We start from the raw sequence: 60,948 nt of genomic DNA on the forward strand, positions 1-60,948 counted from the left end.
TTCATCAGGTTTGAACAAGAGAATTCTCTTATGACATGCTTGGCTCACTGGAAAGAATAGAATAAGAATAGAATAGTCATTCCAAGGGAATAGAATAGAGGAATAATAGCTATTATGTAGATTGGTTCATGAGAATGGAATAGGATAGAAATTGTTATTATTACTTATTCCATTAATTAGTTGGCAGGAATATTTTAAGAATGGTTAAGGAATAATGGGTAAATGATAAAAATATCCTTTATTAAAATTTAAAGATTTTTTAATTAAAAAACAAAAAGAACTATGATAATAAATAAATATTTTTTATTAAAATTAAAGAATTTATTTTGTTAAAAGATAAAAATATTCTCAGCAATAAAATCAAAATAACTTTTACTATAATTAAATAATATTTTCACCAAAATACAAACATATTTTTATTATATTTTAATAATATTTTGTATAAAAAGATAATTAAACCTTTTATTATAATTAAATAATATTTAATATTAAAAAATAAAATATATTCTTCATTAAATTTAAATAATACTAAATAATATTCTTTGTTACATTTATTATATTCAAATAATAATATTAAGTAATATGCTTTATAATATTTATTATATGAAATAATATTTAAATATTTTCATTTCCCTTTTTTTGAAAATGAAGTAAAAAATTTTGTGTCTTTTGTGCTTTAGAGAGAGGAGTGAGGAAGAGAGAGAAAAAAATAGGTTTAGTATTTTTTATAAGGTAATTTTTTAAATTGTAAAATGGTATATTTATCTAATCAATTTTTTTTTTTATTCCCAACAATTTGGAATAGCTATTACCAAGGGGGACCTTGGTAATGGCTATTCAAGCTTCTCTTGGAATGATTATTCTGAAGAATAGTCATTCCATTAAACCAAATGCAGTTTTATCTCAATAATGAGAATAGGGAAGGAATGACTATTCTATTCCCCCCAACCAAGCATGCTCTTAGTGTATGAATAAAGATCATTTAATATTCTAAAGAAAGTAATTCTTAACATCTATTATCTTAAATACATTTGTTAAAAATATAACCTATTTTCCAATTTAGTTGGTGCAAATTAAAATTTTTATTAAAATTTGAACTTTTTTTATATATCAAAAGCATTTTAGGATTTAAGTGTGGATACAGGGGTGGATTGAAAGTGACGACGATTGTCACCTCTCAGTTTTTAATTTTTTTTATTATTATAGATATAAAATTTGTGACATATAAATTTATAATTTTTTATGATTACTCTTTAATCATCTCTAGTATAAAATTTTAAATTAGTCACTATGTAGGTTGCTACCCCATCCTAAATCCATCTTTGGCTTATGCGGTAAGAGTGGTCTATGTAGCACTCTTTTCTATTCTTAAATGTCTATCTTTTTTTAAATTTTTATGGAGATTAAGATAAAAATCTTGATTTTGATGTAGTTTATATTAAAGTTTTAAAAAATGTTCAATATATTTTAATGTAAGAAGATAAGAAGATTAATGAAAATAACTTGGTAATATGGAAAAATTAAGAGCATTAGATTTTTAAAAATGGAAAAGAACTTTATTTTAGAACATCAAGAAAAAGAAATATGGACAAAAAAATGAGAGAGATAGAGAGATACTTCTCCTGGATAACCATATTTAAGTAAAATCCTATTAGATTGAGATAACGTTATTAAGTCAATAATTTTAACAAAATAATACTATAACCTTACTAAAGAATCTAACTTCAAAAAGAAAAACACCTAAGTTATACTTATAACTATATATGTATATTTGTGTATGATACTATGTACATATTAGAACATCCTTTATGCTATGACTATAAATAGAACAGAAGATGATATGACATTTGTCTTAATTTAGATTTGACACTTCAATTAGTATAACTTAAGAGCATATTTGATTGTAAGTCGTCACATAATTAATCAAATTAATAAATTCATAATACATCTAAATTGACATGGGTGAATTTTATAAACTCATTTGTAAAACTTAACAATTCCGATTTCTTATCAATAAATTAAATAATAATGAAAATGTAACATCTCCACTCAAAATGTTTTCAAAAAAAAAAAACCAAATGCATTAATTACAAGATTATTTTTGTAAATATCATCTTAACAGTGTTGATTGACACGAATTAATTTGGATTCTTTTTTAAACTCTTTATTATCATTTCTCTTAAACAAACATTAAACAGTATTTACCAACACTTATTAAGATGATGTTTATACAAAAAAAATTTGTTATAACTAATGTATTATTTATTTTTAAATTTAATAAAAAATATTTTTTAAAATAAAATTTTAACTAATCTTAAGAAGTTTTTGCAAACCAACAATTTCTTTTATACAATGTAATATAATCATCGTTAGTTATCACAGCAGAATCAAGGAAGGTGGTGAGGACGGGAGGAAATACAGCTAGAGGGCAGAGGAAAGGTGTTCGCATCTGGTGTACATAGCCAATGGGAAACTGACATGAAGAACGAAGCGACATTGAGGTAGACGTACGGATAGGTGAAGATGTGACGTGGGATTTACAGTTGGCTGAGGTAGTTGATGGGCCCCGTCCAAAGACGCACACGTGTTGGAGAGCGAGCCAGATTAAAAAGGCTTCTTTCTTTCATATTGGTCTGGTGTCCGGTGACTGTGGTTAAAAACCAACTACTTTGGGCAATCATTAAACCGTTACGACACAAATCTTCCACCCCCCCCGCCCCCCCAAGTGGTTCCTGGGCCCCACCCAACATTTTCTTTTTACGTTGCCAAATATAAATAAATAATAAAAAAAGTTTCCGGCTCTGTCTGGGTTACACCATCTTTGTAATTGATACAGGGAAATGTCAAGTTTTTTCTCATATGAATGAATACTATTACATGCTCAATTGCATTGCGACAATTGTTGTTAATCATCTGGTAATACTGTTTAAAGTCGTTAATTTGGGTGGTTCATTTTTCTGTCGAATGATGAAGGGTTTGATAATCATATTCATAATCTCAATTATGCAGATAAAGAGGTATCATTGAGTTTCATCATGACTTAATTTGACACAGGGTTCATTCTTGAATTATTCAGAGTAATATATGATGCAATCCTAGTCGTCCATTGAAACTTCCAGCCAAACAGGGGGTAAGGGATACTGGGGATTTGTATTGGCAGGCGAAATAGTAACAGAGATTTGTCCACGCATCAGCTGACACATTTACCACACTAAAACATTAAAAAATTAATAAAGTTTTGGGCTTTTAAAAGTTAAAAACCGGAAAAAGGAAAGTGCCATGTAGTAATAAAAAAATGTATATATATATATATATATATATATAAAAGAAATTGTTGTCAGGTCAAGAGGCAAGATTTTAGGGCCAAAAGTGGCTATTTTAAGTTATTAAGCAAAAATCATTATAATAATAATGGCAGACAAACAGGGAGCAAAATATTCCATCTGTGAAAGAATATACAGCAAAGGGTAGTGAGAAATGAGTAGCGGCGGGGTTAAAAGAGGGGTTTGCCGACAATCCTTGTTCAAGTGATGGTTATGGTACTGTTTTCCACACAACTTTTTCAATCCCCAAAAGAAAAAAAAAAAGAATCAAATATGAAATCTTTACTTGATTATGTTTTCACACCTGTACTGGATGAATCCGCAGGAAAATCTTTTTGGAGAGTTAAAAGAAGCAGCAGCACTCGAAAAGAGCTTTGGGATTTCTTTCTTTCTTTTTTTTTGCCCTTTTCATCTTCGACATCAATGCATTGCATGGTCATGATAATCAATCATTATTTTTACATCCCAATGCACGACACATCACGTCATCGCCCTAGTCATAGATGGGAGGGAAGGCGGTCCCAATGATGGACGGCCAGATCATGAGGCCCACAATCCACAGCTTTCTTGACATTGTGTGTAAAGGAATTGGGTCCCCAAAGAGGGAGGATGGGGGGGAGCCCTAGGAGACCCTGGCTGCCCCTATTTTCCTTTTCTTTCTTTTCCTGCAAAAAATGAATGGATTTTAGACGCCTTTGATTGCAATCTTGAATTATCCCACCTTACCTTACCCTTTTGTGATGCCGTCGGATGTTTAGGTGTACTTGACAAGAAGAATGTGACATATCCTTTGAATAGTAATTAAGGTCACCTTTTCTATGCTAGGAACTCCCCTTTGGGGCTGATTGGGTCCCTTATTCAAAACCCCAATTCAGGGATTTCCAACTTTTGTGTGCAGGCGCCTTTTTCATTGTGATGATCAAATCAAAAATCTGGAAAACTACAAGGGTCGGTTATATACAAAAATCGAATTGATTTTTTTCTCCTCGATTTCCTTAACAGATGAAACATCCAGTTTGACCGACTTTGTGATGTTAATCATTCTGAGAGAAGAAAACAACACAAAAGGAGAAGATAGAAGAATGGTTGAATAACTCCTAGAATAAACTACTGCTGTATTGATCAAACTCCTATTTTTGGGAGGAAATATATGGTACTATACCATGAATTTTGTTTTTCCCTCTGCCTGCAATGTTTACTTTCCATTTTGGCATTATTTTTGAACCTTAAATGGGGAAAATGATTAAAGATACATGGCCCTATGGGTGGGGTTTAATTGGACAAATGTCACATATTCTAGACCCCACCCAACACCAAAACCTTATCTATCTTTGCCATTAATTTCAATTTTTTTTTTCCTTTCTTTCTCCCTGTAGGGATAAACATGAAGTGGGCAACGTTTAAATGTGGTTACATTTTGAGGGGAGTTCCCAGCTCATCCACTTGTAGGGGACAAAATATAAACCAAGTACCTAAATTTTGATTTAGGGCTGGATCCGGTCATTAGCACACTCGTGCAAGCAATGTACCTAGACAACTGAAAGGATTTTGCCACACCCTTGCTTTGATCTCGATGTCATTCTTGATTGTACTCCTTGTAGGCCATCACCTAATCTTTGGTCTTAACCTTAATTGCCGCTTGACCTTAAATAATTGTGCTCTGTCTCTCTCATCTCTCTGAACTCGGGCTTTGCTTTGTACTTTTCTTGGGTGCCATTGGATGAGGTGCGCAAGTAAAATTCCTGATGTTTCTAAAGATAACAATTTTTTATTTGCAATTTGAGAGATGAAAACCAATGAGTTTCCAGAGCCAGCGATTTCCCCTTTTCTTTAATTCTCAATGTCTGCAGGCTGCGGCTTTTGGCTTTTGAGAATGTTTGTACTCCTTAATTTGCAACTAGCTAGTTTCTTTGTACTATTTTTAGTAAACTGTGAATATTTTACTTTGGGTACTGCATTCCCTTGACATTCTCGTTCAACGTTATGAAGGCAACCAGGTAGAAATGCAGCAACATCAATTGAATCCCATCAAGGAATTAGCAGTTACAATTATATGTGATTGTACTAACAATTTTAAAATTAAATCAAGTTGATATTTCAACATTTAATTCAATAACAGGTATATATATATATATATATATATCCTCCTATTTAAGAAATAATATTAAATTCCCTTTTATTCACGCTCATAATAGTATTGATTGTATTAAAAAATTGAAATCAAATCAAGCTTTGATTATGATGTAGAAGTTCAAAAAAAGGTATATATGAATATCCTTTTTGTATGTCTCCAATTGGATTTGAGAACTTCCCCTAAGAAAAGGGGGGAATTGGGGGCATCCTTGAGAACTCCACAATTTGACCTCCAAAAGAACCAAAGCTAACCACTTCTCGACCATGACTAAAATTTCAAAACCAATTATGATGCTAATGATGCTGTCAAATTAAAGCCTGCAGCAACTAACAATATTTCTTTTCATGACAAGCCCAGGGAAACAAAATTCCTTTGGGAATAGGATGGAACTCGGAAAACCCAAGTCAATGAATTGAAGCCAAGCATTAAAAATGATACAGCCGACCGGCCGTGGATCTTCTTAGGGGTATCAAATATCATTAGCATAATGTTTTTAATTTACTGGTGAAAGACAACGGTTGACTAAAGGAAACAGCTCATGTGCTTGCATATGATAAGCTCGCGAGTAAATGATGAGGCATGCAGATATAATTAGACGAAGTATCTTTTTTTAAATAAAAAAATAAATTCCTGGGGTATACAATAATATATAATTTGATCTTGTTGGATGTGTGAACTGGGACATTGCTAAGGTCAAGGAAGCCTCCTACTGGCGTTACAATGTAGACAAACCAGCTATAATACCAAAATGAGACAGAAGAAAAGAAAAGAAAGAGAGAGAAAGGAGTTGAAGATGCTCGATGGGTTCGGTTGTCTGTATATATATAGGATTGAACACTTTGAATGGAATATTTGCCTTTCCATCAAACTAAATATGCAAATAGCTAAACGACGTACTTTTTTCCATGTTTTCTTTCGGAAACCAAAACCTTAATTATCTTCTACTTGAAATATATATATATAAAGATAAAATGCCAAGGAATCTTTCCATCCTTTCTGTTGTAATATAAACAAGCAATTGGCTATAATTGTCAGAAGGGACATAGTCCATGGTCTTTTAGTGTAAAGTTGTGCATTTATAAAATATCTAATGTTTCACGAATTATGTGCTTTGTGGGAATAATAGATTGAATTCTGCTATCTCACAAAGAAACAAATCAACAACAGAAAATTTTGAAAATAAAAAAGTTGAATTAGGCTGTGAAATAATATAACGGCTTGATTTTGTCATGCATAATAAGTTCTTGTTTAAAAGAAAAGTAAAAAATATACTACAACCTGGGAAATTATGTAGTTTTTTTTTTTTAAACATATTTCATATATAAAAACGAGATAATGTTTACACAAGTACTGACTTGAGTCTGTTTTCATGAACAACTCGATTGTCAAAATTAATATTTTTTTAATTAAAAAATAAATTAAATAAAAGTAATTCTATTAAACGGTTATCAGTGGTAGATTTAATATTTTATTTGATAGATGATTAAAGAGTAATCATATAAGATTATAAATTTATATATATCAAATTTTAGACATATAATTATAAAAATTAAAAACTGAAAGGTTATGGCCGTCATCTCCTATCACCACCTTAGCTCCACCCTTGATCATAATGACATCTATGAAATGTGAAAGATAATTACACTCAAGTATTTAACTACTAATGATAGGTAACTGTGTTCATTATTTATCAAAGAATTAGATCAGAATTTCTATTTTTTTAATAAGAAAAATGTGAAGATATTGTCCATAAAATTAGAGAGGAGAGCACTAGGATTTCATTTGATTTGTAATTGTCGTGGAATCTTGCAAAGAGGGAAAGAATAATGTACCTAGGGTAAAAACCATCCTACACCATGCATGTTTTCAAATTTGGGCAACCTAATGCATTAGTTTTGAATAATAGATCAATCTAAAATATGTATTTAAAGGCATAGTTTTTTTAATTATTATCATTTGTTGGAAAAATTAACCCAATTTTCCATTCCTTACAAAATATAGAAAACTATTTTTCTTTTTGCTTTTTCAACTTTCGGCTAATTTTTTTTTTAAAAAAACAAAATATAAGTTTTTAACTCTCTTTATTAGCCCTTATAAAAGCAAAAATGATACTCCACTAAGTTATTTTTTTTTCAATCCATTTTCTAAAATTAAGCACATTTTTTAATAAAATTGTAAAAAAACTAGAAGAATGGAAAATGTTTTGCAAATATAAAATGTCCTACTTTCTAATTTCTAAAAAAAGGAGAGAGAGATATATATTTAAATATGTTTTCCATTCCTAACTATTTTTTAGAAAATAAAAATAATAAAAGCGTGCTTATGAGTTCTAACCACTTTTTCTATCTGTTCTGTATGTTCAAAAATTCATTTTGCCTTATTCTTGACCATTAAACAAGATTTACGAGTTCTAATTTTTAAGTTTAGTATTTTCCAGAGTATATATATATATATATATATATATATATATATATATATATATATATATATATATATATATATATATATATATATATTAAAAATCTGATGAATTTGATATATATATTTATATATGTTTATATTTCTCAAAATACAAAGAAAAATATAATTTTCTCAAGACGCATAAACAAATTATATTCGTTTCACTTTTTGTTTCCTGAAAAAAAAATTTAAATAGTAAAATTAATTTTAAAAATAAAATATATAATAAGTTCCATTTCTTATCCCAAGAAAACACTTATCTTTAGATTAAATTAATATAGATTAATTTCAATAGTGAAATTAATATGAGTACGTATGGCTTGCAACTGGCAGATAATACTATACTTTCCTATTCCAGATTACACGTAAAATAAATTCTAGTATTTCATTCCTTAGCAGAAAACAATCTCAACGTTTGCTCAGGAGCAATATGTCTAATATCTTCCATATAGAAAAAAACTGCAATATTAATTAATATCTGTTTTATTTTTCTAAAATCAGAACCGAAGTGCACTTTTTATACACTGATAATGGGTTTCAATGATATTTTTGTGATTGCAAATTAAAAGATTAAAATTAGAATTTTATTTAACCAAAAAAAAAAGAAAATGAAAAAGGAATGAATGATGAGTCTGTCGGTGGAGGAGTACGTATGAGCATTCCTAATCGCTACCTTGATGGGTCCCGCACACCTCCTATTATGTGTATGAGCTCCCTCCCTGCCTGATTCCCTTCTGCTGATCTTGACATCTTTTTTCATTCATTGGCTTTTGATTTATGCAAAGTCAAAAGAAAGTGAAATGCTTAACTTAGTCAATACTCCTATATATATTTATATGTCCAAAATAATAAGAAAAAGGTTGCCGTATTAACAAAGATGGAAAATTTTCTACATTTCTCAGCTTTTTTAGAAGAAAAATCCATTGCTTGCAATCAGTCACAAATACCAGCAGGAAACAGACATGCAATTTCTCATTGGCCACGTGGAAGACAACCTTGTTAACAAATACTAATTAAATTGCCATATGTATTCCTCTCTAACTTCAACTGATTACAAGAAGTTAAACATTATAGTTTTAGTCATGCGAATGGAACTAGTTACTAAGGATGGTTTGTACTAAACGAGGAGCGTGTACCATTGGCTAAGGTGTACTTACTGCTGCATAGAAACTAAGGAACAGTAACAGACAGGGGGATGGGGAAAATGAAAATTTGAAAAGAGAAAAAATAACCATTTAATCATCATCTTCCTGAGGGGTGTCCCTTGCATAATTTTGAGACACTTGGGACCCAGAAAGATGGCGTAGAGATCTGTTATCTGGACAGTGTAGCAGATGCAGATGTTGTGTAGTGCTCAGTATCTAATGGGTCCATTCCTCCCTGGACAAATTTGCATGCACACAAATTGACTCCATCAACTGATTCTCCACCATCTGATGAAAACCTCATATACCCTTTTCGTGTCTGTCTCCATTGATCCCAAACTCCGGTATCCTGCATGGGACCCCTTTAAATGATGGGTCCGACCCCAAATTCCCATGAACCTCTTCATCTGGCCAAACTAATCATTCCCGAAAAATAAAAATGAAAAAAGGACAGGCATTGTTACCTGAGATAATTTTAACGTAAAGATCATTGAATACTTTGACAGACAGTAGCTTGAGGCAATTATTAGTGTTGAAGAAGTTTATGAATTGACTATATTACACGTCAACGTTTTGGCACTTTTTATTATTATTTCTCGGGAGCAAATTACAACTCGATTGTACAAAGGAGATAAAAAGAAAAAGGATTTTCATTTTAATTCTAAATTTGTCAATTCGATTGAATGTAAACTGGTCCTATGTATAATTGATGTTAAAGTACTGTGTTTGCCGCCTATGATCGATACTTTCTAATCTTTTTATCAAGATTCCCATGGGTTTCACATTTCAATGCGGGCCATGCCCAGTACAGCTAATGATTTGGAATAATTTGATGAATTTCTTGTTATCTTTCAAGTCATATGCTTGTTAAATCATTTAAAAATCTGCAGAAAAAGAAAAACTCAAGGGGGGTCTCTGGGATTTCTAATTTAATCTATCTGTTCCTGATCATCTCTTAGAAATTTAATTTCCCTTTGTCTGTGGCTGGCTAAGAAAAGACCGCCAGAAAAGGTGCAAACAGCAAGGATTAGAGAGTTTATGTTCGAATTGACTAATCAAATTTTAGCAAAGGTGGTCCAGAGCAAGAGAAAAAAAAAAAAAAAAAGGAAATGCATGCACAAAGAATTTGGTTCTGTAATCTGTATTCATATCACATATAGTGTTCCTAGTTTAGTCTTGTATGAATTAAATATATATTCAGCTTTCCAAAGAATTATTTGGCCCATCATGCTGCTATACATCTCTAATCATTAAGATTAATATAAAATTAATCTGTAAACCGAATCCTTTTTCTCACTTATTTTATTGCTCAACTTTGTCATTTTGACACTTAAAATAAGTTTTCTTGCAGAAACTGACTTCATATAGTTTAGTACCGTTATCAGACTTGTGCTATATTTCTTTCTTCTTTTCAGGGTTTGCTTTTTTACATTCATGCTGCTGCATTCGTCAGCGTTTTGAATTGGCAAAGGTTTCTGGTGAAACATATTTCAAAATTAATGAAAGACTTAAGTCAAGTCTTCGCTTGTGTATCCAGGACGGCCAGGTTTTAAACCGAAAGGAAGATGCCACAAAGCCAAGCTTAATGCAGCATTAATTACAAAAGAACTAGCATTTCTGATGAATTTCCCTCACGATATTTTTATGGCAGACATTATCTTTCAAGCATTTTTAAAGTTATTTGAATCTTGAAAAGTCCAACCTTACTGCAGGATTTAGATTCATGAGTAATTTGATATTGACAGTTTTTTCTTTGGTCCCCAAAGTTTATTGTAGTTGTGTGTACCTTCTGCTTTGTAGCTCCACTACTAGAACAGGAAAAGCTATTCTCGTCCTCCTCAGATTCATGATCAGTCGGCTTAAAGTAATAAAATTCACTATTCTTTTTTGCAATGAATGTATGAACCAGAGGAACTTGGTCGTTGCAAATCTTGGAAAATCATATATCTGAACCTCACTCCTTGAGCATACAGCAAAATTTGTCATGTGAACAGTTCTAGTAAAAAAGGGTGATGCAGAAACGTCAGATATCTGTACAAATGGTGGGGGTGCTCAGGCAGTGCTCTGGTCCAAATGGGGTTTTTCAAATAAAGAGACATATGAATCAACACATTGAATCAAATATTCGGATAAAGATTTTAATTAGTTTTGGATTGGAATAAAGTTTGGGCTGTGGGTGGCTTTTCTTTGCTGGTAAACCTCAAGGGTTAGCTTTGCCTGTAGAAAGTCACTGTATCTAAGAGAAATTAATGCTGTTGCAGTATGTGTTACCAAAACTATAGAACAACATATTTTAGTGGCATGTGTTGGCTAATTTGAATAAATACAGCTATGTAGTCACCTTCAACGTATGCAATTACAAGAAGACACAGCAGTCTGAATCTGTTTCTCGGTTTTGGCCATTGCCGTGTGAAGAAAGCGTTGCCCTTCTTGAATTAATGAGAGGGGGAAAAAGGGGGAAAATGTGAATTAAGTCTTACGTCCCCAAAGTGGAAAAAATTTAGGGAGTAAGGTAATTTATAACAATGAGTGAAATTCATCAGAAACAGGAAAGACATTCTTAATTTACAGAACATGAACAAAATAATTTGTTCTTTCCACGTAATGATGGAACTTTTCAAAGTGATCATGATTTGGAAGAATTGCCCCAAAAAGCTCACAGAGTAAAGAAGGGAGTGGATCCTGTTTCCTTTGAGACACAAAAGTTGTTGTGCATTAAGCAAAGGAATATATAATATCATATATATATGTATATATATATATATATATATATTTTTTCCTGCAGAGGGGGAGAACTTTCTGTTATTTTCCATCTTGACTGTGTTGTTGGGGCTGCTTTTGAATTGGGATTTCAGGAGGTGAGCAAGCACATAAAAGGATGAAACCAAATACTGAAAGTCCAGAACCAGTTATCAGACAGAAATTCTATACTTTTGCCTAAGAGTAAAAGAGAGTTACTGTCGGTCTCCCATTAAGTAAAATTTACCATTAGGTTTGGATTCACTAACAGAAGTTAGAAGCATGGGGTGATTATCAAAACTTCTGTTTTTCTCATATAATATCAGAAAAAATGTCCCACCATCCCTGCAAAAGACATTAATTCTCAGACCTTTGATAAGACACATGCAACTCAGACCATTAACTCATCTCCACCCCTCGTCAATATGAGGAGAAGGAATAGAAAAAAAAAGGAAGGAGGGAAGAAAAAAAATCGAAATAAAGAGGAAAATTTAAAGAATTAATAAAAGGAAGGGGGGTGGGGGAGGGGGGGGCGGTGAGAGAGAAACTACAACACCTTATTGAATGTGACTTTTCTTTCTGGGGAGCCTCCTCTTATATTAATTCAACTCCCTTTCTCAGCTGCTACTTCATTTTCTAGCCTCCCTATATCAAAACCCTCTCTCTTTTTCTCTCTCTCTCTCAAATTTTTTTTACCAAAGCATTCCAAAGATACTGTTCAGAACCACCCCTGCTTTGCTGACAGTTTCACCTAGGATTCAGCAAAGTTGCTGTTTTAGGAAAGGTCTCTTCCTCATTGTAATTTGGTCTGTCTCAAAATGGGGAGGCACTCTTGCTGTTACAAGCAGAAACTGAGGAAAGGTCTTTGGTCCCCTGAAGAAGATGAGAAGCTCTTGAGGCATATTACAAAGTACGGCCATGGCTGCTGGAGCTCTGTCCCTAAGCAAGCTGGTAATTTAAGAAACTTTTAACTCCCTTTTCATGTTAGTTTCTTCTTTAAATCATCTGGTCTTCAGAAAAATATATGACAGAGTATTAATGAAATTATTTCCGTAACATGGCCAAATTGGCAGGTCTGCAGAGGTGTGGAAAGAGCTGCAGGTTAAGGTGGATTAATTACTTGAGGCCTGATTTAAAGAGAGGCACATTCTCTCAGGAAGAAGAAAACCTCATAATTGAACTTCATGCAGTTTTGGGTAATAGGTATTCTTTCCTTCTCATGACTTTTTCTCGTTTTTGGATTTTGCACAGAATTCTGTGTAAACATTCTTTGCCTTCTGTTGGTTCCTCAGGTGGTCCCAAATCGCTGCACAATTGCCAGGAAGAACCGACAATGAAATTAAAAATCTGTGGAACTCTTGCTTAAAGAAGAAGCTTAGGCAGAGAGGCATTGACCCTGTCACACACAAACCGCTCTCAGAGGTTGAAAATGGAGAAGACAAGAGTCAACAGACAAACAGCCGGGATAAGGCCTCCGGGGCATCTAGTGAATTGAACCTCAACACCGACAATCTTAAACCTGGAGTAACTTTACATGAACAAAGACCAACGTCAGTTACTGCACATGGTTACCAATTGGAAATGGAAGGCTCTCCCAGCTCCAAGACAATGAACAGCAGCAATAACAATAGCAACAACAACAATTTGATGACATCCACAGCCAGCAAAGACTTCTTTCTGGATAGATTTGCAGCCACTCACCATGAAAGCACAACCACAAACAGCCAGCCTTCTGATTTAGTGGGGCATCTTCCAATTCAACAATTGAACTATGCATCCAATGCCAGGCTCTCATCTACCTCAAATCCTACTCTCTGGTTCACGCAAACTAGCAAGGCTTTCGATATCAATTCTGAATTTTCCTCAAGCGCGATGTCTACCCTTCTCCCACCATTGACAAGTTCATTTCTCTCTGCTCCTGTGGGATTCAAGCCTTCTGTCTCCGTTTCCTCTGATAGCCCTTCGATGCCCTCGTTTACTGTTAATGGATCCCGCTACTGGGAAACCGGTGCCTCCGCCAATAACAGTAACAGCAGCAGCAGCACTGAGCTGCAAAGCAACAGTTCCTTCTTTGAGAATAGTTTCTCCTGGGGGTTGGCAGATTGTAGCACATCAGAGAAAGAGGCTCCAATCCCTCTAATGGAAAGCCAAGCAGAAGAAATCAAGTGGCCAGAATATCTCAATAACCCATTATTAGTGGCGGCTGCTTTGCAAAATCAAACTCCACAATCCTTATACAACATTGAGATAAAATCAGAAACACATTTCCTGACTAATAGTTCAAACAGTATGTGGCCCCATAGCCAACAGCAGCAAGAACCCTTACAAAATTCCGATATGTGTGCTAAGGATATCCAGAGACTTACGGCAACTTATGGACATATTTAGCTTTTGCATTTATCAAAGGACCTCTCTTCTTAGAAGAAAGTAAAGAAGAAGGGGGCTTGAACAAATGCCATTCTCATATCAGGTGTGTACCACAGATTTTTCTTTCTTTCTCTTTTTTCGCCCCCTTTCTCTTCATTCTCGTGTATATAGGTCTGATACAAAAATTTATCGCCTCTGCTTTTGGACTATTTGTGAGCATAACAATCTTGTTGTTAGCTTTTTCTTTCTTCTTTATTTTTCCATCTTTTTTTTTTTTTTGTGCGTGTGTGTGGGGTAGAACTGCAGAATAAGGCTTGTTTTCGTGGCTTTTTACTCTTCTTTGCCTCGTTGCATATGGGTCATATTTGTGCATTGGAATGTTGCGATTCTATCTGTAAAACAATCGATGAAAAAGAAAAGAATATTTGTTATTCATCCGTGGGGGTTTTTACCATACTTTTGTTACCCGCTCTTAGAACGACACACTTTTCAAATCGAAACACAAAAACAGATGTTAATAAGTTGTCTGCAATCTATCCAAATCGTTCCTTTAGACTGTGCCATCTCCTGGTTTAGATAGTAATTGAAAAATACATGAAACTTGTTTCATCGGCGCCTTTTTTTCCAGTTCCAACACCCTAAATTGGTTGTCTATCACTGTCTTGCAAGGACATAAGATATCCTTATCGCTTTTATAACAGCTTTATCACTTTTCTCCTTTCTCTCCCCCCTCCCTTTAATTTTTGGTGATTTTCGAGTAAATGAATTCATTACTTGGGCTGCCTTTTGCCTGAAACAATCTTAACACCTGAACTACATTTTTCAGTTTGCTTGATTTTCAAGTCTCAAAAGGAATTATAAAAACCCATCCCCACCACTCGCCCTCTCCTTTTCTTTGTCCCACGCACGTACACACCCACGCTCACGCAGATACACCCAAAACTCAATAAGAACATGAGCCTAAACTTTAAGAGAGAAAAGAAGGGTTATGCCACTTCATCGTCAGGTAAGAAAAAAAAAAAAAAACACCCACAGAACAAATTGAGAGTTATTAACTTTCTTGTCCGTACAAGGGAAAGTGACTCTCAATCTAATAAGGGCCATATATCAGGTGCTGTCTTGTAGCTTCTTTTAAGACACTTACATTATCTTAAGAAACACTTTATAAAGCAAGAAACTTCCAATTCAAGGGAAGGAGAGAAGTCAATCTCGCAGTGAATGCATAAAAAATATATTTATATATTTGCTGACATGGAAAATACATCACCACCGTCCACTTGGCAGCATCTTTGAGAGGATACATTCAACTTTTATTTGTAAAATGGTCCAAAGCTTCAATCTTTGCTTGCAGTAAAAGAACTATGCATTTACGCTTTGTTTAGCTGCAGTTAATGCCGCTTGTGATTAAAGAACAGGCCACTTATGGTCAGAATTACAGGGTTTTTTTTCTCCTAAGTTCTGGAACATAAGACTAAATGGTTCGGAATCCAATGTAGTTTTTGGACAAGGAGAGATGAAAGAAATGGGGAATATGTCTATGTCAGTTTGAGATAATGAGCTAAGCTAGCAAACCAATTAATGTACTGCTCGTGTAACAATTCAACGCTTACATTATCCGTATATTTTACTTGAAAACTGGAAGTATATGAAAGCGAAGCTGTGTTGGAGGACCCACTGCAATAATTTCTAGTTGGGTGAGTCATGGGGGCATCTTCCTCACGGGCACAACATCAACCCCATGCCCCGTCCCCCAAATGGCATCTGTTATCAGGAAACAATATTTTCAGGCCTGTTTTAATGCAATTAATTGCAGAGACTTAATGACTTCACTGTTTGCCTGATGACTCTGGGAAACTTTGAACTTGTTGTCATGCATTCAAGTTCAAGCATTGCAATCACGCAGTTGCTTGACCATATTCACGAAAACACAAAGTAATCATCTATATAAAGGTTAAAGGTTTTGAAAATTATGTTATTGCCAGTTAGTTAGAGGACAAAAATCAAACCTTCATGTTGATTTTAATTTGGGGTTTGATATCGTTGTCAACAATAAAATAAGCACAAATCCTCAACTCTCAAAGATAGGAAAGTACTAATTAATTTATGTAATCAAACTGTAGCTTAGTCCCCAAGCAATGAAAACAGCACATCCAGCTTCAAACATAAAACAGAAAAAAATTCATTAGTACTAATATTCCTTTAGCAGAAAAAAATTAGGGAGTTATATATATATATATATCAATAGTTAGTATTTTTAAAGTTTAGCCAGTTCTGGGACTTCAAAAATCTGCAGCATTGCAGGAGAAGACTGGAGAAGAATTTATACCAGTAGTTATACTAAACCAAATTTAGATCAATTTGCAGCCAGCTGATACCATCTTTGTTGAAAAGCAATAGGGCATAAATGCACAGAGTAGAAATAGTTTGAACAAAGAACAGACAGGTTTCAATGTCAAGCCAAGCCCAACCTTGCAAACGCCTAAACCCCAAAATTATGTGCAGCAGAGTACTGGGATGATACTCTAGTCTCCAGCTATGAATTATGAAATGCTCTACCCTTGCAATGAATCAAGACTATGGTGGTCATCAGAGTCTAGAACTCGGGCAACACCTATGCTTGCTTGTAATACATGAAATAGTTTTACTTCAATTGATCAGCAAAAAGGTTCTATATTTTTCTTGATCCGTTAGCTCAGCTGTGTGTGAACAATTTTGGGAAAGGAAGCACCACCAAACTATGCCATACCAATGAAAATTTGGCGGATGAAAGATGGAAAATGATAGCAGATGAGAAAAAAGTAGTAGTTTCCAAGTATACCTGACCTAATAACGTTGACTACAATCTACAAATTATTGGGTTAACCTTTAGGACATGGAAAGTAGGGGGAAAAGGAGGAAAAAGATTCAACAAAACCATCATATTTACTTTGTTCACCTCATAATTCAGCACTTGCCCTTTTCCTGATAATGAAATCTCCTTCATCTTCTGATGCATAGGTGCATACTCCACAAAAATTAAATAACTAGAAGCTCTCCTAAGTTGCTAACATGATGATATTGAGAATGCAGATTTTTATTGACAATTAAACCAAACTTAATTTGTTGGAAAAATATTCATGAACTGAATTTGGTCAATTGAACAAAATATGAAAAAAAATGGCAATGGCAACTGGAAACGACTGTCAAGTTGGCAACCTTTGGTAACGAGGTAGTCTGTCTACAGCATTTAGATGATTAAGCTTTGGACTAGGCTGCATTTAAATAGGGCCAGCTCCATCTCATATCAACCCGGGCCAAAGCTTCCAATTTGTCAGAGACTTTTCTCTGACTGGGTCAGCTTTTTTCAACAGCTGGGCCAATTATGGGTGAAGGTCCAGACTGCCAAGGACTAGGATCCATCTGATGGATCATTCCACTCAAAATATTGCCAATTAGTACTTCAGGAGAAAGGGTAAAAGAAAACACTTTATGACATTTGCATATAACAGATTTACCTTTGCCTATGCAAGTGAACTGTAAAATAATTAAGATATTCATACAGAAATAGAAAATTCTATATTAAATGTTTATAGAAAAAAATATACATAATATTTTACATAATTCTTAAACTGTTTAATAAAATTCAAATTAGACTTCATTCTTATATCATCTTTTATAAAGTCCTTATATTTTTATTTTGTATCAAATAAACCATTAAAACTAATCATTAATTAATTATCATTAATCAAAATATAATTTCTCATTTTTTATATCATGTGATGTTGATGTTAAGAGTGAAAATATTACGTGATCATAGTATCATGTTATATTAATGCTTCATGTCATCATTCACTGTGATATATCAAAATATCACATCAACATTATGTTATATAAAATGACAAGTGATATTTTAACTAGTAATAATTAATCAATTGTCGTAAAAGCTTATTTGAACCAAAGTAAAAAATAAAGAGACTTAATTGAATGTAATAAATAAATAAATAATGATTTATTTAAATTTTTTAAATAATTTAAAATTTTTTAAAGATATTATACCAAAAAAATTAATGAACTTTCCCTTCATTGTTGATTTGTTACTAAAACTTAAAAGTCGTCTCGATTTTGGAAATTACCCTCCCCTTTTCCCACCTCTTTTGTGTTAGTAACTTTTTTTCTTCTTTGAAAAGATCCCTTTTTCTTTTTAATACGCAGGAAGAGCACTAAATAACGTATGAATTCAACTCCATAATTCAAGGAAATGAAACAAATTTAACTAAAAAAAATGAAACCATTGGACCAATTGCCGACATTTTCATTTCAAAGATTACAAAAAGAAAAGAAAATTAAACTGCTAAAGAACCCTCCAACAAGGGAACCACCTGATATATAAAATGTTTTCCATTTAAATGGTGGGTTGCCTAAGCACTTTCCTTCAAACCTTGACCAGACAAAAGAGGCTGCTCAACTATTGATCTTCTCCCAACTTTTGGTTAGAATTCTATTTGCCTAGCCCAATCGGTTATGAGTCATCAATGGAACTGGTTTTTCCTTTTCAGGGACCCTTTAACACGTGATAATGTCTGATTAGTCCATGACTTTTTGCCCCATTCTTCTTCAACCTCTCCCTCATCTTTTCTGTATTTTTAACTCTTTTGTAAATTGCAAAGTAGCAGCATTTGCTTCTCATAAACCACACTAAGCAATTGATTCCATTGGCCGAGTGTAATATTTTATGTTCACATCAAGACTTGGTCTCTCATTGGGAATTATACTTCCCGTCAAGGGGACACCAGGCCCATTTACAGTTACTAGAGACAAAAAGCTGTTATTTTCATCAACTCTTGAGGAAATTACTTGCATTATATCCTGTTGTAGGCTGAGAAATTCAGAACACCCATTCCAAATTCCACATTCCACCACCGACTAACCTTTCTGAACCTTCACCTCTGCCTCCCCTTTGGGCCCAAAGAAAATCAGGGTCAAGTTTTAACATTAAATATTAATAGATGGGAAGATATTCTTGCCAATGGACTCTCTCCCTGACCAAATAATGTTTTATCTCCCCAGGGCTTTGGAGCCCACTGCCTATCACTTTCCATCGAGGCACTGCCTCCATTGTCGGCAATTTGTGTAGAATTGCAGCAGTGGCCAAGAACGGGCTTATTCTCTTTTTCGCCTAAATGTAGATATCCAAACTTGTTTTTGCAATTTATTGTGTTTTCCAAGTTCATGTGTTGGCAATTTGTTGGCTACAAAAACATTAATTTGTTGATCCAATACAGGTTGGAGTGGTCAGTAGGTTTATTGTGCAAAACGAAAACCAACCCAAGGACGGAAAATATTTTTTTCTTCTTCAAATGTCTGGAACGTGGTCCACGTAGCATTTTCCCTACAAAGAAAATAATAAAGGACAGAACAAAACCATGGAAGGAAATGCCTACCCATCCCAACATTATATCAAGTCATTTCACATTAAATATAGACAAAATTTATTTCTCCCTTTTTTGACCCTTTTATAAAGAAGAAATCGTTCTTGGACCTGCTCTAGCAGCTAGCAGGGAAGTTAGCTAGAGTGTTAGAGTAAGCAAGTCCTAGGAACGATTTGACATTTAAGTAACACATTTTGTTATAAAATGCATGGTTCAATGAATCATTTCCAATGCCTTCCCCTCTTTCCTTCCAAAAAAGGAAGAGAATTGTTTGGTGAATAATTGAGATTCTTAAGCTAATAGTATCTCAAAAGCTTGCCACATCTCCCAACCCCTAACTTATCTTCCATAGATTTTCTTTTTTCCTTATCCTTTTGTAAAATGAATCAAAATGCCATCATCAACTTCTGTCATTAGTTTTGATGTGATGTAGGATAAAAAAATAAGTTTTATTCTTTCATATCATACCTTAAAAGCGAATAACTTTTCATTGATAATTTTAATCGAGTATAATTTTTTTTAGTTTCAAATTTATTTATAAAAATATCTTTCAATTAATAATTTTATAAATTTAACAAAATTATTGTATTAATTAAAAGATACTTCGATAATTAATCTTAATATATGTCTCCACAATAAAACCCCGAGAATAATAAAACGATATATCAGCAATTGTAGCAGTGAGCTATCATTTCATTTGTCATGGAGCCAACATAAGGCCAATACGACAAATGGGGTCCACTCCTCCAAGGCTTGATCCAAACCACACAAAATCTAAGGAATGCTCATCACCTAACGTCTCTCAATCGTCCGATCATCCACGTCAGTCTTTTCCCATTATATGGCCAAAATAAAACTCTTTTTCTAATTACTTCTATTTAGCACGTGTAAGCAACACAGTCACTGTCACCTCCACATCAGCCGACCTTTTACCACTGCCTTCTACAAAGCGGGCTTGAAATTTTTTTTTTTTTTAAAAAGGCTACTAGTCAAAGGGTCAATGGTCGGTGAGCTGCTGTGTTAACTAAACCCATTAAGCTCCGTTCAACGGAATTAAATAAATTTATCATCAAAATTCAAAATTTTTGAAGATAAAACAGGTGGCTAAAAGAAGTAATTAAATATATTGAATGGAAACGGAAAAAAAATAAAAAAAGAACAAAAAGGAGAAGATAAAGGCCGAGGCAACAGCTCGTGCTGGCGCAGTAAGTGATGTGTTGGGTGCATGATACGAAGACCACGTGGCAAGGAATGGGCCTGGACCGTGGAGGGTCATTGGTGGACCCCACAGTTGGGCCACGACGCTTTTGTTTCGGAAATCCACCATTAGGGCATTTGTCGTTTTGAAGCTTTGGGTGAGGAAATAAGGACCCAAAAACGCGGACAGCTGTCCCCTTAAACGCGGTTCCATACATCAGCTTCGATCATCTTCAAATCAAAGACAGTCTCGTGGGCCTGATGCTACCGAACGCCCCCTCCCCAGGTCACCCCAAAATTAGCTTATCCATTACCCAAAACACCCTTGTTTTGTTCATTGGTACCAACGTCTTGATAGCCACGAAATCTTTGGATTTTTGGAGGGTAATTTTGGAGTTTGCGTTGTAGTAAACTAGTGATCCATAAAGTTATACAATGTGGATAATGTTTGGATTAACTCAATTTCTTTTTTTTTTTTTTTTTGCTTTTACTTGGATATAAAAATGTCTGCATCAGCTTTACTACCAAACTATATGGCAGTAAAACTATAATGTGGATATTACCATTTATTTAAATACTAACCATATAGAATAATAACATACGCGGAAAACACACGGTTAATCAAGTGTCAAAGTCCGTTCAAGATTACATTAATTAACCAAGTAAAAGCGAGTAATCTGTAGAAGTTTACTTTCACTTGTTTATAACTCGAAATTATTATAATTTTAAGCAATTTTATGACTATGGTTATGGTTGGAGCGGAGGGGCATTTGCCACATTGGATCCTCACCTTACATAGTCAAAATGTACTGTGTACTGTCGAATGGCGTAGAGATGAAACATTACAAACGTGAACAATTTGTCCAGACGAAGAAAAGGAGACGGAACTTGACCCTCTTAAGGAATGCATGTCGATTTCTTGTTACGAGGAGAGGGACCATATGTACAGTACTATCAACAGAGCTATTAATTGAGACAATATTTAGGGTTTAGTACAGTTTCGATATTTCATTTTCAAGTGTTTCACTAATACATGAATCAGTGAAGTACAGAGTGAATAAAATTTTGCACGCTGGGCAGTGAAGCTTTCAGAGTCATTTTCCAAGGATGTTAATGCTAAGTTAAAAGGGAAAAAGTGAAAGAGAAAAAAAAAAAAAAAAAGGTTAGATTGGAGCATCGATTGAACTGAAGAAAGAAATGGCCTAGGTTTTGGGTCATCGTGTGGGCAGGTCTCAATCTTTGTTTCCTTGTTAACACCTAGTGAGTCGTGAGTCGCGACCCAGCAGCGGATATCAAATGAGTGCTGTGTTAGCAGCAAAGGAAGATGTCTGAAGCTACGTGTCCTGAAGTGAGTGGTGTGGGACACTCCCCTCTTGAGCTGATTCTCTACGTCATTTGTCTCAATGTTGCCGTGTGGATTTCTTAATCATTATTAATTAACCAAAAGGAGGCCGGATCAGAAACTTCTTACACAACTGATTTCATATTAAGATTACCATCCCACCCTCTTTTTAATTCTCAACCACCGTCAGGGTAGCTGGAAGGATGTGAATCAAGTGAGGGAGTGAGTGAGGACTTAAATGGGCATATCTGGAATTTTAAGGCATGAACATTTGCTATAAATTTGGTCGTAGGAGGATTGATTTGGGTTTACCTTTCACCTTATCATGAAATGAGAAACGAATGATTCACAAAAGCCCGAACGCCACAGCTTGTTAATAAGTGCAGCCGCTCTTTCTGTATTCTCTCTCTCTCTCTCTCTCTCTCTCTCTCCATAGTCAATTATCGTTTTGATATACAGAAAAACACTTTACCTTCTTCACTCTTTTGGTTTCTTTCTCGTTTCTTGGAGTTGCAAAATCACAGGAAAGAAGAAAAGGAAGGAAAAAGAAAACTATGGCATCAGATGAAAGTATGACGGTTGTTTCTTCTATGCATGAAGATGAGTATGATGATATTGATGTTGGGTTTGATCATGATCATGACCAACAGGCTCATCCACATAACTTGTCCAGGCTTTCCATGTGCACTAGTTCCATGTACACCAACGAGGATGATGATGATGATGATGATCATATGGGGATGTACATATCGAGATTGTCAATTGAGAGCTTTGATGCGGATGTTGATGAAGAGTTCTCTGATGAAAAAGAAGGCAAAGAACTGCTCGAACTGTCATCCGACTCTGACAAAGAACCTAGTTGTTACTCTCTTCCCGCCACGCCTCCTCGTCGGAGGAATAGAACTGGCGTGTTGTCACAGCAGCTGATGGGAGCGGTCAAAGATTATGCAAGTGAAAATGAAGCTCAAAGGGGTAGTTTTGGAAGGCCAAAGGGGAGCAAGAATTTGAGGAAGAGGAGGATTATAAGGGAAAGATGGGGAGATAAGGAGAGTAAATGTAGCAGCAAAAAGAAAGATGGGGATTTTATGTTTGGGGGTTACAGCAATTACAGTGGAAGTTTTAGTGGGGAGAGTGAGGGGGGTAGTGCGGGTTTGGTGGTGATTACCAGGCCAAAAGGAGGAAGGAGATCGTTGTGTATGGACTTGGAGGAAGTGAAGGCGTGTCGGGATTTGGGGTTCGAGTTGGAACATGAGCGGATGTTGGAGATGCCCTGTCGTGTTTCCCTGTCAGGCTCCACACTTGATACTAGTAGCGGTGGCAATTCTCCCATCGCCAACTGGCGTATCTCTAGCCCTGGTTAGTCAAAACATTGCCACCCTCTTAATTGCCTCTACTTTGGACTCTTGTTTTTTGGCCTAACAGGGAACTAGAAATTTCTGATTCTTGGCGATTTGTCTTAATGAAAAGGCTAAGCATTTTCAGTGCATCTGATGGGATCTTTACTCTGAAATTTTAGGTGATGACCCAAGAGAGGTCAAGGCTCGGCTCAAGGTGTGGGCGCAAGCAGTGGCACTTGCATCAACATCTAGGCATTGCAGCTGACAAGCTACTCTCAACTATCATCTACTGTTTTTGGTTTTCCAGTTTTTCTGTTTCTTTTTTTCTCCTTCGAAATCCTTTGGTGGGATGGGTTTGATACTTTTCTTCATCTTGCTTCCTGGCAAAGAAGCTTTTTTCCAGAGGTTTCATCGACCTTCTAATCCTTTGCTGTTGGCATTTAAGAGCTTCCAGGCACCTTTTTTGATTACTCATGTACAGCTTTCCGCTTGTAAATATAACACGGGTGGAATATGGAGCCAGATTATAGGCTTATTATTTCCGAGGCCAAGCATATTTCCAGTTCTTTGCTCATAAGTTTTTCTTGTTTCGTCGTCAGTCTTGATTTGGGTAGTCACAGGTAAAGCATTTGGATAGAGATTTGTTTCACAGTGTGTTCCTAAAAATTGCATTTAAAACCTTGTTTACAAGAAAGAATTATTTGTTCTTCTTGCCCTCTGTTCTAACGGACGAAAGTAATCATAATTGCCCGCACAAAGAGTAAACGCATAAGCGGGGGGAAACTCGGGATTGGTTCCAATGTAAGGGGAATTTACAAATCGCCAAAATGATGATTTACTTCATTGTTTATATACCCCAGAGCAATAAAGCAAGGCTTTGGTCATGTGTTCATTATTAGGAGAAAGTAAAATAATCAGGCTTTCAATAATGAAGGCAGCACCTCAAGTACAAAGAACTAAGTGCACTCCCCATACAGTGGACAGGACTAAAATCCTGCTGAAAATAATTTCAACTACATAGTCTCCTGCATATGTTAAGACCCCTTCTTCCACAGTTAAAAATAATCATGAAATCTGATCAGAGATTGTATGTCAAAACAGAGTTGACAATCAAACTCACTGGAAAAGAACCACCATGCAAGGTATGGAGAGAGTATGAACCCAAAAATCTAACAGCTCAAATATCAGAATGTAGCAGCCTGTTACCTCCACCAGCAATATCGGTTTAGAAAATCAGGGATGCTCTCTCTATTCAGACAAAATCAATCCGTAAGAAATTACCACGAGATCTCAGTGATGACAGCTCCATACCAAGCCTAACCAGTTTAGGCAATCTCAGACAACAGTAAGCTAATCAGGTAACCTGTTTAAACATCCTGCCACTACTTAATTCACATCACTTTCACATCCTACAATTCAACATAAAGTGAGAAAGCACTTGAAATGACAATCTAGAATAGACGCGAACACAAAATTTCATGATACACCAAAATATAGCATACAAAGAGATCAACCCTTTAGTCACAGAAGCCAAGAAACATCCCTCTCAGTGTTCATTTTCTTCACTTTCTTGAAATGACTAATACACATATGATTGGGTACAGGTTAACCATTCCCAAGCATAAACTATTGCAACCACAGAATATTAGAGAAGGAATGCAGTGGCTACTAAAGAAGCGCTTTGAATGAATGATTTGAAATGGTTGCAATCTAAAGATCCACCATATCTGCTAGGATGTGGACTTTAAAGTTATAATTATTAGTCACTGGCCAAACTGAAACTCCATGGTGCATTTGGAACATGTTAAGGTGATCAAGAGGGCACTAAGCAGATTTAGGAGAGTAAATGTCAACCTTGTGGACTGAGAGATCGTTATGGTCGATGTAACGTCACTGCAGAGGAAGATATTAATTTCAGTCCCACCGTAGACGTGGAGAGAGTAAATCCAGAAAGGGTGCATTAGGTATACTGAAAGCCAAGAAACTAGAAAGACACAATATAAATTACAATCCACTCAAGCACATGGGGGTGGGAGGATTTGAACTAAGACCTCTTAGGACATCACTGGATCCTTTTGCCATTAGGCCAAGGCCTCATTGCTAATTGCATCCTAGATTATTCATAAGGAAGTATAAAAACATACATCCCTAGAGATATAGAAGTGACAAAGGATTAACAAGGTTCATTTTGTAACATTTTCACTCATCTGTATATAGAAATTCAAATAGAATAACTAACATCAATGTGGAAATAAAAATTATATTCTGTATCCCTGCCACCTTAATTTACTTGCAAATGTTTTTATCCTAACAAATTTATGATTCTGACTAAAAAATGCCACAATAACAGAACAACAATTACAAGGATTAGCTTTGATGTCGCACTTTTGGTAAACTTTTTTGGGAATTCTAGGCATAGTTTGAGGTCCTAGTGAAAATTTAAAAGCATGAAACAGAATAATGTGAAAAAGGTGACGGTTGGCAGTAGTGCTAACAGTTAGGGTTCCATGAGTGTGGCCTTCATAAATCTCAAACAAAAAGATATCAAACATATTAATATATTTTTCTTCTCCGCTTGAGTTCAGAGATATCAAAGGTCTATGGAGAGATCATATGGCTTATAAATAATATTTCTGAAAAAAAAAAAGAGAAAAGATTATATTGCTAATCATTCTGATTTGCATTCCCCAGAAAGCCATAGCCTATCACTTTATTATCACAACAAATGAATGTTACAGTTTCCACAAATAGCAATTGGGGAAAAGAAAAAATGGAAACCATACAGGCCCCAACAGGTCAACAAGAAGTTCTCACTCACTTGAAGACAAGATCGTGACAAGTACTGTCACATGGGTATGCACAGTCAATAGCTTTAACAGCTGTTCGATCAAAGAACCAGTCTCCAACAGACACTGCAACTGCCTGCATAATGATAATGAAATTCAAACTAATGCAAAAGATATTCTCATATAACCTCTGACCCATTCAGGCAGAAAGAAATCTATTTGCTACTTTGTGTTTAAGCCTTAGCAAACATTTCAACATAAAGTTTGGAATTAAGGGACTATGGAGTTTTATGTTATTTCCACCCTAAATCACAAAGTGCTAAATGAGGTATAGTTCTCCAGAAAATTCAGAAGATAGACACTGTTATCATTTATCTGCAGCTGCTGCAGGAACTTAACAACTTAATACAGATGGGACATACCTTGTTTCCAATACGGGGAGAATCATTCTCATACCATGTATCCTGCCTCTCTGACTGGCAGTGAGCAAAACAAGAATTTATGAATAAACCATTTTGATTGGACTTTGAGAAAACATTTATGGCGTTGAGCATTTGACTCCTGAAGTCTGCTCAATGTGAGAAAGAAGAAAATAGCAGTTACAGGCAATTCATCTGTATTTTCCAGTTAATAAAATTAAGCCAAAACATAGCAGATAACAAAATTGGAAATCACCTTGCAGAAACTGCATTTGTGTTGAGTTACAATGGGAACGATCCATTTTGCACTCACGCCAGGAGCCATGAGGATCAGCAGATGATGGAATTAAACTCTCTTGGACCTGAAAACAGAAATTAGAATATTAATCCAAGTTACTTGCCAATCAAGAGGTCATCTTGGTAAAGCTATTGGCGAATCCACTGGCAACTGCACCCGGAAGAATGACTGTCTAGTTTTGGGCTTTGGCTTGAGGGCAAAGGGGAAAGGAGAAGGATAGGTTTTTTTTTTTTTTTTTTCATAGAAAGGATAGGGTTGTTTAGGTTCAAAGAGTTGCTGTCTTAGAAAAGCCAATGCAGGACAGGACCCAACAATGCCCTATTCAAACAATCAGGAAGTTTCACTCTGTTGACAGCTGTTTAGAGGAGGTCTTGACGTTTAGCATTATGAAATCTTGTCTGATATGTTTCTAGGTGGAAATATGGATTCTCATTAAAAGAAAAAAGACGAAGAGAAAATGAAAAGAATTAGCAGACACAAGAAGAAAAAGAAAGAAAGTAGCAAAAGGAGGAAGATTACCTGCCATGCATCATAGGCTGCATTGAGAAGAAACAAAGGAGTCCTGATATTTGCAACCAAGTTTTGAGGGAAGAAGCACTGTAAATGAAAGATAGAGTTACGATCCTTTGAATGAGTTAGATCTTCTCTCTTACCCTAATCTAGTTAAGCAGAGATGTTTACCGAAGTTGGATCCATTTGACTGGTACAAGTGTTTGGCAGATTCTTTTGCACACCCTAAAATTTAATTGAGCAGAAAGCAATCAGAAAAGATTTCATGACAATGAGTGTTGATTACTCATAACAGCACTAGCATTTCTTTCCTGAGGACAAAAGATCTATGTTGAAAAGATTAATACCACAAAATACTAATATATAGCTCAGGCACCTCAGATCAAAAGCACTGAAGTGACTACAAATGACGCTTACTTGGCCTTCTAAGGTTAAGACACAAAACTAGCTATTAATTGAGTTTTCACCAACTCAGAAACTTAAAAGAGGAGCATAAGCAGTACCTGTAAGGTAACCACACCCCCATACATATCCCTTAATGAATGGCCACCAGCCACATTAGTTCTGCATAATTAATGGAAACCATTTATCAATACTATATTTTTGAATTGAAGAGAACCTACTATAACACAAAGGAGGGAACAGAGCATAGTTCATTACGCATCAAGGAACATTCCCGCATCGCTTAGACATTTCACTTTGGTGGTTTTTGGAAACAAATCCTTAAATTCATCACAGTGTAGAATGGATGCTAGACCCCCAGCTGAGCATCCAGAAAGAAGAGCCTGAAACACAATCATATATTAGATACCCAAAACCAAATTGAAAACTAAAAGAACATGCTAGGTGCAAAACCTGCTCAGCATTCTGCATTCCCTTGGCCATTAATTCTTCCATAGCAGCTGACCAGATCCTTTGTCCTCTAAAATAAAGTTGGTTAGCCTGAAAGTAAAATCACTGAATACCATGAATACTTCACCAGATTATGACAGAAAAAAGTGCTATAGAATATATGCTAGAGAAGAAAAGCAATCTGTTCTGGAACAGAGTCTATCTTAAAGAACTAAACATGTTAATTTTAAACCCCCCCCCCCCCCCCCCCCCCCCCCTTCCCCCCCCAAAAAGAATATCATCACTTGTCCAATTAGAGTTAGGTTACAATAATCACATCAACTAACTTCCCTAACAGTTATAAATCATTGAAGAGCATGACGGAAAAACAAGAAAATAATAACTGTAAGACTAGAAGAATCTAAAATAAGCATAAAGTAAATCAAACTTGACCACTAATTTCACTGACTAGGCTATTCGTGTCATGAGTAACAGTTCAGGAAAATGCTTCAAAGGGTTAAAAGTACTCTTGCTAACCTCATTCTGGCCCTCCCCAGCAAACGATGCCCCATCGCAGTACCGTAGCTTGACTCTGTTCCAGTTGTAGAAATCTGCAGGACGCAAGAGGCCCCATTCAAAATTTTTATGAGGAAATGCTGCATAAATACTGGTCCAAAAAGTATAAAAATAGGATTACAAAATTCTACAAACCAGGATTTTCTTCAGCTTTATTGCTCAATATTCCGGTGAAATTTGTTTGCTTCGCCATAAATTTTGATGAACCACGTCGAGTAGTTTTACGGAAGACACAAGTTCGAATGTTATTACACCATCCACCTCCCTTAAGACAAACATTAATGCCGACAAAGTTAGAAAAATAGATGCAACCAGTAAAGAGATCTATGTTGGCATAGGAACAAAGTGATATGACTTCAGAATCCAAGCGCAAAAAGGATTACAAATCTATCTTTATCAGGATCATACAATGCTAAATACACTTATCAAATGAGGTGTTAAAGCCTGTTAAACAAACCTCCAAATGAATGAGCCAGCTGTTTGAACCTGAACCGAACCCACGATCCAGATGATAACCAGGAGGCGTCCCATCCAAACAAACTGTGACACAACGCATCAAAAAAAAAGGGAGAATTTTGATATTTCAACATGAATAAAAAATCAGGCTTTCAGGCACTCCTGAAATACAACAATCAGAATTACCAGCTCCTTTAGAAGCAGCTCCTTGAATGAGAGTGAGGGGAACCATGAGAGTGTTGGCGCCAGGGGACGCTGCATCTTTCTCCAAGTACGAAAGCAGACTCTCTTTAGCTTTCAATTCTTCAACCGCATCTTCAGATCGGCTCAAACCAATTCCAACTACACAACACAGACTCAAAACCCATATCGAAACCCGATTCATTATGTTTCTTCCTCCTGTCTTTTCAATCCTATCTATTTACAGAGTACAGCTAACTCTACCTACTAAGAAAAAAAAAAAACAATGTCTTTTCAGTCTGGGAGTTTCAAAATCTTAGCAATAGATAGCTGGCACTTAAAAATGACCATCAAAGTGCAAACTTTTTAGTGGGAATGTGGACATTATAATAATGGCTACAGATTTCCGCTAAGATGTTGATATCCCAATTTTGGATAACAAAAAATGAAGGCAACCTTGTACAGTTGAGCCACATTCACTGCTAATTGATTAGAATTTCGGGAATATAATTGGTCAGCCGCAAGAGACCGTTGTGTCTTTCCATTTATTTATTTATTTTTATTATTTCAGATTCCCATAATTGACAAATCTCCTCTTTTTTGCCGTCAGCTCAAAAGGCCAAAGCCACGTCCCTCTCAACACTCGATGCCATTTCCTTTTCTTTTCACTATCTAGCGGCCCCATCCCTCCCTGACCACAGTTGTTCTCTTGAATGCTCCTAGTTAACTCCCTACCTTTTTAAACCCTCTGCGTATTACCCAAATTTAATTCTCTTTCCTTTTATAAAAGAATAACAACTAGTCTTTCTCTTCGATGCCCTGGGAAATTCTTGAAAAATGGAAATTATGGCAATCTCGTAACGTGAGGAAATGTTTATAAGCTAAGACAATCACAGTACTATCGCCATTGGTGGGCAGGCAAAACAGAACAACTACTATTACTAAAACAGTATGTTGGTTTGAAATGGCCAATGAGCTGGTCTCGTACTTGGTATCAAAGTAAGGCCCGGAGCCGTCGGACCACCGGCACAATTCTCGTGCATTGTACGATGATCATGAATATGTTTGACGCACGCTCCCTATATTCGCGAATAACCCGCTTTCCAGTAATTGCGCTTGCGATCTAGTATTTTAATTGAATTATTTTTCCAACATTGTCATATTGGGTTTTATTGCAAATAAAAAAAAAACAGTAAACCACCATTCAGTAATTGTTTTCATTTAGAATTTTCGGTTAAAGCGTCGCAAAAATATATTCTTCATATTGGGTTTAGGTCAAACATTTTTGTCGATTTTCATGCTTTCCTTGAATTCGAGGGCTTATACATGCAAAGTGCAAGAGTATCTTTGTTCTTTTACTTTTGGTATTCTGCTTTTATGATTTCTGTCTTCTGTCGATAAAGTTATTCTTGTCAGTCTGTAATCAACTGGGTCTGTCGATGTTGGACTGCAGGTTGTCAACACTTCGTTGTTGATCCCAGCCTACTCAATATTAGATGGGCCATGCCCAAGAGAGCACTAGAGCATTAAACAATGAAAGTAAATATAAAGCAAAGGAGATCAGAACCTGGACATAACTCAACCCTCTCCTTCACCCTTCTTTTAATTGTCTGTAAAGAATTATATGAATCTAGAATGTGGGCTGCATTGCAGCTCCATTGTTGGCTCAACCTATTTCAATTATGGGAATATGCTACAAATTCATACTATGATGGGATGGAAATTTGGCCAATTGCATCCCTACTATTACACATGTATGAATTAATCAAAATTTGGAACAAAACTTCGAGAAAGGAAAGAGGAGATGAAAATCCCATCAAGATGCAGAAGCACTTGATAAGATATCCTCATCTTCACCAAAAGGATAGTGCTCATACACTTCAAGTAATAGTTCCCTGCACGGTACAACAGCCCCAAGCTTAATGCAAGCCAAGAAAGCACCTGAGAGTTTCCGATGAAGACTGTAAGCCTCATCAGGGGGTGGTGTAAGCCTGTGCCTCAGCATTGTTGCCCCAAGGTTTGAAATGCTTTGAGTAATATTAGTGGAGCGGAAATCATAGCCACCAGGCTTTGAGAATGGCAATCCCACGACAAAACCAGCTTGAACATGAGCCTCCAGCATTACCTCTGATTCCTTTCCCGTGAGGAACCCAAGCCTCTTTGACATCTCAATAACTGCCTCTCTGTCATCATTTGCACAAGCCATAACCTGGTCAAACATGTACAAGGAAGGAATCCTTTAGTTCAAATGGTAGAACAATCAAATCTGAAGATGCCAAAAATTTAACAGTGTTCAACAAACTATTGTAACACAAGGTTGGACATCTTGCTGCATTAATAAGCTTAAAGTGAAATCACTTTAGAGATCAAACTATATAAATACATGTTTATGCAGGAAAAAACTAAAAGAAGAAAAAATATGATCCATAAAGGTCTGAGAAGTATAAATGGCCAGTTTTCAGCCTAAATGTCAACATGAAATAATTAATGCTCCATTCATACAGAGAATTGATGCCACAAGCACTTTGGAAGGGAACTGACCATTCTCAAATAGTCATCAACAAAACGTTTTGGATAATCTCGAGCTGCTCCAAAGTCAATGAGATTGATTGTTCTGGTGGCCTCATCATATAAGAAATTACTCCAATTAGGGTCAGTCTGCACCAGAGCAAACACAATGTTTAAGACAAGCAAGAAATCACTTCTTCAACAAGACTTCTAAAATGAAATAATGCAGAAGTTTAAGAGAGTATAAGAAGCAACCTCACAGAAAGGGCTAAACACATAGATCTACAAAGTTTTCTAAAAGGAAAATTCCAGTATCTGCTTGAATAGATTGCCATATGCTTAGAAAAAAATTTTGAGAAATATACTAACCAACCATTTTATAATCTTTAAAGTAACTCTAAACCTTAGATGAAAAAGCATAAATAACCTTTAGGAATTTAAATACTTTGTAAAGAGAAGTAGGAAATATAGAGAAACACACAATATAATAACCTCTTGAAAAAAGAAAACGAAATTAAAGAAAGCATGCCTGCATGAAGCGGAATACAAAAAGCTCCATTAATGTCAGTTGCAGCAACTTTCTCCCAACATAATTACGAGTTCCTTGGTTTAGTAATGCAACCTTGTCAATTGGAACTCCTGCAGCAAGTAAATAATATTTTCAAACTGAAAAATAGGGTTCACGAGATAATTCTATCAACTTTATCAACTGGAAACTGTTTTAGAGTACTGAATCACATTTATGCACTTTGATCTATCTGAAATTCCAGTTAAAAAATTTTCTTTTAAGCAATTAAGGAAATTGTCCTTGGAATAATTAGTAATATAGCACCATACCATTGAAACAAATGATTTAAGCAAAATAGGAACCCAAAAGACACAACATAATTACCATAGACAAGTTCTGTCGTTAAAACTCTTTTGCTTGAAATATCATCTATAACAAGTGGAACATAAAATCCCTCTCTGCTGGATAGCAGATCACAGAATCTTTTCTGATTGGATGCCTCCAAATTATAGTCACATTCACGAGATAATTCTTCTTTAGCCACCTGCAAGAATTCATGTAACGGACATAAACATGCAAATCTTCTTTTAAACACAGAATTTTCATTTGTTAAATGCCCCAGACTATCCTCCAATCACTTAATTCACATTCTCTAGCATCCAATACAGGACTGAGCACCATTTTTGAGGCATGAGAAAGTTAAGCACTGGAACCCACTACCCTGAGCAAAAAAGGTGCAGGAAAAGGATCAAACATTCATAAGAGAAAATACTCTAGTTATATACTGGGTGGGGCAAGTCTATATCTAAATGTGTCCATCATAGCACTAGCATTTAAGGCCAACCACTTACTTATTACAATACGCATACTAGGAAATTGAATAATAATGCAAGTTCATACAAGCATAACAGCCTACCTTCATTGCTCTATCAAGATAAAGTCCTTCAGGAATTAGATTTGTATAATCTAATAGAAGTTTCACGTTCTGAATGTCACTTTCAATGCTATCTGCCACACCAGGGTACTGAATTTTCATGGCTACATCCATACCATCCTTTGTGACAGCTTGGTGAACCTACAATTATAGAAAAACTGTAAGTCCAGGCTGGGTAACCATCAAAATGATATAAAAGGCCCTTGGAACGGGACAACAGTTGGTTCATCCAAATTAAACCATTGAGAAAAATATTCAATCTGAAATGATCAAACAGAGCAGTCTCATGGCAAAGAAAGAAAAAGTAAACAGACAAGCAAGCATTGTAAGAATTTGAAATGCTGATAGTAATAAAATAAGGAAAGCAAAAATCAAGAACTGCATTTCATATATACAAAAAAGAAACTACATGTAACTAGCATCAAACTAACTTTCAAAAAAAAAAAAAAAACTAGGCCAGAGACAAGTTAAAATGTATAATGCAGAAAATGATCACATAAAACACCAGCAAACTAAAACGAAGGTTGAAAAGAAGACCAAATCCTGAGCTTCACCAAGTTATCCATTTCAACCATATAACATCAATTCTAGAAAAAAAAAATAATGAGTAATTGATATTAATATGTTCACATCTTGATCAAAAGTTTGCACACAAAGACTCCTGCTAGCACAATCAATAAAAGAAGTAAAACATAGAAAGAGAAATATGGTACCTTACATGGTTACAAAGACTTAACATATAAGGGAACATCCTAGTCAGTGTGACAATGAAAACGACATGCAACTATTTTGGTTTACCTGGCCTATACTTGCAGCAGCCATGGGTTCATAATCAAAGCTAGTCAACTTTGAAGACCAATCACGGCCTAGTTCAGCATCCAAAACTTGATTGAGCTGGCTCCTTGGCATCACATCTGCCCCTTGACGCACAATATCCAGGGCAGTTAAGATCTACAGAAAATGAAAGAATTCAAAAATAAGATTATCCATTATGCCAAGTTTTATGGCCAAGTTGATTCAAGGAAAAGATATAAAACACAACCCTCTGCCTAAAATCCTCTTAACTGACTCCTTTAAAAGAACTACAAATGTATCTCTTCTCCTGAGCCAAATATCCCACTATCAAATTACATTCATACGACAGCGTTCTAACACATATAACAGAAAATTACCATACCGGAGCAGGAACAAGGGATTCATCCTGTATGCTTAACATCTGACCAATTTTTAAAGCCGCGCCACGCATCCTACAAAGCGCAAGGGCCAATCTTTCTGCATTTTGTTCAGACAAGAATGGTGAAATAGCAGATTGCTTGTCGTTTGAGTTTGGTGAACCATAGACAAGCCTCTTGGCAGATTCCTGAACTGTTCCCCAAGCAAGACCGGCTCCTAAAGCAGCAAAGCTTTTGATGTTATAAAAAGCACAAGTTAGCAAAATATAGCAGAAAAAAGAAAAATTTTGCAATAGCAATATAACTAAAACATTAAAAGAATACAAAAACAAAATTTACCCAAATGCTCTAGAAAATGGAGTAGCAGGAACTTTCCTTTCCCTCGGCCTCCGTCTCTTCAAATCTACTGGCGCCTCTGCCGCCACTTCACCGCCGTCAACATCGTGCTTATCATCCAAATTGGACTCACTTTCTCTCTCTAATCCATCATTACCAACCTTCTCTTCAAGAATCGTTTGATCATTACTGCTGACGACTTTTTCGCAATGGATTGGTTCATCTAGGGTGGGGTTCGCCGGTGCGACGCCGTTTGAGAAAGAATTTACATTGTCCTCGGCAACGCCATCGTTATTGCTGTTGAAGTAGACGACGGATTCTTTGGGCCTAGGGCTGGAGAACTCACGGACCGTACCTTTAGTTAGGCCCGTTAGGTCGGTCGCCGAGACTACAGCGTTTTTTATAGTGGAAGCGAGTAGGGTTTCGAGATCGCCTTTTTTGGCGTTCTCGATCGTTTGGGAGCGTTTGACGATCTCTTTGGCGATTAAAGAAAGGCCGTTCACCAGCCTCCCCAGCTGATTCAAAGAACTCATGGCACGTTTAATTCAAAACATCTTGTAATTTCTCCAAAAAGATTTCTGCTTCTGACTTCTTTTATGATTACAGCCCAAAAAAAAAAAAAAAAATATATATATATATATATATATATATATATATATAGTAAGTCGAAGAAATCTTGGGGTTTGAATTGAATGTAAATTATTTCTGTTCTAAAGTGAAGGCTTAAGACTACGCGGGTTTTGTCGTGTCCATGAAATTGGGAAGAAAGCAGAGTTGGCGACGTGGAGGCTTGTCGCTGTTTGTTTCAGGATGGACTGACCCAATGAGCCCAAACATGTTTGTTTTCTTAAAAAGCCAGAGCCTTTGCCCCAACATTTAAATCCACTCTTCTAGAGCTTGCCCTCAGCCCAAGCCCTACCAGTTCTGAGGTGCATTTCGATATTTATAATATATATAAAAATAAAATAACTGATCGGATCAATTGATGAACACTTATTATTTTTAATTGAATTAATTTTTTTTACACTTTATATTAAAATTATTTTATTTTTTACATTTGAAGGGTTTTTTTTTACTTTTATTTACTTCAGTAAAAATACTTGAAATCAATAATTTTTAACTTTTAATATTTAGAGGATATATTCATATAATATTTATCAAATATAATTTAATATTATTTTTTATCTATATATTCTTATTTTACGTGAACCTGAATCTATAATATTTAGACATTTCTTTCATATATGAATGTTTAAATTTCAATAAATATCGATCTAATACATTGAACAAAATAAAAAAGTCAATAAAGTCAACTCATTTCTCAATATACATAGCACACAGTTATAATTGAATAAACAATTAAATCAACTAAATTTGACAACCTTTAACCATTCATTTGATATATAAAAGATATATACTACTAGAAATTAGTAACTATTTTATATTGATAGGATATTTACATTATACTGTTGTCTTATATTTTACAATTGTTTATCTTAATTTGTCAATAGTATAAGTTATATACTCTTTTATTTCTTAATATTTTATTATACATCTAACAATCTTTGATAGAATTATTGTCTTATTTGAATAAGTATTGTTTGATAACCACATATGTTGGTACAGGTTTTCAGTAATTAAAACAAAAACAAATAACTATTTTCAATTAATATCAATTTATTTTTGTCTCTACTAACAAGAATCGTATATTTATGTGGTTCAGTAATATAATATAGCACAATAACAAAAACTAAAAAAATAAAAACAAATGTATATAGCAAAAGAAATAGCAAATTGTTACTAGAATTTAACATATCTAACAGTTGTGTAATAGTTTATATTCTCTTAACATTTAATTAAATACAAATCCTGCATCTAGAAAATTGATATACATCATTTAATAAAAATGAAAAATTCCAAATCACAAATGCTATTCATTTTGTTTGAACAATATATTTTTAATTGAAAAAAATTGCTAAATGTTTAACAGAATTATTATCTTTTTTGGTTAAGTACTCTTTTAAAAATATATATTTAGCAGCAACTTTTAGTGATTGAAACCAAAGCAAATAATTATTTTCAATTAATATCAATTTATCTTTTCTTTTACCAGCAAAAACCATACATTCATCTAGTTGACTAATATAACATAACTTTCCTTACAAACTCTTTTTAAAGTATCAAATTAAAGTCTACTCCAACGTAATCTATATTTCCTATAATCTTTTCCGTAACGTAGCGTAGCTACGTGCACCATCTTAGTCAAATATTAAAAATTGACAACAAATAGAATATCTGTTATTTTTTAGGTATTCGCATCTAAAATTACCGATTGAATCAAATTTGAATTAAATAATCATTACTCTTTAAATAGTTGAACCCATTAAATAATCGATTTTGCAAGTCTCTTTTGTGCGAGCAAAAAAGAAAATTTTTTACATCTAATATAAACAATTTACTAATAATTAAATATATAAAATCAAATCAAACAAACATTCGAACATTTGGCTCATTAGTTGGTGCATAATCCTCTACGTAAAGAGTAGAGTTTGAATCTCCCTTCTTCTAATTATAATATATATAAATATATATATATAATCAAACAATTCTTAAAATTCAAATTAACTCATAGTTAACAAGCAAATAAGTTATAGAATAAAACAAACATCAACTTCAATAAGTATAAGCAATCATAGCATTCATCTTCCTTGACAACAAATGTGTAAGTTTAATGTATAATTGAGCATGGTCCTACACAAATAAAATAAATGAGAAATTATGTCACTCTTAAGATCAGATATAATAGATTTTATTTCTGAAAAAACAAATGAAAATAAAAGTAGTATATTATTTGCCTTTTATGTCATTCTTTAAACAAATTTTCGAAACACACCAATGCTTTCAAAATCTCTACAAGAAGCCTACTTTTATGGTTACTCATGGCTCTCTCACTAATGTTAAAAGCTTACTCGAATGTAATTGTAAAAAAAGAAAAGCAAAAAAAAATTTTGACAATCATTTACAATACAGAATACTTTATTCTTTTTTTTTTTTTTAATTTTCACCAATTAAGAATATCAAAAACTTGAATGCATGGCACAACTGGCTCATGTTGGTAGGGATCTAATTTTGACTTCACTTGCACACCTATAGAAGAATTAACTAACAAATGCAACAACCTTGGAAAGATCTAGATTATTTAATAATTTATGCAATTATAATACTAATATTTAAATGATATTAAATGATAACATTAATTATTGGATAACATTAGTTGTTGTTATTGTTGTTGAAATAATATAAATTTTATTTATTAAATTCATTGTTATCTTTATTTAATTCTTAAAAATTATTTTGTATATTGAATTATTATATTTGCAACAATTTTAAATATTTCCCTTTTTAGTATGAAACAACATTACTTTTACCAAATATGTTGGTGGCGTTTGATATTTAACAATACAATGTGATTATAAGTAATGTGATGTAAGGAAAATAATATTACAGTGTTTGGTATATAAGTAAAATAATGATTAAAATACAGAAAAAATAACATTACAACGTTTGATTTACAATTGCTTTACTAAATATGTAATTTTAATTTTCAAAATTATCCCTATTTATTAAAATGCAAGTTTAATATACTTGTATTTTTTATTGTTAATTTTTATATAATATCATCTCTTAAATATATTTTTAATGTCATATATTTTATTTTCATTTCTTATTATAATCTTATACATTTTATTTTCATTTCTTTAATATAACTTTTTATATTATATATTTTATTTTAATTCCTTTTACCTATATTATATAAATTTTAATTTCTTATATTTTATTTTAATTTCTAATTCTTATATTATATATTTTATTTTAATTATAACATCACAAAATATCTTTAACAAAATAATAAAGTTAAAGGGTTATAATGTTTTTAATAACATTACAGAATGCAATGTAATTTAATTACATTGGTTTTGGACTGCGATCACGTTATATCACTTGACTGTAATTTAATTTAATTAAACACATTACAGAAAATATGCTCATACTTTTTTTCATACCAAATACTACCGTTTTATGTTTGACATGTATAGTGCTAATTGTTGTTGAGATTGATTGATGAGGAGAGCTGAGCACAAGATTATTTCTACGTTTTGGGTTTGGCCTTATTGAAAACAGCATAGATTGATTGCCTTCTCATGTCATGCAAGGCCATGTGGGATACAATAAAAAATGACTCAAAACATTTAAAACAACAAAAGGAAGAATGAAAGAGTGGAACATTAATTTGTTTATTTTGTCTCTACAATTGTGTAAGGATTCCTATCTCCAAAATCCAAATCATTTATTTTGTTTGTATGCTTGCTCTGGCATTGTTAGTCACCCAGTAACCATTACCAAAACTGTTTGTGGGGTAGTCATTGAGAGGATTAATGGCATATATATAACTCTTCAAACTTTATATGGAAAAACTGAGCATGTGAGGGCAAAAATCAACATTCAAATCTTACATAAGATTGGGTGGGTGCATGTCCTATCTCTTTCTACCACAATGCAGGAATGTGCTACGACCCATTACATTAATATTCATGATATATACTCTTTCCTCTTTGATTTTTTTTTTCTTTCTTTTTTCCCTTTTTAGTACCACTGCATTATGCCCTTATCTGCAAAGATTTTACAAATCTTGGACCAGAGAGGGGTTGATTGAATAAAGGCACTCCAACTAGTACTAAGATAAGTATATGCTTGGTTATACCGATCAAGTGCCGTAGCATACTTGAGTACAGCAGTGTTTTGACACTCCCTCGCTGTCAAAAGCAAGGAAATGTGTGACAGGCAAGACTTGGTTTTGGTTTTAAGTCATACTGCATTTACATTTTTTCATCAAAATATCCCCATCAGTTCTTGCTTTCCTGCGGCTGGTGCAAAGTTCCCAAGGGCAAAAAGTCTAGCCGGAACTGCAGAATCCAACAATGTTTGAGTGCATGTATTCCCTGCTCAAGGAACAGATTCGAATCCTCCTATCCCAAGATAAGAAAGGAAAATGTTTAAGCAACTTGTACTTTCCCTCAATGCCTCGTCCACCGATGACTGTTATAAGAAAATTACTCATTTGATTTATCGGTTTATCCCCTTTTTATTCATGCCAACAGGTAGATTCAGCTCACTTGCCCATCTTCTAGTTCAAGCAAATTATTGCTTTCAGCTCACGTGAAGAGTACCCCATTTGCGCTGGTTGAAATCGGTGGAGATAACAGATGAACAGTTGCGTAAGGACCAAAGAATAGATGGAGCAGTATATAATGCCATTTCCTCATTAATTTTGATAATTGAATATTTACTGCGATATGCTTTATTCTATATACCCTAGAAAGGAATTATACTCATCTTCAAAACCCCACTTCACTGTAGCTGACGAGCCCCTCACCCATATTCTGGATTCCAAGATTCCAGACCAACTTGAAACCATCCCTTAGTCTCCTTTCAGGATAAACAAATAAAGCCCCAATATTCTCATTTGCCAAAATGCAATGCAAATCATGCAACAACCTATTGTATTTTGGGACCATTTTTTTTTTGGCCCTCAAAGTTAGCTTTTTGAATTATTTTTTAACCAAAAAAATAACTTTTTTTTAATTTTAATTATTTTTAACCAAAAAAAAACTTTTTGAATAAAATTACCTTTATAAAAGCTTCTCATATTCAAGAGCACGTATCGAAAAAAATTTATTTATTTTTTTTTAAAATCAACACACACTATTCAAAAACAATGATATAGAGGTGCAAAAGTTAACAACAAAATATTTAAATTATATAAAAAGAAAGATGAAAAAAACAAGTATCATCATCATAATCATGCTCTCATACAAACAAATGAACAAATGAAAAAAAGAAAAAGAAAAAGAGAAGTGGAGACAAATCTATTTTGATTTTTCATGAGTCTTATGTTTTTTGTTTTTTAAGTTGGTGGAATTGCTGTGGAAGGATCCAAAGCCTTGATAATTGCAGCCTTAAGGATGCACTAGTGGTATGCCGTTGTTGTAAAAATTTTGACAAAAGGACCAACCCAAAAAACCTAAAAAAAAATTATTGTTACACGTTATGTTTAAGATGTTTAATTCCAAGAGTTTATATCCTAGTGAAATATAAAAATGGATTGTAAGTTACATGTCATGTTTAAAAAATAATATTATTATATACCATATTCAAAAAAATGTTGTCACACATCATGTTGAAAAAAATATTATTACATACCATGTTTAAGGTGTTTAACTCCAAAAGTTGTGTCCTAGTGAAATACAAAGATGGAAACCAAGTTACACGCCATGTTGAGAAAAAATTATTACACTTCATATTAAAAAAAAGTTATTATATGCCATATTTAAGATATTTAACTCTAAAAGTTTATGTCCTAGTGAAATACAAAGATAGAGACCAAGTTATACGCCATATTAAAAAAAATTGTTACACGTTATGTTAAAAAAAAAGTTATTATATGCTAAGTTTAAGGTATTTAACTCTAATAGTTTATATCCTAATAAAATATAAAGATAGAGACCAAGTTACACACCGTATTGAAAAAAAATGGTTGTTACAAGTTATGTTGAAAAAAAATTTATTACACGCCATATTTAAAATATTTAACTCCAAGAGTTTTATATCCTAATGAAATGCAAAGATAAAAATCAAGTTACATATCATGTCTAAATTATGCCATATTCAATAGATTTATTACATGCCAAGTGCATTAGAGTTGCTACATGCAAGCATGGTGTGTAACAACTTTAAGCAGTGTTTTAATTTATAGATTTCACTTATATAACTTCAACCCATCAACTTTGGGATTCTATGGATGTAAATTAATAAACCCAAGAACATGTATTGATGTCATCTCTGCTCTTTGATTTGTAAATCGATGACGATATGGAGAGAAATAGACAGAACGAGATAGTGATTGTGGTAAAATTAGAAAAAGCTAGATAACGAAAGAAAGAAATCGAGAGCACAACAGACAAATGTAGGAGAAAGAAATTAATAAAATTAAAGAGAGCTGGATGGCAAAAGAGAGAAATCTAAAGCACAACAGACAGATGCCAAAGAGAGAAATTAGAAGAAAAAATTGTGATAAATAGTTTAATTTATCTTAAATGGCTTTAAAAGCATTTTTATCTAAGTCATGACAAAAATTGGGTAGAAACAACTAACTTTATAGTAAGGGCTATTTTTGAATTGGCTTTATGAAGTTGACTATTTCTCACAATTTCTTCTTTAAAAAATAGCCCACAATATAAAGTTAACTGTTTTAATCTAATTTTTGCCATGACTTGACAAAAATGTCTTTGAAGCCATTTTAGATAAATTAAACCATTTACAATTTTCCCTTCTAATTTCTTTCTCCGACATCTGTCTGCTATACTTTTGATTTCTCTCTCTCCCCATCCAACTCTCTGTAATTTTATCAATTTCTCTCTCTCTCATATCTTTCTGTAGTGCTCTCAATTTCTCTCTCCTGCCATCTAGCTCTCTTTAATTTTACCACCATCGTCATCTTTCTTTGTTTATTTCTTATCATATCACCGTTGATTTACAAATCAATGAGTAGAGATGATATCAATGTATATTCTTGAATTTATTGATTTACATTCATAAAACCCCAATATTGATGGGTTTAAGTTATATAAGTAAAATCAGTAAATTATAACACTGTATAGAGTTTTTACACATCATACTTGCATGTAACAACTTTAATGCACTTGACGTATAACAAATCTATTGAATATGATATAGTTTAAACATGACATGTAACTTGATCTCTATCTTTGTATTTCACTATGACATAAATTCTTGGAGTTAAACTCCTTAAACATGGCGTGTAATAACTTTTTTCTTCAACATAGCTTGTAACAATTTTTTTTTTCAATATGGCGTGCAACTTGATTTTTATCTTTATATTTAACTAGAACCTAAACTATTGGAGTTAAACACAGCATGTAATAACTTTTTTTTTCAACATGGCCTGTAACAATATTTTTTTCAATATAATGTATAACTTGGTCTCTATCTTTGAATTTCACTAGAATATAAGCTCTTGGAGTTAAATACTTTAAACATGGCATGTAATAACTTTTTTTTTTCAACATGACGTGTAATAACTTGTTTTTCAACATAGTGTGTAACTTGATTTCTATCTTCATATTTCATTAAGACAGAAACTCTTAGGATATGTTTGGTTTGTAGAACGGAATAGGGTGGAAATGGAATAACCATTTCATGGGAATAGAACAAAGGAGGAATAGTTATTTTGTAGTTTGATTCGTGGGAATGAAATAAGATAAGAATTGCTGTTATGACTTATTTTAATGTTTGTTTTGTAAGAATAGTTTTAGAAATAACCAAGGAATAAATGATAAATGATAAAAATACCATTTATTATAATATATGATTATTTTATTTTTAAAATATTAAACATTTATAATTAAAATTTTAAATATTATTTTTTATAATTTATAATTAAAAATTTTAATTTAATTTTAAAATATAAAATATTAATTTTTAGTTTTTCTTTTTTTTTTGTTAATTCCATTTTAGTATTTTTGTATTTTTTTCTTTTCTTTCTTTCAATGGCTAACCATCGAAGTTGTGGCCGGCGTAATGGAGTGCCAACCTGGCGCTCCTTATGGCAAAATCTGGTTGCTAGAGTGCCAAATTGGCACTTTTCATAGTCGGATACGATGGGGAATGCTAATTGATACTTCTCGCAATTGACATCGGTGCCATGCTGCCTTTCATTTAGGGACTTTAGAGAGAGAAGAGGAGAGGTAGAAGATGAGTAGAGGAAAAAAAATATGAAAAAAGAAGAAATTATATATTATATGTGATGATAATTTTTAAATTTATTTAAAGGTAATTTTGTCTAATAAAATTTTTTATTTATTCTCCACTCTTGGAATAGCTATTACCAAGGTCTCCGTTGGTAATGACTATTCAGGTTTCTTCAAGAATGAACATTTCAAAGAATGGTCATTACTTTAAAGCAAACAAGTTTTGAGATTTTTTCATAGCAACCTCTCCAACTAAAAAAAAATAAAATAAAAGACTCATAGTAAACCATAACAGCTTTGTCTCCTTTTTTCTTTTTTTTTTTTAATACTATTTGTTTGCTTGTGTGTATGAAAAAATGATTATGATGATAACCCTTTTTTGTTCTTTTTTATCTCTATTTTTTATATAATTTAAATATTTTGTTGTTAACTTTTGCATCTCTATATCATTGTTCCAGAGTAATAGTGATGTTGATTTTTTTAAAAAATATTTTTTTCAATATATGCACTTGAATATGAAAAAGTTTTATTGAAAGTAATTTTATCTAAAAATCTTTTATCTTAATTAAAACTGTCAAAATTAAAAAGAGATTTGTTTTTAAACATACATTATCTTTTAGAGCTAAAAAAATAATGTTACCACTTATCATAATTTTTTTTTATATTTTTTGTTAGTTGACATTTACAAAGATAAGTGGTGGCCATCATGCATCGGAACACATGGTATTCTTTTTATTTGGGGACCAACGTCAATATTCTCTGTACAAAAAAAGTTGGGGTGACAAGAGTTCTTCTTAAAGCAGCTTACAGTACAATCACTGGAAAATGACAGGTAACAAAAAGCAGGACGACTTTGGCAATTCCGAATCATACATTTTTCTTTTAGTTGGCACGTAATTCCTGATCATATTAAAACAAAGAAAACTATAGTCACCACCTCAGCCATTTCAGCGTCCTTTCAACACGTCTATACGTCATTCAACTGGGATGGGGTCATCCTTCCTTGAGTTCGTATAAATAGGCCCCATCAGCCACTACTCCGATCGTGCATCGGAGCTGTTTTATTTTCATTCTACTGGTTTAGGTATTTGTTTAACGATGGCGCTATGATTTTTTTAATGTTTTCTTGTTGATTTGTTTTCTTCTATACAGTGTTTAAGACTGTTCTCTCTGGGATTATGTGGTTAATGTTGATGGGGTTGCCTTGCTTTCATCACAAATTTAAGTGGAATTTGTTGAATATGCTGTCATTTTGAAAACCAAGAAAAAGGTTGTCTCGTCTATGTCATTAAGCTCCAAGCTCCAAGCTCTAAGATCTTAGCCTTTGCTCTTCCATAGCTCCTCTTGATGGGTTCATTACGTCTCTCTCAGTTTCTTGAATCTCATTTCATCACTTTATTTTCTTGAAGACAATCTCCCCATGTTTTAATCTGTTAACAATTTGGAAACCAAATCGGACTTTAATGCTAAAGTGCTTATAAGTGCAGGGTTAAGATTATCCTGGCAGTATCTGATGAACTTTTTTACAGGTACATTCATGAAGATGGACGCTGTTGGGAGAGCCACTGGAACTAAATATGAATGCTTGCTCTTTGGTATGTTATAGCACGATTAATCTCTCCATTAAGAACAGAATCATGTGATATATCTAGCTGCTTTTGCTCAACCCTCCCCTGTTTTAAGGCATCTAGAATTATTTCTGATTTATGAGGTTTCAATTATGATTTACAGACATGGATGATACTCTATACCCCTTAAGCACAGGTGTCAACTTGGCTTGCCGCAAGAACATAGAAGGTATGACCCTAAAAAGCAAACATGATTACTTCAGATTTTTTTTTTTTGGGCCATAATCATGTTATAAGCAATTTGACTTGTTTTAATTGCAGAATTTATGCTGCAATACCTGAATATTGAAGAAAGTGAAGTACCAAGAATGTGCTTGGAATTATACAGGGAATATGGAACAACAATGGCTGGTTTAAAGGTGAATGAGAGTTTATCTTGCCCTAAATTCCCTGCTCCTGTTAGTTTATTATTTTTGGGTCCCCGTTTCTGACAAAAATATGCATCTGAAAAGTTGAGTTACAAATGCCCACTTTCAGGCTCTTGGTTATGAATTTGACAACGACGAGTTTCACGCGTATGTTCATGGAAGATTGCCATACGAAACACTGAGGTCTGATCCGGTGTTAAGAAACCTTCTGCTTTCCATGCCCCAGCGGAAAATAGTAAGTGAAGACTGTGAAGTTGAATTCCTTCTAGCTGATCGAAATAAAGTTCACTGAAAAACATTCTGCATCTTGGCTGTTCTAAGATGTCTCGTGATGCTTTCAGATCTTCACGAATGCTGATAAGGCACATGCAAGTCAAGTTCTTAGAAGGTTGGGCTTGGAAGATTGCTTTGAAGGAATCATCTGCTTTGAAACTCTTAACCCTCCTCTTGAACCAGCTGATTTCATGGATGCGCTGGATGATAATCAAGTTCTGGCAGGAGCAGACCTAGAGCCCAACACTGCTGACAGAACTGATGCCAGCTGTGTCAATTCCAACTCACCAATTCTCTGTAAACCCTCACTGGAAGCTTTTGAAGCTGCCATTCGGATTGCGAATGTCAATCCAAAGAAAACGGTAAAGACTCAATCCTTCTTGAATTTGTACAAATTTTGGCCTCTACCCCTTTTAAAACTATGTAAATGATTCATGGATTGCCCATCCTTTTTTTATTTTTTCAGATTTTCTTTGATGATAGTGCTCGAAACATCGGGAGTGGAAAAGCAGCAGGGCTTCACACAGTTATAGTAAGCTGCCTTTCGTTTTTGTATGGCATTCACAGCATCTAAAAACCTGCCGGAACAATTATCTTGAATGGCTAAACATAAACAAGCAAAAGCATAAAGCATTGGTTCTATTTGCTACCATTAACACTCAGCGTTCAGTTTTAGCTAACATTGGAGAATACTGATGGCAGGTGGGGAGCTCGGTACTGGTGCCTGGTGCAGACTATGCCTTGAGTAGCATCCACAATATCAAAGAAGCAATACCTGAGATATGCGAAGGTGAAGAGGAGCAGATGGAGCAAGTTATCCAATCTGCTGCAGTTGAAACTGTCGTCCTTGCATAGAAAGTTGAAAATTCCTGGTTTTGAAGGGAGGCTATCCTTGTTATATTATGTACATGGGAAGTATTCATGTTAAGCTTACTATATAAATGACCGAAGCTCTGTAATATCCACATGTACTTAGAATGTAAGATATGTATCTTTATGATTCATGTACTTAGCTAAATTTATGGCAATGAAGACAATGGAGAGAAATAGATTGAAATTAATAAAATAAGATGCTACATTAAGAGAAGAATTTTCATGGGATCTGCAAGCTTTATTGCCCTAAAAAATGAGAATCACAATAGCAAACCCCTGCCAAGAGCTTACAGAGTATCATCCAAAATTCTCTCAGCTACAATGAATGCTGATTCTTATACATGATTTTCATGCTTGTTACATGAACAGCATATCAGCCGTCCAGTGGTAGCTCCCCACAGTTAACAATTCTGCAGGGCACCCGAGGGCTGTCTGACCTGCTTGTCTCTTGAGATTCTAGTTTGCGCACAACATCCATTCCATCAACAACATGTCCAAAAACAACATGTCGATTGTCCAGCCATGGAGTCTGTAAAACACAAAAACACAACATTACATGTAAAGTTTGAACCAAATAACCAACTTAAGCTAACAAAATTGTGTGTATGAATATTTAAGCTCTCCAAGAATAAAAAGTAGCACTCGAGCATTTGGCTCATTGGTTGGTACATGATTCCCTGCCTAGAGAGAAGGATTTGAATTCCCCTTCCCTCAATTAAAAAAAAAATAAGTAAGTGATTTGGGCAGCATGATTGATTAGCAAGACATATCAGCAGCGCACAGTCAGCATTAAGCTATAAGCAGATAATGCACACATAAGTCAGAATCCAATCCAAAAGGTTATACTAATAAGATATAATCCCAATCACAGAGCAAGAGTAGTTCTAGTAGACGTTCATACCTTTTTGGTTATCAAAAATGACCATAAAAGCACAACTTCCAACAAATATAATGGATTTCAAATTGGAATAGTGCAACCAGATACATCATGTACAAAAAAGAATAAGGCAGCCGCAGCTAGATCACCTTTACAGTGCAAATGAAGAATTGGCTCCCATTGGTATCAGGACCTGCATTGGCCATGCTTAATACTCCAGGTCCAACATGCTTCACTGCAGCCAACAACCTCAAATATCAGTACACTCTAGCACTCATTACGATATCCCATAACCTAACAGCCCCAATATAAACTCCAAAATTTTTGAACAAAAAGATGCGAAGTGCATAATTTTTGCACGCTCTTTATTATTACAGCACAACTTACAGTCAAAATTCTCATCTTCAAACCTGGACCCATAAATACTTCGTCCTCCAGTTCCCTGCAGCCAGAAAATGAACCAGTTTTCTGCTTAGCAATGAGAAGTATTTTTAAAAGGTATATATCTTTAGAAAGTATTGAGACGAAAGCAAGAGAGAGTTTACATTTCCGTTTGTAAAATCACCTCCCTGGATCATGAAATCTTTAATAATTCGATGGAAGGAACATCCTTTGTAACCATACCCTTTCTCTCCTGCAACAACAACATCAACAAAAAATATGTTGATCTAATGAACATAGTTCCGGGAAGATAAGAATAAAACTGGTTTGAAAGAGTGAATATAGAAGTCTAGGCATAGCTTGCCTGTGCAGAGGGCACGGAAGTTCTCAACAGTTCTTGGAACAACATCCCCAAAAAGGCCCATCACAATTCTACCAACAGGTTCACCTCCAACTTCAACATCAAAGAAGCACTTGGTTGTCACTTTTGATTGCAACGCTACATCCTAAATTAAATCCAAATATGTGTAAGAAGCTGAACAGTGAACACTGAACCAAATGTAAACCAACAGAGCTCAAATTGCACATTTCAGATGTATTACTTTTCCATTTTACAGAAACTAATGATAAAGACTTACATTTGCGATCGAGTTGCAAACCATTCTCCGGTATTTAAAGGAAGGAGATTTAGAAAGTTGGGTAACAGGGAAACATGTTGAATAGTTTAATTTCGATGTTAAGGCTCTTCCAGGCGAGATCAAAGTTTGACTCTGGGAGTAACCTGACCGCGAATTTATCATAAGCGGCCTATGCACGTTTGAAATATCTTGACCCTGTAGGAATGAAAGGAAAATGCAGGACAAGTCAAACACTTCAATGGGAGAAAATCGAAGTAGGAAAAACTTTCCCAGCAAAACTGACCTGGAAAGTTAGGCGAGTGATATGGACCATCTGCAATGAGAAGCCGCAGGCCATTTTACTGTGGTTGAATGGGGAAAAGAGTCCTCTGTTATTGGGGCGTCTAGTAAGAAAAGAAAGTGTATTTCGATAAGGCTGTCACTCTCTCTCCCTCGGTCTCCACTGCAGAAAGAGAGAGATATCTGGTGGTTGGGAATGGGTTGGTATTGTGGTTAACGCGCGGCTCGATTTCCACATCGTTTTCACCGGCGCGATTCTCAAAATATCCGCCGCACGGCCCACTCCCAGCTTCATTTTTCTTGGTTTTGGGCTGGGCCCATGAGCTCTTACAAAAAAATAAAAGGCCTCAATATAAGAGATATAAGGCCTTTTATTTATATATTCAAATGTACCGCTGATTATGTTATATATTGTGGCACTATATTTTATATATATATAAATAAAATATGAAATTAATATATATTAATAAAGATAATTATTTAAAAATAAAAGATGAATCACAATATCATTTACAAATTACATTGTAATGTGTAAAGATAAATTTTTAAAAATGAAAAGATATTGTGATAATGCATCAAACTTATTCAAAGTGAACTTGTTTATCAAACTTGCACTTGTTTGATCCTTTGCAGTGCTATCATGTGTAGACAATATTCTTACTAACAGATCTATATAATGCATTGTTAAGATTTTTTTTTGTTACTTCATGCATTGTAATAAAAAAAAGTGATAAAAAAGATAAAAATTGTAAATATAATTAGTAAAAAAAATTAAATATTAAGAAAAATAAAAACAAAAAAATTTAAAAAGAGAGAAAAAAGAAAAACTACAAAAAATTCAATCTCAATTTTTTCCCAATTAAAAATTAAACTAAGAAAACCGCCCATTCTTTTTGCTCAATTTTTCCTTTTGTTTTTTTTTTTTTCTGTTTTTCCTCCTCCATCGCCCTCTCAACCCAGACTTACCTTTCTCTCAGATACGTCATCATCTCCTTCCCCTTCTTTTACCCTTTTCCTTACCTTTCCTTTTTTGTATCAAATCTGATTATTTCACCTAATTTTTTTCAAATTTTTTCTTTTTCTTATTCTTCTTTCTTTTTCTACCTTTATCCTTATTATTTTCTACCCTTTACACCTCAACCAAAACCACTTTGACCCCCAACCCTTCATATGTTAACTTTTTTATTTTCTTTAATTCTTTTATCTAATTAAGTATTATTATACATAGATTTTTACTTTCTTATATTAATAAATTTTCTTCTCAATCAAATTAAATAGATATTTTGAAATCAATTATGGTGTGTCAACTATTTTATTTACATGCTAATATTAAAAAAACAATTAAAGAAACTTAAACTATTATAACATTATGCAAAATTAATTGCACATTCAATTCTTTTTTTTAACGTTTTTTTGTTAGAAAAATTTATGAAACAAATGAAAATAAAATAAAGTAAGTAAAATAGTAAAAAGTCTGAGGCGTGATATCACTATCCTTACGGATAATTTTCACCTCTTTAGAGTACAAAAATCAATGCAAAAGGATTGTAATAGTTATCCTCCAAAATTTAATAAACTCTTCCTTATAGCTTGCACAAACTAGTAAGGGATAGTAGGAACAGTAGAAAGATTTTTCTGAAAAAATAAAACCTAGCAAGAAATAAAGGAAAATAGAGAAAAAGTGTGCAGAAAAGTTTTAGAGGAGAGTATGCAGAAGAGCTTTAGGGGAGATGAAAGGCTCTATGTGTGTTGTGACTAAGGCAGGGAGGCTGTATTTAAAGGCAGAGCAAAGAGTTAATGTTAAGAATATCAACATAAAATCAGTACAAAATCAAAATAAATCAAGATGCTCAGTCAAATAACGTTTAACAAATATCCAATTAAACAAAGTTATATCAAGCAACAATTCAGCAAATATTTTGAAAAATAAGACTAAGTCAGATAAGGTTAAAAAACTTAGTCATTAAGACTATTTCAACTACTACAAGCTGAGAACAAAAGAAAAATAAAGCCCGAGAAATATTCTGAAAAATAAGACTAAGTTAAATAAGGTTAAAAGACTTAGTCATTAAGAGTATTTAAAGGCAGAGCAAAGAGTTAATGTTAAGAATATCAACATAAAATCAGTACAAAATCAAAATAAATCAAGATGCTCAGTCAAATAACGTTTAACAAATATCCAATTAAACAAAGTTATATCAAGCAACAATTCAGCAAATATTTTGAAAAATAAGACTAAGTCAGATAAGGTTAAAAAACTTAGTCATTAAGACTATTTCAACTACTACAAGCTGAGAACAAAAGAAAAATAAAGCCCGAGAAATATTCTGAAAAATAAGACTAAGTTAAATAAGGTTAAAAGACTTAGTCATTAAGAGTATTTCAACTACTACAAGTTGAGAAGAAAAGAAAAATAAAGCCAAGTTACAAAAGGTTCACTTGGGCTTAGTCCATGTGTATACTCACGCGCAAGGGGAGAATCTGCATTTTCTCAAAGCTTAACTCAATCTCGTATGCACATGAGTCTACTCCTTTTTCCTTGCTTGCAACAAGCCCATAATGCGTTTTTATATATAAGGTACTTACCTCTCTTATACCTTAGCAATGTGGGATGTTGAAACTTTATAAAATACACTATTTTCCAACAATCTTCCACATATTTCATAAGGTTTCATAGGAAGTTTTTGCTGGGCTAAATTTCATTTAAGTGTAATGTACCATGACCAATGCTTTTTAAGCTATGAACCACCTTAAAGAGAATGAAACATAAATCACAGAATTTTGGTAAAGTTTATAACTTATATAAACCAAAAATCCTTTATGTGAAATATAGTTTTCATTAATCACATTACACCCCCATAATTTTCGCTGTTCAACGCAATTTTGCGCAAATAGGCCATATGCGTATCTAGTTATTCATAAGTGCTCTAGAGAATTTACCACAATCCTGATAGAAATTGCCCCACTTCACACTTATATATGTGATTCCATCAAACGTATACTGCAGTATAATACACTACCCATAAGGGATATGGTATTCATTAAGAGTTTAACTCAACATCTCCTATATTGCAGTTTTGCACCATTTACATACCATAGGAGGGACAATAATTTTAATAGTGCATCAATTTATCAACAAACAATTTATTATTACTCATGAACCTAATTCATGTGATCTCCAATCATATAGGTTGAGTTACTATTATTTGTTGATTTTCTCAATTAGCTTAATTCTCATTCCCCTCGATGTATCATTAATCAATTTTCTTCCCAAGGATTTAGTCAAAAAATCGGCTAAATTTAGTTTTGATGTCACATATTTAATGGAAATAACTTCATCTCTAAGCAACTGTTTTATAACATCATGTCTCAAACGAATATGCCTATTCTTACCATTAAAAGTTTTATTTTATTTCTGAGTAAAACCCTTTGCAACTAATTTGGCTTTGTATTTCTCAATAAAATCATCAAGATTAAATTTCTTTTAAAAATCCATTTGCAACTAAATGGTTTGGCTCCAAGTGGTAAATCAATTGATTTTCAAGTTTGATTTTGTAAAATCTAATCAATCTCATTTTGTATTGCTTTTTTCCAAAATAAACTTTTTTTGGAAGAAATTGCATCAGCATAAGTTAAAGGAACATTATTTACAAGATAAGCATAAAAATTATTACCAAAAGAAATTTCTTTCCTTAGTCTTTTACCCCTTCTCAAATCATCATTCTGTTTTTCAAAATAGTTTTACTAAAAAGTGTATGAAAAATTGTATCAGTTTTTAATGAAAAAATATTCTCAAAAAATTCAACATTTTTTGTTTCAACAATTATATTATTGTTAAGAACATTACTTTTTAATACAAGAAATCTATATGCAGCATTATGTTCAACATAAACCATAAACATGCATTCGGTTGTCTCAAAGCTAATTTTTCTCTTCTTAAAATCAGGAAGCATTACTTTAGTAAAACACCTCCACACTTTTAAATATTTTAGGTTAGGAGAATAGTTTTTTCATAATTCATAAGGTGTCCTAGCAGTTTTCTTATAAGAAATTTTATTTTGAATATAACATACGGATAATAAATTTTCACCCCTATAAATTTTCATGTGCATTAGAACTAACGAGCATAAAGTTTATCATTTCTTTGAATGTTCTATTTTCCTTTTAGCTACACCATTTGATTTAAGGGAGTATGGAAGAGTAATTTCATAAATTATTCTTTCATTTTCACAAATATTATTAATTGGTATATATTCACCCCCTCTATCTGATTTAACCCTTTTTGTCTTTTTGTTCAGTTAATTTTCTATCTCAGCTTATACTTAATAAACATGTCAAAACCTTCATCTTTATGCCTAAGTAAATAAACTTTAAAAAATCTAGAATAATCGTCAATAAATGTAACATAGTATTACTTACTACCTCTAGTCATAGTTTGTTTTAAATCTTTTAAGTCAGCATGAATCAAACTTAATAATTCAAATTCTCTATTTACTTAAATACAAGTTTTCTTAGTTGATTTTATTTCAGTACATATTGCACACTTATTAAAGCATCTATTTTTAATACTAGAAATTAAACCTAGTAATTACATTTTCTTAATATGGGGAATGCTAATATTTTCTTAATATAGGGAATGCTAACCTAGTCTATCATGCCATAAATCAACATAGTCAATCATGTAAGTAGAAAAACTAGTATTTTCATTCAAAACATTTGAAATGTTAAGTACAAAGAATGCCTGATTGCAATATTCCTTACCCACAAACACATTATTTTTTGTTATTACGATCTTGTCAAATTCAAATGACACTTTCACCCCAACCTTGGCTAATAAGGCCACAGAAACTAAGTTTGCCCTTATATTGGGAACATATAAAGCATTATTTAGAGCTAGGATCTTGCTAGATGTGAGCTTGAGAAAGACTTTCCTTTTGCCAAGAACTTGAGCAATTCAATAATCATCAAGATATATTATCTCTTCTCCTTCTCTCATTGGGAAATAATAGATAAAGGCATTTTTATTTGCACAAATATGCCTAGTAGCACTTGAGTCTACCACCCATTCGTTCACACTGACCACCATATTGACTTGGGAAATGACTGCAGTTATTATATCATCAGATTCATTTGCTTTGACCAAGTTTACTTTTGGATTAGTAGGTTTGTCATTTCTTTTTGCTCTCTTCTTGCATTATGCTGCATGATACCCTGGCTTTTCACAAACAAAACAACTACCCTTCTTTTTGAAGGTGGGATGAGAAGCTTTGGGTTTATAATCATGCTTATGAGGATACCTCTATTGACACTAGGTTCTGCCTTATATCAGATTGGCTTTAGTTATAACTTCCTTAGCTTTGGAGGCCTTAATCTCCCTCTAAGTTGTGTCTTCAATAATGATGTGCACAATTAAGTCTACAAATGACAATTGTTTTTTCTTGTGCTTCAGTTGTTGCTTATAGCTATTTTAAGATTCTGGCAACATCTCAATTAGCAACCTAACAACGAACTCTTCTTGCAAGTTGATTTTTTTAGCCTTCAAATCATCCACCAGCTTGTGATATCCATTGATCTGATTCTTGATGTCTTTGTCATCTATCATCTTTTAGCGATTGAAGTTGCCAATCATGAACTTCTGTTTTCCAACATCTTTAGCAGTGTATTTGACAATCATTGACTCCCATATTTACTTTACTTCTTTGTAGATACTGTATATCCAATAGCTTATTAGAAAGTGTGCTAATGATCTTATGCTTGCATACCTTGTTTGCGTGCATCCATAGTTTCAACATCTTGACATCATCTAGCTTGGAGTCAATTAGCGCAAAAGCCACCTCATAAACATCAAGGATTGAAAAACCCTTTCTTGCCATCTTTTGAAGTTTCTGCCATCAAAAACTTTAATTTTGGAAATATCTGGAAATGGTTTGGCATATGAAACCAAAGGCATAGGAGGAATGGTCAAAGGAGTTGGAGTCGTGGTGGAAGCATTGACAGTGGTGTTGACAGTAGGGACAAAGGTGGCAGTAAGAACAGTGACGGTAATATTATTAACATGAAAATCCATTATCCTTAAGATTGTTATAAAAATTTACGAAATAAATAAAAATAAAATAAACCAAGTAAAATAGTAAGAAATCTGAGGCATGGCATCACTGTCTTTAAGGATAATTTTTATCCCTTCATAGTACAAAACTCGGCGCAAAAGAACTGTAGTGATTATCCTCCAAGATTCAACAGATCCTTTATTATTATTTGCATAAACTAGTAAGGGATAACAGGAACAACAGAAAAAATTTTTTAGAAAAATAAAACCCAGCAAGAAAGGAAAGAAAGTAAAGAAAGAGTATGTAGAGAAACTTTAAATGAGAGTCTGTAGAGAAGTTTTAGAGGAGATAGAGGCTCGGTGTGTATTGTGACTGAGGTAAGGAGATTGTATTTATAGGTAGAACAGAGAGTTAATGTTCATAACATTATATCAAGCAACAGACTCAAGAAATATTCTGGAAAATAAAAATAAGTTAGGTAAGATTAAAAAACTCAGTTATTAAGACTATTTCAACTACTACAGGTTGATAAGAGAAAAAAAATAAAGTCAAGTTACAAAAGGTTCACTTGGACCTAGCCCATGTGCAGGGGAAAATCTACATTTTCTCAAAGCTTGGCCCAATTTCATGTGTGTGAGTGCCCACTCATTTTTCCTTACTTACAACAAACTCATAATGAGTTTTTATAGATAAGACATTTACCTCTCTTGTATCTTAACAATGTGGGATGTTGAAACTTTATTAAATACGTTATTTTTCCAACATTTTTTGTTTTATTTTTCTATAACCCTTTAAATGTCTTTTAAATGTATGTAGTCTTGTGCTTTTTTTAATTATTAGTTAGACTTTTTTTTTTCTTTTGATATTGAGATTTTAATTTTGATTTAATTCTTTATATATACGCAATATAAATATGGAATTTTTTTAAAAAAATCATTCATTAAAATACATTATAATGTAATTACATTATCACTGTATTCAATTTGTTAATATTGTCTTCAGCTATTTTTAGTTTTACATTAATCATATACATGTGTACAGTGACCAACTCCTAAAGCAAAATTTTTTTACCTTCGATTATTAGCGTTTACATGCCATAGATGTCTGATTTTGACTAACTTATTATTTCTTCAAGAGTTGTTTTGCATAATAAAAACAAGTATAGAACAGTTACGTTGTGTGGATGACAACGAAAGTAACCTGAAACAAGTAACAGGGTTCATAAATTAGTTTCATCAGTAAAATATTTTAAAGAGATTAATTTGATGGCTCAAATTTAGAAATAATTAATAGGTCTTCCTCTTAACCTTTCATAGAAGTGTTTTACATTTTCTCTCGTTCTTAAGAGACACATGGCTGTTTACTATCACTGACTCATTGTTATCCCCCATGATAAACATGTTCTTACATAATGGACTTATTCTTCCCATGATGAGTATGTTCTCCCTAAACATGTTCTTTCCATGATGTCTAATAAGCATTTTCTTACCAATTGTTCCTAAAAAATCGTTTTTACTTGGTGTGTGTGTGTGTATATATAGGAGTGTGGTAACTCATTGAGGAGAGATTAAAAATTCAACAAATTCCCTCTTAAGATATTCTCTCTAAAAGCTCTTTTTAAGTACTCTTTCTCCTTTACGTAACTTTTTACATCCTATCTTCCTCTGTTGGTACACTTTCTTTACCTTTTCATTAAGTTGTATCATTTACATCCCATCACAAAATACTTAATATTTAGGATTACTCCAATCTTCTTCTCTATCATCTTAAGTACTTCTTCCCAAAAGAACCTATTACAGATGCATAAATTATGGTGAATGAATTCTATAACATGATCAAGATGATGAATTGTTCATTGAATTTGACAAAACCAAATAATTTTAAGGCATGTTTGATTCGCAAAATATAATGAAATGAAATAAAATAAATATTCTGTGAGAATAAAATGAAAATATTATTATGTTGTTTAGGTGATGGGATAAAATAATGTAGGAAGTGCTAGTATAACTTATTGTAATATTTAGTTGGTAAAAATAATTTTGAAATAACAAAAGAATAGATGATAAAAAGGTAAAAATATATTTTATTATAATATATAATTATCTATTATTATTTTATTTTTAAAAAATATTTCATTTATAATTCAATCATTAAGATTTTAATTTTTTTAAAAAAATTAAGCAATTTTCTTGCACGATGCCGAAGATAATTCATTGAATTATTAATACAAAATACAAGAAAAAATAAAAAAAATAATAGAATAACCCCTAAGTATAAAAACACTGTATGTGAGGATGTTTGGAATGTCCGGATCCAAATAAAAAGCCCAAAAACCTCACCCAAACCTTAGGCACAATATACCAAATTAAGACATGGATTATTAAAAATGTAGAATATCCACTTGGAAAGAAGCCGTGTCCAAACTGGAAAGAAATGTCCAAGTTCAGACCACATACTGGCAGCAGCGTGAATATGTTAGACATTATCCAGACATCAGCAACTTAATTTACAGAATTAGAAGATCCTTTCAAGGACGGCATCTATCAGTATTCAAGATTTAAATGAATACTCCTAGCAGTAGAAATCTTCTAGCTCGTTATCAACAATCAGACTTCTTCTCCCATAATAATTCCCAACTACCCCAACACCACCCGGATAAAATCAACCATCTCTCAAGACTCCTTTACTTAGTCCATCTGCAATACTATTCCCTACCTTTTTTATATGTGCCACCTTCCAACAATAAATTTTATTACGAAGATTCTCAATTTACAATAAAACCTACTTGAATCTCTATGGAGCATCCTTTGTATTATTGACCCAACTTACAGTATCGAGAGAATCACTATTTATTCAAAAACTCTGTAAATACTGATTCATTAAACCAACAAACAATTGAAAAGCTTTATTTATTGTAAGTATTTCAGCTAAATTTGAATCTCCATGTCCTATGCATTTCAAGAATATTAAAAGCATATTAACTTCCGCATAAAACAAATAGCTAACACATATCTGATAATTGAAGATAAAATTTCAAAATTTTGAAACTTTTCCTTTAATTATAATTTCAAAAGAATTTCAATCAAAATTTTCATTGAATTTGACAAAACCAATCAATTTAGTATATATTTTTTTGAAAATGAATTAATTTACTATATTAACTTCGGATCCACCTCTCCTCTAAACGACCTTAATAAGGCACGACTCTTTAATTGGTTTAACTTAATTGTACTCCTATTTGCTCAAAGAAAGAAAGCCGCCACCTCATTGCTTCTTTTGGTAAAAAAAAAAAAAAACTGTCTTGATTTCTCGATAGACGTTTTCTTTCTTATATAAATATATATGGGACTTGCATGAAGATACAAGTTCAGATGCTCGATCAAGTAAATTATGTGAATACCAACACTACCCTTTGGAAAAAAAAAAAGATTATGTACTTGTGATGATATTTCCTTCGTCAAGTGATGGAAATCAATAACTTGTCTCGGTTGTATTCTTATCCTAGAATTAATATAACTTGTCCTTGTTGTTTAAGGGATTTGCCTTTCCTACTGATACGTACCGACCTTGTTGCTTTAATCATTCAACATGTGAATCATGTTGTGGATTTTTTTCCCCTTTTAAAAAAGATTGCTACTAATCTTTTTATAAAGTTTAATTTACTAATAGAAACTATAATTGCAACTTATTTACATACGAAATCAATAAAACAAATAACCAGCACATACTTGGAACTTGAAAATAAGATCTAAAAATTTTGAAACTTCCTCTTTTAACTATTAAGATAAAGTCTAACGTCTTGTCGTGTTAAAGTACCATTGCAAGATAAGAATGTTGAGTTCCCTGTTCTTCTAACCTAATAAAATTTAACAATGAAAAAAAGGATAAAAAGATAATAATGTAATGATGATGATTAATGAAGCCCATCTGTAAACTAAAACCCCATCTTTACACAACCGTACGAATTTAATGTATAAAATCAGATGCAGATACAGATCTAGCAACAATAAAAAATTATTGCATAATTGATCTCAAACTTTTTTTTTTTTTAAATCAATGCAAGATTCAAATCTTTCAAACTACATATAAAAAAACACGCAAGCGTGGCCTCCAGCTGTAGTCAGGTTTCTGACTTTTTTTATTGACATGTGACTATTTTTAAGAGATTTTAGAAACGTTTTTATGAGGTCGGTTGCATTTAGAGTTGTGGCCTTGTGGGTAGAGGATGTAGTCAGAAGGGGTGAATCACGTGGAACGAGAATGGAAACTGGAAAGGTTTTCGATTTTTTTGCCATATGGAACCCACAAGAACGAAGTTGTAGGCCATGGAGATGGGCATCACATCCTTTATCTTGGAAATGAGAGGAGTGAGCGAGCACAAACTTTGAGGATGTATTTGATTTAAAAGCCTGATTACAAGGACATCCATCGCTCGGAGGATGATCCCATGTAATTTTTCTATGTATAGATGTACTTGATCCCGCTATATGTAGCAATGAAGCAACCGGGCTTCCTCACTTAATCACGAATCGATCGGTTATAGAAAGTGTTTAAAAACATTGAACAGTTTATTTTCAAAAGAGATATGAAATTATTCATGTAAATTGTAAAGATGTAAACTTTACATGAATTGTATGTGTTTATATACGTAAGTGTCTTATATTTAGCCACGATTCCTATTCTAATAATATTAAAAGGAAGCTGCCGCCTAAAGTCAGCAGAGAAACCATCCTTTTGAGTTACTCCAAAGATCAGATACTCCATCAAGGGAGCTTGAACTTACAAGTAAAAGCGGCGGCTATAAATCAGGTTGGAGTTTGGCATATATTTTACAGTTCATTTTTGGTTGCATAATAAAGAGTGATTTTGTTGTTTCGGCTTCGGCACATGATTGAGATTGGCAGTTGAAGATACATATACAGCAATCCGGTCGGCCAAGAATGTCTCTTTGACGTCTGGGCGTTATAAAGACACCTGAACGTTATAAAAAACACCAATCGTGGCGAGGTTGAAAACTCCACTAGAGTGAATCACCAATCGTGGCAAGATTGAAAATCTCACTAAAGTGAAAAATAGTCAAAATCTCACTTTGATTGGCTAAGCTAAAAATACTAAAACTTCTTACTCTTTAGAAAGAGCCTAGAGAAATAAGCACTTCTACTTAAGAAAATATTATTTATTAACTCTCAGCTCTGAATATCTCATAACTAAGCCTAAGGGTCCTATTTATAGTATTATAGGTCCAAATTCTAATAAAACTCTACTCCTAATTGTCTAATACAATTAGAATAATTAATAAGAAATTTAAATAAAATAGGAGTTATATTCCTAAATAGAACATGACTAGCTTAAAATCTTAATACAAGTAAAAGGAAGAATTTTAATATACCTATAATTCTAAAATCAACTAAAATTAACAAAAATTAAATTAAATAAAATATAATCCTAGACGCTCCTACGTCATTCTTCTCGGGTCAGAAGAACCCGGCTCTAACGAGTAGGCATTGACATACTCCATGTTTGGATCCATATACTATCATAGTTCATACTAACCATTTGAACAATTCATCCATGTTTGGATCCATATACTGTCATAGTCCATACCAACCATTTGAACAATTCATCCATTATTTTGAAGGTTGTTTTCCATTCATCTTCAAGTCGTATTCAAATTTGTTGATATCCTTTCTTCAAATCGATCTTTAAAAACACTTTAGAGCTAATGAACATATCATCCAATCGAGGGATAGGAAAATCATACTTAACTATAGTCTTGTTAACGGCATGGCT

The 60,948-nt window shown here is 33.5% G+C and overlaps 6 protein-coding genes across 10 annotated transcripts; 3 read left to right on the top strand and 3 right to left on the bottom strand.

Annotated features, from left to right (window-relative positions):
• The first annotated feature begins 12,335 nt into the window (after positions 1–12,335).
• Positions 12,336–14,605, top strand: MYB55 (myb domain protein 55). Its single transcript, XM_007051263.3, has 3 exons — positions 12,336–12,752; positions 12,875–13,004; positions 13,094–14,605. The coding sequence occupies exons 1-3, from the start codon at positions 12,620–12,622 to the stop codon at positions 14,187–14,189; spliced, it is 1,359 nt and encodes a 452-aa protein (XP_007051325.1). The 5' UTR covers positions 12,336–12,619; the 3' UTR covers positions 14,190–14,605.
• A 7,811-nt stretch (positions 14,606–22,416) lies between these two features.
• On the top strand, positions 22,417–24,029 carry LOC18613827 (uncharacterized). Its single transcript, XM_007051264.3, has 2 exons — positions 22,417–23,471; positions 23,632–24,029. The coding sequence occupies exons 1-2, from the start codon at positions 22,670–22,672 to the stop codon at positions 23,715–23,717; spliced, it is 888 nt and encodes a 295-aa protein (XP_007051326.3). The 5' UTR covers positions 22,417–22,669; the 3' UTR covers positions 23,718–24,029.
• Positions 24,030–24,317: 288 nt separating this feature from the next.
• LOC18613828 (pectin acetylesterase 6-like) lies at positions 24,318–29,959 on the bottom strand. Of its 3 annotated transcripts, none has more exons than XM_018128045.2 (13): positions 29,515–29,958; positions 29,330–29,412; positions 29,008–29,137; positions 28,834–28,907; positions 28,321–28,407; positions 28,126–28,250; positions 27,969–28,029; positions 27,637–27,690; positions 27,475–27,552; positions 26,914–27,019; positions 26,661–26,806; positions 26,271–26,374; positions 24,318–24,700 (listed from the first exon to the last, which is right to left on the bottom strand). In XM_018128045.2, exons 1-13 carry the CDS (start codon positions 29,711–29,713, stop codon positions 24,655–24,657), a joined length of 1,293 nt encoding a protein of 430 aa, XP_017983534.2. In that variant the 5' UTR covers positions 29,714–29,958; the 3' UTR covers positions 24,318–24,654. The 3 variants fall into 3 exon arrangements, with proteins under 3 accessions (XP_017983534.2, XP_017983539.2, XP_007051327.3); XM_018128050.2 differs by lacking the exon at positions 24,318–24,700 and adding an exon at positions 24,735–24,861 and having other exon boundaries at positions 29,515–29,957; XM_007051265.3 differs by lacking the exon at positions 24,318–24,700 and adding an exon at positions 24,910–25,345 and having other exon boundaries at positions 29,515–29,959.
• Positions 29,960–31,076: 1,117 nt separating this feature from the next.
• Positions 31,077–35,591, bottom strand: ABC1 (ABC transporter 1). Its single transcript, XM_007051266.3, has 8 exons — positions 34,970–35,591; positions 34,636–34,861; positions 34,257–34,409; positions 33,441–33,599; positions 32,909–33,068; positions 32,546–32,655; positions 32,050–32,166; positions 31,077–31,717 (listed from the first exon to the last, which is right to left on the bottom strand). The coding sequence occupies exons 1-8, from the start codon at positions 35,497–35,499 to the stop codon at positions 31,325–31,327; spliced, it is 1,848 nt and encodes a 615-aa protein (XP_007051328.3). The 5' UTR covers positions 35,500–35,591; the 3' UTR covers positions 31,077–31,324.
• A 9,148-nt stretch (positions 35,592–44,739) lies between these two features.
• On the top strand, positions 44,740–47,153 carry LOC18613830 (Haloacid dehalogenase-like hydrolase (HAD) superfamily protein). Of its 3 annotated transcripts, none has more exons than XM_007051267.3 (8): positions 44,740–44,878; positions 45,324–45,389; positions 45,526–45,591; positions 45,684–45,781; positions 45,900–46,025; positions 46,132–46,425; positions 46,530–46,595; positions 46,766–47,153. In XM_007051267.3, exons 2-8 carry the CDS (start codon positions 45,332–45,334, stop codon positions 46,916–46,918), a joined length of 861 nt encoding a protein of 286 aa, XP_007051329.3. In that variant the 5' UTR covers positions 44,740–44,878; positions 45,324–45,331; the 3' UTR covers positions 46,919–47,153. The 3 variants fall into 3 exon arrangements, with proteins under 3 accessions (XP_007051329.3, XP_017969311.2, XP_017969312.2); XM_018113822.2 differs by lacking the exon at positions 44,740–44,878 and adding an exon at positions 45,020–45,154; XM_018113823.2 differs by lacking the exon at positions 44,740–44,878 and adding an exon at positions 45,055–45,145.
• ROC4 (rotamase CYP 4) lies at positions 47,101–49,301 on the bottom strand. The gene is made up of 7 exons (XM_007051268.3): positions 49,116–49,301; positions 48,833–49,027; positions 48,559–48,700; positions 48,359–48,447; positions 48,201–48,255; positions 47,963–48,048; positions 47,101–47,465 (listed from the first exon to the last, which is right to left on the bottom strand). Exons 1-7 carry the CDS (start codon positions 49,167–49,169, stop codon positions 47,310–47,312), a joined length of 777 nt encoding a protein of 258 aa, XP_007051330.3. The 5' UTR covers positions 49,170–49,301; the 3' UTR covers positions 47,101–47,309.
• Positions 49,302–60,948: the final 11,647 nt, after the last annotated feature.

This window comes from Theobroma cacao, chromosome 1 (assembly GCF_053813885.1).
Source record: "Theobroma cacao isolate CCN51 chromosome 1, ASM5381388v1, whole genome shotgun sequence".
Lineage (NCBI taxonomy): Eukaryota > Viridiplantae > Streptophyta > Magnoliopsida > Malvales > Malvaceae > Theobroma > Theobroma cacao.

Excerpts from the sequence above, each read along its gene's own strand:
- LOC18613827 (XM_007051264.3), top strand. The coding sequence starts at position 22,670 with ATGGCATCAGATGAAAGTATGACGGTTGTTTCTTCTATGCATGAAGAT. Across the intron at positions 23,472-23,631 it reads CTGGCGTATCTCTAGCCCTG|GTGATGACCCAAGAGAGGTC; the intron begins GTTAGTCAAAAC and ends CTGAAATTTTAG.
- LOC18613830 (XM_018113822.2), top strand. Across the intron at positions 45,782-45,899 it reads CAACAATGGCTGGTTTAAAG|GCTCTTGGTTATGAATTTGA; the intron begins GTGAATGAGAGT and ends GCCCACTTTCAG. Across the intron at positions 46,426-46,529 it reads ATGTCAATCCAAAGAAAACG|ATTTTCTTTGATGATAGTGC; the intron begins GTAAAGACTCAA and ends TTATTTTTTCAG.
- MYB55 (XM_007051263.3), top strand. The coding sequence starts at position 12,620 with ATGGGGAGGCACTCTTGCTGTTACAAGCAGAAACTGAGGAAAGGTCTT. Across the intron at positions 12,753-12,874 it reads CTCTGTCCCTAAGCAAGCTG|GTCTGCAGAGGTGTGGAAAG; the intron begins GTAATTTAAGAA and ends CCAAATTGGCAG. Across the intron at positions 13,005-13,093 it reads CATGCAGTTTTGGGTAATAG|GTGGTCCCAAATCGCTGCAC; the intron begins GTATTCTTTCCT and ends TTGGTTCCTCAG.
- ROC4 (XM_007051268.3), bottom strand. The coding sequence starts at position 49,169 with ATGGCCTGCGGCTTCTCATTGCAGATGGTCCATATCACTCGCCTAACT. Across the intron at positions 48,701-48,832 it reads TTTGCAACTCGATCGCAAAT|GATGTAGCGTTGCAATCAAA; the intron begins GTAAGTCTTTAT and ends GATTTAATTTAG. Across the intron at positions 48,448-48,558 it reads CTTCCGTGCCCTCTGCACAG|GAGAGAAAGGGTATGGTTAC; the intron begins GCAAGCTATGCC and ends TTGTTGTTGCAG.
- LOC18613828 (XM_007051265.3), bottom strand. The coding sequence starts at position 29,713 with ATGAATCGGGTTTCGATATGGGTTTTGAGTCTGTGTTGTGTAGTTGGA. Across the intron at positions 28,408-28,833 it reads CTGGGGAGGGCCAGAATGAG|GCTAACCAACTTTATTTTAG; the intron begins GTTAGCAAGAGT and ends TTTTACTTTCAG. Across the intron at positions 27,553-27,636 it reads GTCAAATGGATCCAACTTCG|TGCTTCTTCCCTCAAAACTT; the intron begins GTAAACATCTCT and ends TTTCATTTACAG.
- ABC1 (XM_007051266.3), bottom strand. The coding sequence starts at position 35,499 with ATGAGTTCTTTGAATCAGCTGGGGAGGCTGGTGAACGGCCTTTCTTTA. Across the intron at positions 34,410-34,635 it reads AATCCCTTGTTCCTGCTCCG|ATCTTAACTGCCCTGGATAT; the intron begins GTATGGTAATTT and ends CATTTTCTGTAG. Across the intron at positions 32,656-32,908 it reads AACGACAGAACTTGTCTATG|GAGTTCCAATTGACAAGGTT; the intron begins GTAATTATGTTG and ends TACTTGCTGCAG.